Source organism: Ostrea edulis, chromosome 9, assembly GCF_947568905.1.
Source record: "Ostrea edulis chromosome 9, xbOstEdul1.1, whole genome shotgun sequence".
NCBI lineage: Eukaryota > Metazoa > Mollusca > Bivalvia > Ostreida > Ostreidae > Ostrea > Ostrea edulis.
In genome coordinates this window covers 19,971,801-20,043,889 of record NC_079172.1, presented here as the reverse complement: position 1 = coordinate 20,043,889, position 72,089 = coordinate 19,971,801, and the positions used below count along the sequence as shown (strand labels likewise).

The 72,089-nt window shown below is 35.1% G+C and overlaps 2 protein-coding genes and 2 long non-coding RNA genes across 7 annotated transcripts in view; 3 read left to right on the top strand and 1 right to left on the bottom strand.

Annotated features, from left to right (window-relative positions):
* Positions 1–5,032: 5,032 nt before the first annotated feature.
* LOC125659365 (uncharacterized) lies at positions 5,033–7,678 on the top strand. 4 transcript variants are annotated; one of them, XR_008798475.1, is made up of 4 exons: positions 5,033–5,515; positions 5,829–6,325; positions 6,652–6,733; positions 7,042–7,678. It is a non-coding gene; the product is annotated as an uncharacterized LOC125659365 (long non-coding RNA). The 4 variants fall into 4 exon arrangements; XR_008798472.1 differs by having other exon boundaries at positions 5,033–6,325; XR_008798473.1 differs by having other exon boundaries at positions 5,033–6,325; positions 7,006–7,678.
* A 25,753-nt stretch (positions 7,679–33,431) lies between these two features.
* LOC125659362 (uncharacterized) lies at positions 33,432–45,797 on the top strand. The gene is made up of 2 exons (XR_007364039.2): positions 33,432–33,636; positions 45,292–45,797. It is a non-coding gene; the product is annotated as an uncharacterized LOC125659362 (long non-coding RNA).
* A 12,984-nt stretch (positions 45,798–58,781) lies between these two features.
* Positions 58,782–67,528, top strand: LOC125659360 (paired mesoderm homeobox protein 2-like). The gene is made up of 5 exons (XM_048891017.2): positions 58,782–58,939; positions 59,705–59,801; positions 65,918–66,041; positions 66,119–66,188; positions 66,273–67,528. The coding sequence occupies exons 1-5, from the start codon at positions 58,915–58,917 to the stop codon at positions 66,593–66,595; spliced, it is 639 nt and encodes a 212-aa protein (XP_048746974.1). The 5' UTR covers positions 58,782–58,914; the 3' UTR covers positions 66,596–67,528.
* Positions 67,529–68,274: 746 nt separating this feature from the next.
* The window catches only part of LOC125659353 (tripeptidyl-peptidase 2-like), a 49,069-nt gene continuing 45,254 nt past the window's right edge, over positions 68,275–72,089 (bottom strand). The window contains exons 26-27 of the mRNA XM_048891009.2: positions 70,752–70,871; positions 68,275–69,767 (exon numbers count right to left, since the gene is read on the bottom strand). Of these exons, the coding sequence (XP_048746966.2) occupies positions 69,678–69,767; positions 70,752–70,871 (210 nt within the window). The 3' untranslated portion in view covers positions 68,275–69,677. The remainder of the gene's footprint in view (positions 69,768–70,751; positions 70,872–72,089) is intronic.

Sequence of the window (72,089 nt, the reverse complement as noted above, 5' to 3'; positions counted from 1 at the left end):
TGTTGTTACAAGTGAAGGTCAATTGGTGCGCGAGGGTATTGAATTTGAGAGCAGAACAGAAAGCATATGCCGTAGGCCTATATGTAACAATGCGTAGCTTCGATAGAACCATTTTCTCGAAGTTTATCTACGTCTCTGTCCAAGTGCTTGTTTGAAAAAGTACAGGGACAAATTCTACTGGTTGTTCATGGCAAAGTCTCTCTCTCTCTCTCTCTCTCTCTCTCTCTCTCTCTCTCTCTCTCCATTGGAAGATTTAGATGGGCCCTTTCTGGGCGGAAGAAAAATCATGGATCCGTCTCTAAATGTTGGTAAAAACTACTCAGTGATCACGTGATTTGTAAACCCGCGACGATCTTTCTTTCACTGTTTTGAAGTTGGGCGAGCGACTTTGACTGAGAATTGGAGTGCATTTCATTTTGTATTCATCATCAAAGAATCTTCACAGTAATTGAAGAATTTGTATTGAGAATATCCACAGCATTAGAACGATCTTCCGCCTCTGCACTACTTGTATTCCGAGAACAGATCTAACGAATTCAAGATGGAGACGACATTTAGGGTATGCATTATTTAACTGATTTCATTTGTAGTTTTTACCTCATCTGAGCTGAGAGCTCAAGTGACCTTTTCTGGTGGGATACCTGAAATATACCGGTGTAGTCCTATTCCGCGGGGGGATACGGGATCCGAGTAGGCCGTACTGTAGTGTTTGTCATGTCCGTCTTCCGTCGTTCCATCATGTCAATCACACTTTGCGTTTGGCTCGGTCAGGTCCAGTCCAAAACCATTTCTACCTACGTAGCTATTAATAGCTACCTAGGTATTTAAATCTACTTAAAGTAGCTACTTCTACCTACTTTTACCTGTTTTTAATAATACAGATAATGATTAAGGCGCATCTTTTAAACATGTCAGTCGTTTTATGTATCATGTTGTGGATGTGCACGGCAAAAGTCGGAGCATAAATGTGAATACTTTACGAGGGTGAAGAATGTAGAGGAAATGCATGGAACATCGCCCCAAAACCTTTAATGTAAAAATGCATGAAGGTAATTGTCATACTTGTCATACATATACCACGGTATATATTTAATTTGAGCAGTATTTTATTATGAATAAGATAATAAGGATTAGGCAGCAGGCAATGGCTATATAAGCCTTCTCCTTTAACGTACAAGGTAAAGTCCACATAATTATACACACAAGAAATTACAATATAGATATGAAGTAAAAGGATAATAAGTCATTCCAAATATAATGATTATATAAGTATTATGATTTCTTGATATGAATAATAGGCTAACAAAATAGAAATGTGTGTGTGTGTGTGGGGGGGGGGGGGGGTAATGGGATCTAAATGACATACAAAAGAGAAAAAATGAAATCAAATAAAAATAGTGGAAGAAAAACGAATAAGTACAACAGAAGAAAAAACAGATTGAGAGTACCGACTCAAACACGATAAGAATAGACATACATACCAAACACACATGTATTAAATGCATTTTAAAAATCTTTTGCTTTCTATAATATATTTCTGAACATATTCAAAAATCTTTTATGTTATCTTTGAACCCAAGAATCTCATCACAACTCAGTACTAACTTTAGTGATATGGGACTTGTAGTTGCATTGCATTTATTTACTCTAAAAGAGCAATTCTTTGTACTGCGTTCTGAACACATTCAAAGAAAAAATGATAAGCATTTTCAGCAGGGTGACTACACAAACCACAAGGAACATCATTTCGTAGAAATTGACTATGTAAGTCAAAATTTAGATTACTAGCATTATTTCTTAAATGGCAATGCCAGATGTTTGCATTGCGTTTACCATGATTAAACAATTTATTTGGTAGGAAGGTTTCTAATATGGGCAGGTAGGTCATCCCATAGTTTAATTGTTGAACGTACAAAGCTATTCATATATGACGAGGTCCTAACCTGAGGAAGAATAAATTTAAGATTATCATAGTTTCTCAATTGATATAAATTTTGTGGAGGAATGAAAGGCATCAAAAGTTCTTGAAGATATTGAGGGGCAATTCCATATACTATTTTGTAAAATAAAATAAGTTTATGAACTTTTCTTCTGGTTGATAAGCTATCCCAGCCCAATTCATCATATAGTGCTTACCTGGAAGAATTTACTCCCATTCCAGTGATTATTCTTGCTGCAGAAACATGAACATTCTCTAGTAAATTGTTTCAAAATATTGAATCCAAGGGCAATAACTCTGTTTTCATTAAATCATTTGTCAAGTCCATTATGTGAAATATTTCCTTTATTTTTCACCAACACTTTGTATATTTTCTAAAAGAAAGTTTCATGAAATTGTTATCAATATTATTAAATCCTTACAACCATTTTTTTTTAAATTTTGATAATGTTGTTTAAAGAAACTTGCGATTGATTACAGGTATATTGTGCCAATTGATAAAAAAAATCATTAAGACTGCAACATACTTATTTTATCAGTTTTATTTGTTACTAAGATGTGTTATTTGAAGAATCAACAATCAAATATAAGATTTAACCTATAACTCTAGAAGAGTGGAATTACCGTAATCTGCATAATTTTCTAAAAAAGGATTTCTAAAAGTGGTTCAGTATTTCTAACACCCCCCCCCCCCCTCGTAAAATGGAAAAAATTCAACCTTTGTCATTGCGAATAGGGCAGAATATTGGACCAAGAGAAGGTACCGATATCTTCATGTTATATTTAATATTGAATTACAAACGTCACATGTCCTATGGACATATTCCCATTTTTTTTTTAAATATAGCGCCTGTGTGTAGGATTGGTCCACAGTAGGAGATAGAAGTTTTATATTGGAATATACAGGAAATTAAAAGTAATTTTCTTCTTCTACAAATGTTGAATAAGAGCTGAGTTTTTAATTTTTAATTTTCTTTGATGTACCCAATACAACCTATCATTGGGTCAAATTCTGTCTGACGTGTTTCATACCGATTGTTAAGCCGTTCTTGGCACACTGATTTTGACTACGGATAACTCTGTTTACCTGATCAGGATATAGGGCTCACGGCGGATGTGACCGGTCGAAAGGGGATGCTTACTCCTCCTAGGCACCTGATCACACCTGGTGTGTCCAGGGGTTCGTGTTTGCCCAACTATTTTGTATTGCTTGTAGGAGTTGAAGATTGATCACTGTTCGTCATCGTCACCTTTTATGTTGCAGGTTACTGAATTTAGTCAAGTTTGGGAAACATTTTACACATACAACGCTTGGGTTGTCTACCTCCTATCACTGCTTGGATCTTTGATTCATACGATGCAAAGAAAGTATGTTGCAGCCTGATGATGGTTGATACAACCTCAAGCAAAGTTCTACAAAGAAGGTAGTATGATGTATTTATGTGTATATAGCAATTCTGTTGTCTCTCCCTGACATGGGAATGCAGCAATTCTGTTGTCTCTCCCTGACATGGGAAGGCAATAATTCTGTTGCATCTCCCTGACATGGGAATGCAGTAATTCTGTTGTCTCTCCCTGACATGGGAAAGCCGTAATTCTGTTGTCTCTCCCTGACATGGGAAGGCAGTAATTCTGTTGTCTCTCCCTAACATGGGAAGGCAGTAATTCTGATGTCTCTCCCTAACATGGGAAGGCAGTAATTCTGTTGTCTCTCTCTAACATAGGAAGGGGGTATGGTGTATTTATATGTGTATAGTAATTTTGTAGTTGTAGATGGAAACTTTGTACCTCTCCCTGGCATACTTCCATAGACACCACCATGAAACATTTCCTAGAGCTCACAAGAACATCCCCGTCACAGGATTTACAGCCTTCTAGAGATTACGCCAGCATACCCCGTCACAGGATTTACAGCCTTCTAGAGATTACGCCAGCATACCCCGTCACAGGATTTACAGCCTTCTAGAGATTACGCCAGCATACCCCGTCACAGGATTTACAGCCTTCTAGAGATTACGCCAGCATACCCCGTCACAGGATTTACAGCCTTCTAGAGATTACGCCAGCATACCCTGTAACAGGATTTACAGCCTTCTAGAGATTACGCCAGCATACCCCGTCACAGGATTTACAGCCTCCTTGGGTGTGCGTTTTTCGGCCTCTCTGAGATTCAGAAGGCCATAGAATATGTACATGTTTTCAGATTTATTGATTGAGAGGTAAATGATGATGTATTTTAAACTCAAAATTAGATCTTCACTGTGACAGCTTATGACCAAAAGTTGTATGTAATGTCATGGAAAAATGATGACTTAATTTCTTTACACATATATTTTTACATGGAGATGGTTCAAGGACGTGCGACATAATCATAAGACCACTTCACAATAAATCAGAATATGTATGTGATAAAATTGCTGCAGTTGCTTCCATCTGTATCAAAGCTATTGCTGTATCACTGAGGTGATAAAATACGTGACCTCTATATGCATATCCGAAATCCCCTGTGTGACGTCAGTCTTGGCTAAAGCCCTAAAGGCTACCAGTGATTGAGTTGTTTTTTCCCCCAGAGAGATGTGTCCATCGGGTGAAAATATCGACATACCTGGAGAATGATCGTTGGAAAAAGGTGGCATCACATCAATGGTAGCCCTAGAGGCTACCAGTGAATGAGTTTGGTTTTTTTTCCAGAGAGACGTACGTGTCCATTGGGTGACGATATGGACACACTTGAAGATGATACTTTGGAAATGGTTCCATCACATGGAAAAAGGTAATGGAATGAAATATTACATGAAGGTGAAGATAACAAAGTGTCGTCTATCGCATTAGTCCTATACCCAAATACAAAAACGTGCGACTCGGGTGAGCGATGTGGACCAACTCGAGGTTTACTTCATGCTTCAACAAGAGGGTCATTATGAAAAGGTGAAGATAACGAAGACTGATCAATGTCATATACTTTCAAAAACTTCAAACATTTGTTGAATAAATGAAATCAAGATAAGCATTAATTGTGGCCTTTTTTTACTCCATCACTGGTTGCCCTAGAGGCTACCGGTGATAAGGGTATTTTTTGTTCAGATAGACGTACGTGTCCATTGGGTGACCATATGGACACACTTGAAGATGATACTTTGGAAATGGTTCCATCACATGGAAAAAGGTAATGGAATGAAATATTACATGAAGGTGAAGATAACAAAGAGTCGTCTATCGCATTAGTCTTATACCCAAATACAAAAACGTGCGACTCAGGTGAGCGATGTGGTCCAGGTGAGCGATGTGGACCAACTCAAGGTTTATTTCATACTTCAACAAGAGGGTCATTATGAAAAGGTGAAGATAACAAAGACTGATCAATGTCATATACTTTCAAAAACTTCAAACATTTGTTGAATAAATGAAATCAAGATAAGCATTAATTGTGGCCTTTTTTTCACTCCATCACTGGTAGCCCTAGAGGCTACCAGTGATAGAGTATTTTTTTTCAGAGAGACGTACGTGTCCATTGGGTGACGATATGGACACACTTGAAGATGATACTTTGGAAATGGTTCCATCACATGGAGAAAGGTAATGGAATGAAATATTATATGAAGGTGAAGATAACAAAGTGTCGTCTATCGCATTAGTCCTATACCCAAATACAAAAGCGTGCGACTCAGGTGAGCGATGTGGACCAACTCGAGGTTTACTTCATACTTCAACAAGACGGTCATTATGAAAAGGTGAAGATAACGAAGACTGATCAATGTCATATACTTTCAAAAACTTCAAACATTTGTTGAATAAATGAAATCAAGATAAGCATTAATTGTGGCCTTTTTTTACTCCATCACTGGTAGCCCTACAGGCTACCAATGATAGAGTTTGGTTTTTTTTTCAGAGAGACGTACGTATCCATTGGGTGACGATATGGACACACTTGAAGATGATACTTTGGAAATGGTTCCATCACATGGAAAAAGGTAATGGAATGAAATATTACATGAAGGTGAAGATAACAAAGTGTCGTCTATCGCATTAGTCCTATACCCAACTACAAAAACGTGCGACTCAGGTGAGCGATGTGGTCCAGGTTAGCGATGTGGACCAACTCAAGGTTTATTTTATACTTCAACAAGAGGGTCATTATGAAAAGGTGAAGATAACGAAGACTGATCAATGTCATATACTTTCAAAAACTTCAAACATTTGTTGAATAAATGAAATCAAGATAAGCATTAATTGTGGCCTTTTTTTACTCCATCACTGGTAGCCCTAAAGGCTACCAGTGGTAGAGTATTTTTTTGCAGAGAGACGTACATGTACGTATCCATTGGTTGACGATATGGGCACACTTGAAAATGATACTTTGGAAATGGTTCCATCACATGGAAAAAGGTAATGGAATGAAATATTACATGAAGGTGAAGATAACAAAGTGTCGTCTACCGCATTAGTTCTATACCCAAATACAAAAACGTGCGACTCAGGTGAGCGATGTGGTCCAGGTGAGCGATGTTGACCAACTCAAGGTTTATTTCATACTTCAACGAGAGGGTCATTATGAAAAGGTGAAGATAACGAAAACTGATCAATCTCATATACTTTCAAAAACTTCAAACATTTGTTGAATAAATGAAATCAAGATAAGCATTAATTGTGGCCTTTTTTTTACTCCATCACTGGTAGCCCTAGAGGCTACCAGTGATATATTTTTTTTTCAGAGAGACGTACGTGTCCATTGGGTGACGATATGGACACACTTGAAGATGATACTTTGGAAATGGTTCCATCACATGGAAAAAGGTAATGGAATGAAATATTACATGAAGGTGAAGATAACAAAGTGACGTCTATCGCATTAGTCCTATACCCAAATACAAAAACGTGCGACTCGGGTGAGCGATGTGGACCAACTCGAGGTTTACTTTATACTTCAACAAGAGGGTCATTATGAAAAGGTGAAGATAACGAAGACTGATCAATGTCATATACTTTTAAAAAGTTAAAACATTTGTTGAATAAATGAAATCAAGATAAGCATTAATTGTGGCCTTTTTTTACCCCATCATTGGTAGCCCTAGAGGCTACCAGTGATAGAGGTTTTCTTTCAGAGAGACGTACGTGTCCATTGGGTGACGATATGGACACTGGAGAATGATTGGTGGAAGACAATGAACTATGGATATATGTCTGGAGTACATAGTGTTGGAAAAGAGGATGATGTATTCTACAGTTGTATTGATTTATTGTATATTGTTTAATGTCCCTCTCGAGAATATTTCACTACTATGGAGACGTCACAATTGCCAGCGAAGCGCTGCCTTTGCTCGGCGCTTACGGACTGTGACAGAGGACCTCAGGTTTTGCGGTCTCATCCGAAGGACTGCCCCATTTAGTCGCCTCTTACGACAAATTCTAACCCGGATCCCCACGGTACTGAACAGTTGTATATTGACAGTTTTGTTTCTAGAGAGTTGTTATAGAGAGTTGTGTTTGTAGACAGTTGTATATATCTGGTTATTGCTTTTACATACATGCGTTTTACTCGTAAATAAATACTGTATATACTTTTATATGAATGTTATTTATGATTTGACAAATTCTAGTGTCATTCTACATGGTGAACTACATGAAAGGTGAAGATAACGAACAGTGATCAATCTCATCAATCCCATAAGCAATACACAATAGATAGGTGGGTAAACACAGACCCCTGGACACACCACAGGTGGGATCAGGTGCCTAGGAGGAGTAAGTATACATACAATATAAAAGAATTATTTATGTAGTGAGACCTATCTTCGTTATTATTTTCTCCACTTGGTCATTCAATGTTCAAAAAATTAGAGAAAAAAGATATCGGAGAAATATAATGATAAAATTTATATAGCACCGTACATAAAACAAATTGGTCTAAGGCACTTTACAAGAATAGCGATGAGGAATGCAGCAATGAAACACAAATGACACCTTATATCTGCAAAATAAAAATCAATAGCTAAAGTGGTTTTTTTAAATTCTTTATGTCAAGCACTATGCAAAAGTATTAAGAGAATTTAAACATTTGCATTAAAACAGTCATTGTAAAAAAACTTTTACAGTACAAGAAGCTTAAAAATCAGGAAAACCAATTTTTTAAAGGTAGGTTTTTAATAGTTTTTTAAAACGTTAATGTTTTGGCAACCTTAATATGTTGCGGAAGGAAATGGTCAAAATTCAGAAACACGAATTTTCCAAATCTTCATGTACAATGCATACAATTAGCAACAATGATTATTTTAGTAATAATTATTTCTATTGATTTCTCTCGTTTCAATTTATTTTTAAAATGTGTTTCTTCCTAATATCTCTGTTCTAGCTAACATTGGTTTTTTTTTTAAAGATTTAAACAAGATGCCCATGGGTCACATCGCTCAGATACCTTGGCCCATATTTTAAAGATTTTTCTTATATATTTGCATGTAAAATACAAACTAGAATCTGCATTATGTCCGGAAGTTTTCTTGTAAATGTAAAATTCTTTGGCCCAATGGTTCTTGAGAAGATTTTCCCTATATATTTTAATGTAAAATTTCCATCCCCTATTGTGGCCCCAACCTAGCCCCGGAGGTCATGGTTTTAACAAACGTGAATTTGCACTTTGTCCGAAAGCTTTTGTGTAAATTGCAACTGTTCTGGTCCAGTGGTTCTTGAGAAAAAAATTTAAATGGGTCACCCTATTTTTTGCATTTTTGTGATTATCTCTCCTTTGAAGGTTGTATGGCGCTTTATTTGAACAAAGTTGAATTCCCTTCACCAAAACATTCTTTGTGACAAGTTTGGTTGAAATTGGCACAGTGGTTCTGGAGAAGATTTTTAAATGCTGTCAATGTATTTTTACTATTTCACTGTTATCTCCCCTTGGAAAGGGGAGTGGTCATTCACTTAAACAGACTTGATTCCTCGCGCCTAAGGATGCTTTGTACAAAGTATGGTTGAAATTGACCCTGTGGTTCAAGAGATTTTTAAAACTTGTTGATGTATTTTCATTATTTTGCTATCATCTCCTCTTGGAGAAAGGTGTGGCCCTTCCTTTGCAGAGACCTGAATCCCCTTTACCCAAGGATGCTTTGTACCAAATTTGATTGAAATTAGCCAAGTGGTTCAGGAGAAGATTTTAAAAACTTTTCAGCGTATTTTTGCTATTTCATTATTATCTCTCCTTGGAGAAAAGTGTGACCCTTCAATTGAACAAATTTGATTTCCCTTGCCCATGGATGCTTTTTACCAAGTTTGGTTGAAAATGGTCCAGTGGTTCTGGAGAAGAAGTCGGAAAATGTGAAATTTTATACACAGACGGACGGACAACGGGTAATCAGAAAACCTCACTTAAGCTTTCAGCTCAGGTGAGCTAAAAATATTAGCGTTATTTATTTCAATATTCATAAATTTATTTATTTTTAAATTAGAACGTTTATATCTGAGTGTTTTAGGTATGTTTTGTTAGATATTTATATCATGCACCAAATCATGGCGAAAGAGATGTAGCGCATTTACTGACGAAACGGCCGACTCAGAAATCTAAAAGGAAAACAGCGGTTTCCAATAATAGACTGGCGTGTTATATTTAAATATAAGGCCAACATTTTTTATGTTTCGTTAACCAAGGTAAATAACTGCCGCAGTTTAGCATTACTGACATTTATATGATTCGTTCTTTAATCAATAAACCATTTTCTTACTTGGAATGATGAACAGTACAATATTTTCATAGGTGCATTCATATTACACAACAACCCTTTTACATATGGCATTACTTAACTCAGTTGCTACATGAGTTTTTATATTTACTTTTGAGAAGTCAAACAGTATAACAGTTCTTTTCATCCCTTGACCTATTTTTACTTATTACATGCTGTGCATTTGTGCTCTTTTTCGTGTAGTATTTGTTTAGCTTTTCGTCAGCCACATTACGGTTTGAAAATCCTGTGCACACAGGAACATGTTAGTGTAAACAAACGGAACTACAGTGATCTCAAAATAAATCCCTTTACTTTAGGCCAATTCAACTTAATTAGTAGATTATCATCCAGGGTCACCAAAAATTATGGGGCGGGTGGGAGGATTTTATTTTTTAATTTTTATTTTCTGAAATTTTTTTTATTATTTTTAAATATGTATACAATTATTTTCAAAAATTTGATCCTTTTTTACAAATACCAAATATGTATACAATTATTTTCAAAAATTTGATCCCTTTTTACAAATACCAAGCTGGGTTTTTACCTGGTCATTCAACTGTCTATCAGCTTATTGAAACATATGATCATATAGCAAAATCCATAGATGAGAGCAAATGTTGCTGTATATGGTGTTTTGTGATTTGTCAAAGGCCTTTGATCGTGTATGGAGTCCCGTGGGGATCCGGGTTAGAATAGGTCTTCAGCACCCCTTGCTTGTCGTAAGAAGCGACTAAATGGGGCGGTCCTTCGGGTGAGACTGCAAAAACCGAGGTTCACAGCAGGTGTGGCACGATAAAGACCCCTCCCTGATCAAAGGCCATAAGCGCCGAGCATAGGCCTAATTTTTGCTGCCCTTCACCGGCAGTGGTGACGTCTCCATATGAGTGAAAGATTCTCGAGAGGGACGTTAAACAATATTAAATCAATCAATCAATCAATTGATCGTGCATGGCATTTACAAGGGACTTCTATTTAGGCTACAAACTTATGGAGTGAGTGGTAACTTATTACAATGGTTTCAAAGCTATTTAAATTTCAAAACTCAAAGGGTATTGCATAGAAATGTAATGTCTGATTTCAAATATTTACATGTTGGAGTCCCTCAAGGGTCCGTATTAGGTCCTCTTTTATGTTTGATATATGTCAATGATGTTGTTGAAAACATGTCAAGTTTATATAGGCTTTACTCTGATGATAATTCTTTTACAGAATTGTTCTACCAATATCTATGATATCCAATGCGTGCTGAATAATGCTTTACTTCGGCTTGAACGATGGTCTAAACAATGGTTGTTAAATTTTAATCCTTCTAAAGCAAAAGATGTCTTCTTTTGTACGAAGAAAAACACATATTTCCCTTGTCTACATTTTCAAATTTGCAATTGAGAATTTGTCTCTACACACAAACACCTATGTATCACTTTTTCACATGATCTCACATGGTCAGCTTACATTGATTCGCTATTAACCAATGATTATAAAAAAAAGTTGGACTACTTAAAAAATTACAATTCAAAGTCAGTTCGAAAACTTTAGCTATTTTATATACTACTTTCATTAGACCTCCGCTGGAATATGCCTCTGAATTATAGGAGGTGGGTGTTCAAATCAAGATTCTGAAAATTTTGAAAAACTAGTTAGCAGCAGCAAGATTGGTTACTGGACTGACATCATTGGCATCACGGGAATCTCTGTGTTTCGAAACTGGATGGAAACCACTTATTGTTAGAAGATTGACAGAATTAAGAATAACTATGTACAAAATTATCACAATATGGTACCCGAGTATCTGAAAGAAATTTTACCAAATATTCGTTCACATGATTCAAATTATGTTACCAGGCAATCGCAAAATTATGGCATTCCTAAATGCAGATTAAACATCTATAAATCATCTTTTGTAGCAAGAGGGGTACGTGAATGGACTTCCTTGCCCCTAGGAATAAGGCAAATTAATAATTTGTTATAACAAATTACTAATCTGTTATAACAAATTACTAATCTGTTATAACAAATTACTAATCTGTTATAACAAATTATGAATTTGTTATAACAAATTATGAATTTGTTATAACAAACTAAAAAAAAGATACTGCTGCGGCCCTAATATGCTTCCGTAAATAAGTGCATAGGTTGTGATCTTCATGTACAAAATTTATGAATTTATAAGGATAAGAAAATACAAATATAACCATAACAGAAAATGTTAAAAAATAGGAGGGGTGGATTAAAGGTTTGGAAGTGAGATATTTCAACTATTATTTTTTTTATCAAGAAAGGGGACACACATTTGATTCTGGGGTGGGCATTTTTTCAATTAAAAAAGAAATAACCTAATTGGACAATTTATTTTCTAGGAAATAAAATTAGATGGGGAGGGGGATACATAGTAAATATCTACAAAGTGATTTTCACCTTCTTGATTTTTGCATTACTTTATATATGTATTTTTCAGCTAATATAAAGACAAGATTTTAAATTATCCTTCTTTAGTATTGTTCATGTAATTGTACATTTTTTTCAAGGTTAAAAGGTCAAGGACAGGTGTGTGCACTGTTTGCTAGTGAAGCAAGACTGGTCACAGTATTTGCTACGAGTAAATTAAAAGTCGAATTTCTTGGATATGGGGTAACCCATATCTATTCTTGTTAAATCACCATGGCAAGTAAAAATTCAGATACCACTTCTGAAAACTTAAGTACTCTACGAGCTTCAGAGGATGCTCTTATAAGTTATTTTGCTTACAAAACATAATTCCTGGAAGGTATGTATATCACTCGTTTGATGAGGTACAAGATAAGAGTAAGTGAAGTTATAGTGTAGGAGTATGCAGTAATGATAAATTATGGGATGACAAAATTAAAAAGCAAATTTCTTAATTAAGGAAACCTGTTTGAGTTACTGGCCCAGTTCCGCAACGAAAACTATTCGGATCCGTAAAATGATTAATGTTATGATTTCTTGCATGACAGCTGATTGAGGAATATCGTGAGAGAAAACTTATAATCTTAGAACCCAATATACAACTGTCTTTTTGCGTTTACGCGTGGATAAATTTCCCGACGTATTATAAAGTTTAGTCCTTTCGTCTGGGGAAAATGTGTCACTTTGCGTAGTAATAAGATAATGTGGTAATTAGATCTTGCAAGTCAGTGGGATTATTATATTGTTTAAGACGCATTTTCCTTGTCTCGACCATAAACTGAAACAAAATACCTCCCTCACTATGACCCTACTGTTGTATCTTATGGATATATCTTATAGCATGAGCAGACTCACAAAGAGGACCGTAGTCCGGGCCTCGCCTGATATCTCGCACACACACACATGTAACATGCTCACGCCTTTTTTGTACTTTAAAGTATCGCCTACCTTTGTTCTTCGAGGTTTATGAAGAATTATTAAAAGTCGGAACTTTGGGATAGCTCCCATTACGCATAAAGCAACTTATTCTGGTTCAGGTAATATGAAAAGATAGATAAACTTTTTGATACCGATAAAACGAATCACGAAACCCGTGATTTCTTTGTATAGTTTTTGACCATGTGAACAAGTGAAGATTAAAAACATTGATCAATCTGATAAGTCTTATGAATAATGATGAATAAATCCTAAATTATTTATTTTTGTTACGAGAGCTTGATCATTTAATAGTTTATAATACAAGGTATCTTCGTATTATATTTGTAGTTTCTTATCTTGGTATTTGCAAATGCGATCACAAAATACTATTAATAGGATGTACAATTGTAAATGTGTTTGACTAATTTTCAGGAAACACAAAACGTTCAACAACTTCGTCAAATTATATTCCAGATAAAAAATCAGCATTGGGGAAATGTGATATCCTTTCATAGAATGTTTGTTCTCTTGGGGATCCGGGTAAGAATAGGTCCTCAGTACCCCCTGCTTGTCGTAAGAGGCGACTAAATGGGGCGGTCCTTCAGATGAGACAGCAAAAACCGGGGTCCCGTGTCACAGCAGGAGTGCCACGACGGACCGCACCCTGCTCTAAGGCCGTAAGCGCCGAGCTTAGACCTACATTTTGCAGCCTTTGGCCGGCAATGATAACATGGTCCCCATATGACCGAAAAATGCTCGAGCGCGCACACACACACACACACACACACACACACACACACACACACACAGTTATTTAATTTACATTTAAGAGGATCATACAAGATGCACAATGCATTTGAAATATTTTATATAAAGCACGGAAATAGCAATGAACTCTAAAATGCAGTTAAGAGTTCATTGTTATTTCCGTGCTTTAAATACACACACACACACATACACACACACTTATATATATATATACATGTATAGTAAAGAATCTGAATATAATCGCAATCATACTAATTGACATTGAAAGGTTATGCAATGATAATAGATAAGAGATAAGGATGCGTATTTTATATTGGCTAGTTACCCGATAACTAAAACTATCAGACGACGAGGAAATCGGATATTTCACGTACTGTGTACATTTCTATACTCTTCAATTGAATTACGTAAAACTGATAGGAGGATACTGTAAAATTGATAATGTTTGTGGGTATCAAAATTTCGCTATTTTCATCTTACGAATATGCCTATGAATTCACGAACAATGAACAATAACACTAAAACCTCGATATTAAAACCCAACAAATCAACCACCGGTAGTTTTTCTTCAAAATGATATGGAATAGGACGTTCCTCAAGAAAAGTACAGTGTTTTAGTAGATCTCAATTTATCGAAGGAAGAGTTATCTTTCTTACATGTATCAGAGAGCCGTCACAGCTTTATGGAATGTACACAATGACCGAAAGATGAAGCACTATTTTACATGCGTTGGTAACAAATTAATGAAGATTTATCACATAATAAAAGAAAAAGAATCGATAGAGGCTGTTGTCTTATGTAACCATGAACAGTTTCATTCAATGGGTTGCGTTTCTTAAGCGCTGCACACTGATGCATCGTGCCGTTGATTGACTCAGCAGAACTGCTGAACATACAGTGTGATGGTTTTGAAAAATAGAAGTTAAGGGACAATCAAAGTGGTATGAATTCAAACTTTTAATGCAGTGATTAATTGAAAAATGTTGACAACCTCACATTAACGTTTTGAGTGTATGAATCTTTATACATCTATCGATTTTTATACATATATTGCAAAAACCGACCAACTAGCTTGATTAGTGTATTGACCAATTCTATTGATCTTATAAATCCTCTTCAATATTTTGTGTAGTTAACAATTAGAGTAATTTAGGAATTTGACAATTTAGTCAGTAACAAGCTGTCATTTCTAGAAACCAATCGATTTGTTACTGTTTTCAAATTAATTCAATTATTAAGTGTACAAAATGTTAAAGAATTGCGAAATTTAGGAAAAATTTTATTCCTAGCAGAGAAAATAAGAAAGGATAATTCATAATTGTAATTACACCCCATTTCTTTTTCTCATTTAACACAATTTTTTTTCTTCTATTTTTATTTTCATACAACTCTCACGCAATCACCTATATTACAAATATTATCTTTTATACTTATATGTATGTGTATGCTGATCTATAGCTCTGAGTATGTTTATGTTGTTCACCTTATATTTCATTAGGTATAAAATTGTATATCTGATGTGCCAGATGGCACAAAGAAATAAACTGAACTGAATCTTCCTTTGAGATGTAAAGCCTGGTGACAAATTGATGACAGATGCCAGTTACATGTAGGTACCAAACAATCAAGGATTTCTTATCATAGCTACATTTAAAAGAAAAAAAGATATTGACCTTTAAGCGTACGGAATCAAAGCACTGACTGTGAACTGTCAGAGGTGGATCCAGGAATGTTTAAAGGGGGTTATGCCTTTAATTTTGGTTTTCGAGGGGGTCAACCTCAAAATGCCTAATTTTTACCCCTTTTTAGTAAACATTTCTGACAAAAGGGGGAGGGGTTCCAATCTCCAGAACCGCCCCTGGATTCGCCACTACACAGTACATTTAGAATTTGAACTGCGAAGATCAACACAGGCATATTTCATGTAGTGTGTCAGTGCTTCCTGAAAAGTAGGCCGTCATAAAGCGTTGCTGATCATACCTTCATGTATTTTCAAAAATAAAATTGGTTTTTTTCTATTGACATATTTCTATTGGAACCACCGCGGTGGTTTAGAGCTTTCAGCCCGCATGCTGAAGGGCCACAACAGACATAAGGCTTGAAAACAGGTAGTGACAGTTCCATCGCCAAACGCTCGGCATCATGATTGAATGATTAATTGATGTTTTCCGCCACACTCAACAATTTTTCAGTTATCTGGTGGCGCCCAGTTTTTATTGGTGGAAGAGAGAACCCAGATACAATATACCTGGGAATAGACCATCGACCTTCCTAAAGTAAACTGGGAAACTTTCTCACTTACCGGCGCGAGCAGGATTCGAACCCGCGCCGACAGAGGCGAGAGGCCGTGTGATTTTGAGCGCGATGCTCTAACCACACACCCACAGCGGCCCCTCGCTCGGCACCAGTTGTGAATATCACGGGTTCTCGTAGATTACCTTAAAAACGGATGTCCCATGTCACAGTAGGTGTGGCCACGCTAAAGAAACCTCACTGATCAATGGCCGTAATGCCTAGCATAGGCGTAAATTTGAAGCCTTTCACCGGTATTGGTGACGTCTCCATATGAGTGAAAAATTCTCGAGAGAGACGTTAAACAAGATACAATCAATCAGTTCTGTCAGAATTCCTAGCCGTTGATTCATATGCACATTGTTCACAACTGAGGATATAGCTATCATTACAATTTGTAATTTAGATTGTGAAGATATTAAAAGGCAAAACATCAGAAATGTAAATATCATGAAATATGACATGGATGACACGTAACTGACCTGATATATTTAGATTTTTTTTCCACCTTACTCTGACATGTGACTGACCTGAGATATTTAGATTTCTTTCCACCTTACTCTGACACGTGACTGACCTGAGATATTTAGATCTCTTTCCACCTTACTCTGCTGTTCACTGGAATGTTTTCCTATTGGAATGTATTTTCTGACTAAGCTTATATCATAACACTGGTCAGCTTATATCCTAACACTGGTCAGCTGATATCATAACTCTGGTCAGCTTATAACAACACTGGTCAGCTTATATAACATTGGTCAGCTTATATCATAACTCTGGTCAGCTTATAACATGACACTGGTCAGCTTAAATCATAGCACTGGCCAGCTTATATCATAACACTGGTCAGCTGATATCATAACTCTGGTCAGCTTATAACATAACACATGTCAGCTTACATCATAACACTGGTCAGCTTATATCATAACACTGGTCAGCTTATATCATAACACTGGTCAGCTTATAACATGGCACTGGTCAGCTTACATCATAACACTGGTCAGCTTATATCATAACACTGGTCAGCTTATATCATAACACTGGTCAGCTTACATCATAATACTGGTCAGCTGATATCATAACTCTGGTCAGCTGATATCATAACTCTGGTCAGCTTATAACATAACACATGTCAGCTTATATAACACTGGACAGCTTATATCATAACTCTGGTCAGCTTATAACATGACACTGGTCAGCTTACATCATAACACTGGTCAGCTTATATCATAACTCTGGTCAGCTTATATCATAACATTGGTCAACTTATATCATAACTCTGGTCAGCTTATAACATGACACTGGTCAGCTTACATCATAACACTGGTCAGCTTATATCATAACACTGGTCAGCTTGTATCATAAAACTGGTCAGTTTATATCATAACTCTGGTCAGCTTATATCATAACTCTGGTCAGCTTGTATCATAACACTTGTCAGCTTACATCATAACACTGGTCAGATTTTTATCATGACACTGGTCAGCTTATATCATAGCACTGGTCAGCTTAAATCATAACTCTGGTCAGCTTATATCATAACTCTGGTCAGCTTATATAACACTGGTCAGCTTATATAACACTGGTCAGCTTACATCATAACACTGGTCAGCTTGTATCATAACACTGACCAGCTTATATCATAACACTGGTCAGTTTATATCAGAACACTGGTCAGTTTATATCATAACTCTGGTCAGCTTATATCATAACCCTGGTCAGCTTGTATCATAACTCTGGTCAGCTGATATCATAACCCTGGTCAGCTTGTATCATAACACTGACAAGCTTATATCATAACTCTGATCAGCTTATGCCATAACTCTGGTCAGCTCCTGTCAGCTTATATCATAACTCTGGGCAGCTCTGGTCAGCTTATATCATAACTCTGGTCAGCTTATATTACAACACTGGTCAGCTTATATCATAACACTTGTCAGCTTATATCATAACACTGGTCAGCTTTTTTTTTTTATAACACTAGTCAGCTTATATCAAAAGATAATTAGATTAAAAGAAGGGCAAACACGGATTCTGGATACAACCTCTCATTACGTAGAATACTGTCTGACATATTTCATACATATTGTTAGACCATTCCATACTTATTCATTTTGATAACGGATTACTAGGTTTATCCGATCAAGATATTGGTATCACAACAGGTGTGACCGGTCAACAGGAATACTTACTCCTCCTAGGTACCTGATCTCACCTCTAGAGTGTCCAGGGGTCCGTGTTTGTCCAATCTAATTAAAATCAGATCTTCTCTAACCGTTACACTGGTAACGGTTAGAAAAGATCTGGTTTTAAGTAGATTGGTGTTTGTCCTACTCTTAACTTGTACTCTTATGAGATTAATCACTATTTGCTGTCTTCACCATTTCGCTCACAATATAGACTACAAATTTCGTTACGTGAAAAGTCGAAATGAAGACTTTAAATATCAAATCGAGGTATATTTGCATAGCTTACACATGGTTGCGGTTCAAAATACCTTGGCATTTTAAAAAAAAGAAGAAGTTAGAATGCTTGTTTACATGTATATCTTTGAAAACGTTGATAAGATTTACGAAATTGATGAAATATGAAGCAGAATTTATTCAAAAACTAATACGCAAGAAGAAGAAATATCTTCCTGTGGCCTTCAATTCGACATTTAGATATATCGACGACGTTTTGTCTATTAACAATAATAACTTTCATTCATATGTCGATTTGATATATCCATGTGAGCTCGAAATAAAAGACACCACAGAGTCGTCCACTTCTGCTTCATACTTAGATATTTTATTGAAAGTAGACATTAACGGCAATCGGACAACTCAATTGTATGACGAACGGGATGATTTCAGCTTCTCCATCGTCGACTTCCCATATTTATGTAGCAATATTCCATTATCACCTGCATATGGTGTTTATATATCTCAACTGATTCGATACGCAAGAGCTTGTACTGCGTATAGTCAGTTTTTAAGTCGAGGCAAGCTACTGAAAACAAATTCATGATACAGGAGTTTCAACAGTCTGGATTGAAGTCAGCATTTCGCAAATTCTATGGTCGTTATAACGATCTAGTTCGTCAATACAACCTATTATTGGGTCAAATGCTGTCTGACGTGTTTCATACCCATTCTTAGGCCTTTCCTGGCACACTGATTTTGACTACGGATAACTCCGTTTACCTGATCAGGATATAGGGCTCACGGTGGGTGTGGTCGGTCGACAGGGGATGCTTACTCCTCCTAGCACCTGATCCCACCTCTGGTGTGTCCAGGGGTCCGTGTTTGCACAACTATCTATTTTGTATTGCTTATAGGAGTTATGAGATTGATCACTTCGTTATCTTCACTTTTCATTATTTGAATTTTAACTTGTGTAGAATTTAACGAAATGTTCACACCACTTTACACCAATCTTATGAAAATTTAAAGAAAAAATTGTGCAAAAATCAGCAAACTCGATATCAAAAGTTCCACTTCACACAAGAGGAATCCCAAGATGATGCAAATCATGGTTATTGTCAGTAATGTTTCTAATTAAAACCATAATGTTTCGTTTTTCGTGAGAACAATATTCTCTTATTCCACACCTTCAGTTTCTAATAGCGTTAGAGTTTGAACTTAATCTTATATAAGTGACATTAGGGATCTATTTCCAACGCTAATGTAAAACATAAAAAAGATTATGAAATAAAAGAAAGAAAGCAATTTTAAGACTAATATATTTTGTTATTCTAGTTCTTCTACAATGTAGAGTAATTTATCTGAGGTATTAATCAATTGTTCATTGAATCCAACGCTTGGTTGTTTAGAGAGAATATTTCACCAAAATTTGACTCTATCTCGTATACTCCTGAGATTGCCAAAGTCTTATGAATTTTGCTATGTTTAACGAGGTATTTCTTGACATAAAAATACAGTATAGGCTTGCAATCCACATACTTAAAGCAATACATGACTGGCGATGTTGATATAGTTGAAAATGAGAACCTGAAATAATTTCTTTTAAAAGGTTCTTAATTCAGAGAACCTCGCTATTTTACTTGGCGACATATTCTTATCTATTATAAATTATGTCGAAGATTATGCCAGACAATGGGCTAAATAGCAAAAAAGAAGAAAGCGATACCTTGTCAGAATGGATTAAATGTACAAGAGGAGTATTAAAATCCCGTACCAGACACATTAAAGCAAAAGTGCGTACCATCTATCCTTCTGTGTTTAGTTAATCAGAAGTGATAAAAGAATTAGGTAGATTACATGAGGAATATGTTTTGGTTCCAGCTGACAAATCTTGTAACAACATTTGTTTATAAGGCGCATTATTACAACTCTATCTTAAACGAACTTGGCATTAATTCCACTTTTGGTAATCATACTTTTACTCAAGCTGTCCTTTCAAAAGATGAAAATATTCAACACCATGCTTCAGTTTTAGACATATTTAATGTCCAGTCAATAGGATGATGAATATGAGTTACCGTACCTATACTAGATTCCTAAACTTCACATAAAACCCTTACAAACAAACATACATTGTTGGATCTTGTAAATGTTCTACCAAGCCCCTATATTTGCTTCTCACGAAAATATTAACAACTGTGAAGGAGAAACTTCAAACGTACTATGCCACAACAAATGCTAGAAGTGGTGTAAATCAAATGTGAATTCTTAAATATGCTAGAGAACCTTTCGTAGATTTGGATTCGCTAAACTTTCCTCAAATCAACAACATCAAAACGTATAACTTTTAAACATTTTACACTCTGCATCTTTTATGAGAGTGATCACTGTTCGTTATCTTCACATTTGGGCAGTTTTTAGAATGGAATTGGTCTTATGTTTGGAACCACAGGATTTTTAGAAAAAAAGTGTGGAAACTGCAGAAGTACTTTCTCTCACATGGCGTTTTCAGTTTGCAATTTCTTTTTCTAAATTTATACCAGGAATTTTAGGGATGAAGCATTAAGTCATGAGTAAAACAGTTTTTTGTATACAAGTTTAGTGACACTATGCAGGAATGGGATCAATTACATTGAAAATGCAATTACATGTAAATAGTTTCAACTATATTAATGATTTTGTAAATTACTTGCAATTACAATTACACATTGACTTTAACCAATGTAATTAATTACTGTCAATTACTTTGAAGAATGTAATTAAATACGTTTCAATTGCTGACATTTATATAAAAAATCTGAAAGTGAACTTTTGACGATTTTTTTTTACTTGTGAGTTTGTTCTCAGGTGTCAATGGAACCCATTCCTGAACAATATTATAGTGAACTTTTGACGATTTTTTTTTACTTGTGAGTTTGTTCTCAGGTGTCAATGGAACCCATTCCTGAACAATATTATAGTGAACTTTTGACGGTTTTTTTTTTTACTTGTGAGTTTGTTCTCAGGTGTCAATGGAGCCCATTCCTGAACAATATTAAAGTGAACTTTTGACGGTTTTTTTTTTACTTGTGAGTTTGTTCTCAGGTGTCAATGGAGCCCATTCCTGAACAATATTAAAGTGAACTTTTGACGATTTTTTTTTTACTTGTGAGTTTGTTCTCAGGTGTCAATGGAACCCATTCCTGAACAATATTAAAGTGAACTTTTGACGATTTTTTTACTTGTGAGTTTGTTCTCAGGTGTCAATGGAGCCCATTCCTGAACAATATTAAAGTGAACTTTTGACGGGTTTTTTTTACTTGTGAGTTTGTTCTCAGGTGTCAATGGAACCCATTCCTGAACAATATTAAAGTGAACTTTTGACGGTTTTTTTTACTTGTGAGTTTGTTCTCAGGTGTCAATGGAGCCCATTCCTGGACAATATTAAAGTGAACTTTTGACGATTTTTTTTTACTTGTGAGTTTGTTCTCAGGTGTCAATGGAACCCATTCCTGAACAATATTAAAGTGAACTTTTGACGGTTTTTTTTTTTACTTGTGAGTTTGTTCTCAGTCAATGGAACCCATTCCTGAACAATATTAAAGTGAACTTTTGACGGTTTTTTTTACTTGTGAGTTTGTTCTCAGGTGTCAATGGAACCCATTCCTGAACAATATTAAAGTGAACTTTTGACGGTTTTTTTTTTTACTTGTGAGTTTGTTCTCAGTCAATGGAGCCCATTCCTGAACAATATTAAAGTGAACTTTTGACGGTTTTTTTTACTTGTGAGTTTGTTCTCAGGTGTCAATGGAACCCATTCCTGAACAATATTAGAACGTCACCTATAGCTATGGGAATTAGCGATACCAATAATGAGACATAAGCATCCTGTGAAAAACAGTCTAACACCATTATTATCAAACACTTTCATTCCATCATTTTAAAAGTTTGAATAAAGAATGTAATTGAACAGTAATGGAAATGTAATTGAAAATACTTGAATTTTTATGGATTGCATCATATACATTCAATTACTTGTAATTGAAAGTAAAATCAATCACAAATACATCCAATTACTTTTTAAAATGCATTTTAAAATACAGCTATAATTACAATTACATTTTTCAATTATCCCATATATGTTTTCGAAATGTGTAACCTACACTTTAGGTTTGTTTCAATGGAGCGAACATTTTTATGTCAATTCTAAAAGATGTCACTTCAAATTCTCTTAATCTAAAACGATATTTTTGTCTTCCATTAGAGTATCTTATTTCTATGTAATACAATTTTTCTCACTTTCATACTATTTTTTAGGTACTCTAACTTTAATTAGATTATACCATACCGTCAGTCCCCTAAAGTTACTAACAAAGAAATTGATGACATTAACAAACGCAGCATTCTTCGTCATAAAAAAAGTTCAGTCGTGTATTCCAACTTATTTCAGGTTCAAGTTTACACCCTATATATCCTACAAATATACTTCTACTATTGCATCCAAACTTTTTAAGTACAAACTTTACAGTGCCTAGATAAAGACGTAAAATCTTATACATAATCCACATAAACATTTTCCCTTTTTCAACTATGGTCCAGCTGAGCGTGACATTAATTGTGATGACGATGTTTGAAAACAAGAACCTAAAATCACTTATTTCAAAAGGTCATATATTCAGAGAACTCATCTCTAATGGGATATGAATTCTGTCGAAGATTATGCCAGACGATGGGCTAAAATGAAAAAGAACTTTACACTTTATCAGAATAAAAAGTATAGGAAAAATATTAAATATCCGTATTAGACATATCAAAACAAAATGGATTGCATGACGAATGTGTTTTGCATCCAGCTGACAAAGCTTGTAGGGACATTGTTGTTTTTGTAAGGCTCGCTATTACAACTGTCTTTTAAACGCACTCAGTTTTAGTTCCATCTTTGGTAATCGTACTAATACTCCGACTTCCCATTCAAAAGAAGAAATTCTTCAATATCATGCTTCAGTTTTATATGCATTCAATATCCCAGGATGATTATGAATGAATATGAGTTACTGTATTTATACTGGATGCAAAAACCTCACAAAACCCTTATTAAGACGTTCAATGTATATAATATATAACAATCATATTCAATATCTAGTAAATGAATGGTGGAATTTTTCTAACCAAGGTATCATTTTAAGGGTTCATCAAATAAAATAATCCACCAAAGGAATTTTCAAGACATTGATTACTGCTTAATTTATTTCACCTACAATTTTACATTGAGGTCTATGGAAAGAGTATGTTTTATTAAAATATTTTAAAAATAAATTCCATCGTCAACTTCCAATATTTATGTAGCAATATTCCATTATCACCTGCATATGGTGTTTATGTCTTTCAACTGATTCCATACGCAAGAGCTTGTTCTGAGTACATGGTCAGTTTTTAAATCGAGGCAAGCTACTCACAAACAAGTTGATGGTACAAGGGTTTCAGCAGTCTCAATTGTTTATATCTCTCAACTGATTCTATACGCAAGAGTTTGTTCTAAGTATAGTCAGTTTTTAAATCGAGGCAAGCTACTGACAAACAGGTTGATGGTACTGGGGTTTCAACAGTCTGGATTGAAGTCAGCATTTCGCAAATTCTATGGTCGTTATAACGATCTAGTTCGTCATTACAACCTATCATTGGGTCAAATGCTATCTGACGTGTTTCATACCGATTGTTAGGTCATTTTTGGCACACTAATTTTGACTACGAATAACTCCATTTACCTGATCAGAGTATAGGGCTCATAGCGGGTGTGACCGGTCGACAGGGGATACTTACTCCTCCTAGGCACCAGATCCAACATCACGTATATCCTGGGGCCCGTGTTTGCCCAACTATGTATTTTGTATTGCTTATAGGAGTTTGATCACTGTTCGTTATCTTCACCTTTCACACATACAATTCATCTCTTAGTAAAAAGTTAAGTACACTTTCTCTTTATGAACATATGAAATAAAATCATTTACCGCACATATTTTTAGAATTTTTATTTTACCAAGGGCGGACAGCTTCAAAAAGTCTCAAGTGGAATAAAGGTCAGCTTCTAACCATTTACCAGTCATGTGAATTTGATCTACTTCACTTTCATAATTATTTAACAATATACATTTATTTTGATTCAAATTATTTGATATTGTTCATTATCCTTTCGTTATATATTGAATACGTAAAATATCGGGGGGAAATATGCATATTGGAAGATTTGAATTTCACCGCTTTCAACCTCGAAAACTACGCAAACTTTTTCATTTAAAACACATGTAAAGTAGTGTTAGGCCTGAAATGAATTAATTTTGCTGACAAAATTAAAAAGTTCAAAAACATGCGATGTGACTTTTAATAGCGATAGATTGCAGGATCCAGTAATTGTTCAGCCAAGCCTCTATCTGTGCTTCTCACAAACATATCAACAGCTGTAATTGAGAAACGTCAAACATATTGCCATAATATATGCCAGAAATGGTGTAAATCAAATGTGGATTCTTAAAAGAAATGAACTTTTAATAATTTGAAATCACAAACCTTTTCTCAAATTAACAATGTTCATCAAAACGTATGACTTTCAACACCTACCACTCGACTGAAAGACTAGGAATTTTGAAATCATTATCAGCGCTGCTTCTGCACTCATCCAAAACATTACTTTATTAAAACCAATTTGATTCTACGCATGAAAACTTTTAAAATTGATATTCAAAAGATGCTCGAGTTCCTTACTGATAATATCCTGGTAGTTTTCAGTGATTAGGTTTTACAACAGTGCTAATTTGTTGAAAGTTCCATGAGCACAAATTGGAGGTAAATAAGGTCTTATTTACAGATTTCTGATCAGCGGAATATCAAGGGGATGTAGCTATCCTCGAAGTGCAATATTCAGGTCGCTCTCTGACGTCAGTAAATAGTGTGCTTCTCAGGTAGGTAAATCGTTGTATTGATCTCAAAATGGCAATAATTCAATAACATTCTATGGCACTACGTATGCCTTTGTATCTCATAAAAACTACACTGATGTTTTATATACTGATTACACATAAAGATAAGACTGCTCAACTTAAAACATGAGTACTCTCTATAAATATTACATTGGGAAATACAGAGTTATGTGCCCTATATCTAATAGAACAGTGCAATTTGTAGAACAATGTATAGCAAGCGAAAGGGCCACAGTTAATACATTGTTAAATTTGTGATTGGTGAACATTTTAGAATAAAGTAAAATTAATTTTTTATCTACATGTATTAGTATTGAGCGTCATTAAATCACGTTTGTTATGATTGACTACATGTATTAGTATTGAGCGTCAGTGAATCACGCTTGTTATGATTGACTACATGTATTAGTATTGAGCGTCAGTGAATCACGCTTGTTATGATTGACTGCATAGACTGCATTTCTTCACTGGAAAAAGACAGTGGATTGTACGGTATAGGTGTGTCAAATCCAATCGACCTAATAAAATGACATCTGAGAAAACATTATTGAAGCCAAAAAGAGATCGATGCTGTGAAATGATTTCATCACTTGACATAATTTTAAGTCATAAAAAATGTTTTCACACTGCATCCACTTTTTGGTGCATATGGAAGAAACTATTTGCATAATAGCAGAACAAAAATTAGCTGAAAAGTATCATCACATTCATCGTAGCTTGACTCGAAGTGCAAGAATTGTGAAAACAAATCCAAAACTGATTATGAACCTAAAAAGTGTGACAATTTTAGTCACTGAAACACTTAAGAAACATTCCACAAACTGAATTTCTTAATACGACAGTAATACCATTACTTGAAGCTCTCTACAGGAATATTTGATGGTTTGGGAATATATACGTCATGAAAATAAATGCCTATAGGACACATGTTATAGATTTGATCTAATCGCTTGTGTCATCAATGATACCGCGCCCACCAAATGCTTTCTGGCGTAACAACAACCAGAACCATAACAACAACAATGTAGATGAACTAAATATTTACACTCCCTCGAGAATGCTGAATTAAGTGTGGATCCTTGTCAGAATTTAAACAATTCGAGGAAGGAGCAATATCTAGGCACGCAAAACTTCTAAAGACTGGCATGCTGGGAAACACAATCAAAGTGCACAATATCAAAAGTATTGAGAAGTATTGAGAAAATATACCATTCTTAATAATCACGTGATTCCCATTTGTCGCTAATTTAAATTACATTAATCTGTTACCTGTATTGGCAAATATTTCATGAAAAAGATCAATCTCATAAATCCTAGAAAGAATATACAATCGAAAACAGGGTGAAAACGGAGCCCTAGAAACACCAGAGGTGAGATCCGCTGCCTTTCAGTTATCAGCATTCCTTGTTGACAGGTTATTGAAAATAGATATTAACGGCAAACTAAATACTCAACTATATGATTAACGGGATCATTCCATCTTCTCCATCGTCAGCTTCCCATTTTATGTAGCAATATTCCATTATCACCTGAAAATGGTGTTTATATAGATCTGTCAAGTGATTCGATACACAAGAGCTTGTCCTGTATATGATAAGTTTTTAAATCGAGACAGGCTACTGACAAACAAGTTGATGGTGTAGGGGTTTGAAAAGTCTAGTTTAAGGTAAGCATTTCACAAAATCTATGGTCGTTATGAAAGGTGAAGATAACGAACAGTGATCAATCTCATTACTCCTATAATCAATACAAAATAGATAGTTGGGCAAACACGGATCCCTGGACACACCAGAGGTGGGATCAGGTGCCTAGGAGGAGTAAGCATCCCCTGTCGACCGGTCACACCCGCCGCGAGCCCTATATCCTGATCAGGTAAACGGAGTTATCCGTAGTCAAAATCAGTGTACCAAGAACGACCTAACAATCGGTATGGAACACGTCAGACAGCATTTGACCCAATGATAGGTTGTACTGATGAACTAGATCGTTATAACGACCATAGAATTTGCGAAATGCTGACTTTAATCCAGATTGTTGAAACCCCTGTACCATCAACCTGTTTGTCAGTAGCTTGCCTCGATATAAAATCTGATTATACGCAAAACAAGCTCTTGTGTGTCGAATCAGTTGAGAGATATAAACACCATATTCAGGTGATAATGGAATATTGCTACATAAATATGGGAAGATGACGATGGAGAAGATGAAATCATCTCGTTTGTCATACAGTTGAGTTGTCAGTTTGCCGTTAATGTCTACTTTCAATAAAATATCTAAGTATGAAGCAATAGTGGACGATTTTGTGGTGTATCTTATTTCGAGCTCAAAGGGATATATCGAATCGACATATAAATGAAAGTTATTATTGTTAATAGACAAAACGTCGTCAATTCATCTAAATGTCGAATTGAAGGCCACAGCAAGAGATTTTTCTTCTCACATAAACGTTTTTGAATAAATTCTGTTTCATATGAATATAGAAACAGGTCAGCTAACAAAGGAGCACAATTCATGCCCATGGGAATTCCAACAAACTGTTGGTAGACCTGATCACCAAAGATCACGAAGATATTGTCAATGAGGAACTCTAGCATATTTTTATTTCAACTTCAGAATACTTGTGTGTGGAATCAGATTGGTGTTTAACAAAGTAATTTTTTGGATGACTGATCACTAGATATGAATATTTCCTAATTCCATTTTTGTTGAAGAAGCAACTGACTATGATGTCAAAAATCTAGTCTTTAATTGATCGTGAGGAATGGCAATTATTAATTGATTGAATATTGTTTTTCGTCCCTCTCGAGAATATTTTACTTATGTGGAGACGTTACCATTGCCGGTGAAGGGCTGCAAAATTTATGCCTACATGTATGTTCGGCACTTATGGCCTTTGAGCAGGGAGGAACCTTTATCGTGCCACACCTGCTGTGACACGGGCCCTCGATTTTTGCGATCTCATCCGAAGGACCGTCCATTTAGTCGCCTCTTACGACAAGTAAGGGGTACTGAGGATCTATTCTAACCCGGATCCACACAAGAATGGTAATGTAAAGTGTTGAAAGTCATAGGTTTTGATGTTATTGATTTTGGAAAAGTTTTGCGATTTCACGTTTACTAAAACTTCTTTAGAATTTTTTAGAATCCACATTTGATTAACACCACTTCTGGCATACGTAGTCGCACAGTAAGTTTAAAGTCTTTCCTTCACAGCTGTTAATATTTTCGTGAGGAGCAAAGATAGGGGCTTGGTAGAGCACTTACTGGATCCAGCAATGTATCTTTGTAATGGTTTATGTAGTTTAAGAAGTCAGTATAGGTACGGTAACTCATATTCATTCGACCCATTGACTGGGATATTAAATGTGTCTAAAACTGAAGCATGGTTTTGAAGAATTTCATCTTTTGAAAGGGCAGTTGGGGTTTAAGTACGATTACCAAAAGTGGAATCAATGCCAAGTTCGTTTAAAATGTAGTTCTAATAATGAGCCTTACAAAGATAATGTTGTTACAAGCTTTGTCAGCTGGAACCAAAACATATTCCTCGTGTAACCTATCTAATTCTTTTATCACTTCTGGTTTACAATCTAGTTTGCCAATGCAACCTATCATTGGGTCAGATGTTGTCTGACGTATTTCATACCGATTTTTAGGCCGTTCTTGGAACACTGATTTTGACTGCAGATGGCTCCGTTTACCTTATCAAGATATAGGGCTCACGGCGGGTGTGACCGGTCGACAGGGGATGCTTACTCCTCCTAGGCACCTGATCCCACTTCTGGTGTGTCCAGTGGAGCGTGGATGAACAACTCTCTATTTTGTATTGCTTATATGAATTGTGAGATTGATCAGTCTTTGTTATATTCACTTTTATACATGTATAAGCGTTAATGGAGTATCAATGCATAGATATGGGAAGTTGACGATGGAGAAGCTAAAATCATCTCGTTTGTCATTAAGTTGAGTTGATGGTTTGCCGTTAAAGACTATGTTCAGTAAAATATCTAAATTTGAAACAGTTGCTGAAACCTCTATCACGTCTTTATTTCGAATTCATTGTGTTATGCCGAATCAACATACAGGCACGAGTGAAAATAAATATTGTTAAAGAATGAAATGTGGTTAATAAAATAAAAATGTCGAGTTGAATGTGACAGCCAAAGTTGCCTTCTCGTGTAAACATTTCTGAATAGATTCTGCCTCATGAAAATACAAAGAAAGGTTTTCTAAGAAAGGGGTACTTACTGTGCTCATGAGAATTCCAACACAGTGTTGCAAGACATGGTCTCGAAAGACTACATAGATATTGTCAATGAGGAACTCCAGCATAATTTTGATATCAACTGTGGTATTTCCTAGTCCATTTGTATTGAAGAAGCAGCTGTCTATGATGTACAAAATCCTAATATTTCATATATCGTAAATAATGGTTGTACAACGTGTTCAAAATTCATATGTTTTGATGCTGTTAATAATGCAAAAGTTTTGTGATTTCAAATTTACTTAAAGTTCTTTGGAAGTTTTGAGAATCCACATCTGTCTATACTTTTTGTATATGGTGTTGCACAATCCGTCTAAAGTTTCTCTTTCACAGCAGTTTTTCCTGAGGAGTAAAAATAAGGACTTTAATCTTTCATAGCATATTTTCATTTGAGCATGACTTTGTTGTTTAAAAAAAAATGCACGAAAAAATAACTATTTCATGCGAAAATACTGATAATGGCTGCAAAACTGTTGTTGGATTGACCACTGCGTTATCTTCACTGTTCATGTTTATAACTCCAGTTTTACGTCATTTTTTTCAAAATGAGAAAATCGAAATTTTTACTCAAAATTCACTTTATTGTGAAAGAAATCTCGATTTTTGTCTGCGATTAAAACGAGTCCTTAAAATGTCTAGAAATTCATAATTTGCTTTTCAATAAAAAAAAAAAGCCATTTCCTTCTACAGTTTGATATTTGAGCATTCTTTGCTACCAATCCATCAATCTGTGTGTTTTCAAAGATTGATTTTACAGAACAGTTGATTTAAGTGACTTTTCAGACCCATCAAGGATTGCTAAATTATCACCAGCACATTGGGACACTAGATATTCAATGTCATCAATCTACATTCCACTTATAGTCTTTTTGTATTTTGATTGCCAATATTTCAGTGTATTAGAAATAAATAGGATTGGATGGAGGTGACCTTGACAATATTAGAGACGTTTGATAAAAAAAACTACTAGTGTGATTGATAAATCAGATGCTATCATGCATTGAAAAACTGGCATCCATCTTCTAAGATATGCACCCAAATCAAATATCCAATAAATTCATCTTTAAAAAATTGCAGGAAACAGTATCAAATGTTTGTTTTTTCTAAGTATTTCATTATGTATTGCATTCGTTCATATACAGTTCTGTAACTTCCTGGTAAATTGTATGTCAAAGACTTTGTTTTTATTATTTGTGCTATGCAGCCAGATCCTATTTGATACAGAACGTTTAACAGTGAAATTGCTTTCCGGATTTCCATGTAAGATATTATTGATACTTTCCCGTTAAGTCCATTTTATATCTCTCATTTACGTGAAAGGCGAAGATAACGAACAGCATAAGAAAGTTCATCGGGTATCCATCGAAGATCTCAGAATGAAATGACATACACGGTTCTAAAATGCTCTATAAATTCAATGGCGAAACTGACATTGTCTGGACTTTTCTTGTTTGATATGTATTTGGAGATCAATGCTGCTTATATACTTAACTTATTTTCATCTTCCGAAGATTCATGAAGATTTTCAGTAGATTTCATCCCCGCTTGTGCCTTGACCGCGTTAAACTTTAGACGTTTACATAAGTAGTAACTGTACCATCGCCAAACGCTCGACATTCGGAAGTTCGAGTCGCGTGGTTTTCGGATATGACCTTCACGTTGGTACGACAAAGAACCTTGCTGCTAATGTCCTAAACGTCACACATAGTGCCACTTCCCCTACAATCCAATTCAATTTATTCGCTCAAACCTTGTTAGACGGCACATGAGGTAGACGGCACATGAGGTACAATAAATATAATACATGCAAGAAAAATCGTCAGAGGTTCATATATGGAATAATACAGCTTTCTTAGATACCAGAGGGGAACATAATATACAATGTATGTATAAATAAACATAATAGTAATACGTTTAAGAGATAGCAGAAGAACAATTACGAAGAACAACAGACAGTCTCAAAAATATGAGCAATAAAATCATAGATTTATTAATATTTTCATATCTTGAGTTGATAATAGATTAGAAAACTTCAGAACATATGGTCTTTCATTAAAAAAAATACAACTGGTCTCGATATTCTCTGATATATTTCAGGCGTGATTTGCTTCTGATATACATGTACAGATACTTGCATGTTTATACATGTACCAATGGTTGTTTTTGTCACCCATATCGCAATTATTATTGGTACCGTATAAGTTTTACATGTAAATGTCCAAACTGTAAACTTTTGTGCAACATTCCACGAATGTTAAACTCACAACTATTTACATGCGTGTTTCAATGGTTGTACTTGCAATTTCTAATTCATAGATATTGAAGATGCACATGGGTATACATGTATATATATATACATGTATATGAAATGGATCAACAATTACCCTGTGAAACCGATTCTTGCTGCCTTTTGTAGATAGTACACATGGACATGAAAATACTAGTTTTGTCGTGGTTATTGCCCCACCATATGCAAGTTATGTTTTCTTTAATCTATGTGACTGTGTCTGTGTGACTAACACGAAACATCGGCTCTCACTGTTTTTTTTGTAGATTATTCAGATATGTTTTGTTTAGTTTATGTTACTTGCTTAATGTTTTCCCGAAATGTTGCTGTAAATTAACTTATAGTTTCACTGATTATAAAACTTGTATTGTACTATATTACAGGTACTGAAGAGAACGCTGTGTATACATTTCTTGTAATTCAACTACAAAGCACTGACTTTTCTGTTTATTGCAATTGTTTTGGATTTAGAACATGTTTATTTCAGTATAGTAATATACAACACGACGTCACAATCAGTTATTTTCACACTAAGAAAATATGATTTTTATTCAATGGAAAAAATATATATTATTTCTTTGTTGAAAAAAATGTATAATTGTGCATGTTTGATGATACACAAAGATATCTGTCCTTATGCTTGGATACAGATTAAGATGCATGTTATGTATAACTGTTACAAGTAGTATTCGAATTCCATACGGAAACTATTCAATCAAGTTAATGGTGATGTCATTTTATGTATCTGAATGATTAAAGAGAAGGGGGTGATTTCGTTCCTTCTCCAGGGTAAATAAAGGATCGTGTTGAATGTCTCTTTAGAAATGTACATGTCAATTATTCCGTACATCTTCATTGTTCATGATAACAGTTATTTCAAATATATGTAAAAACAAGAAAGGTTCAAACAAACACACATGTATATTAAACAAACGTACAGACGCTTGACTAAATTGTATCGGAAAAGAGAAAAATTAACGACAAGGGGAAAGGGATACAGAGACAATCTTGCTTTGTTTATCAAGCCAATCTTTATTTTAAATGGATATGGTAAGCTCAGTACAAGTACTATTGAAGAAACGCAGTCTCTTTTGATCTTTGGGGCGTCCATTGTTTTTGGTATTCAATATTGAAAATAAGCTTGTTAATTCAGTCCTAAATGTCTTCATTTTAAAAGTCATAAATTAGTTCAAGAACGAAAAGGGCTGAGACAAAAAAATAGACAAACGACGAAAAAAACAAGATGTGCACTGAGAAATAAATGTATTCTGCAGCTGTAGTAGTGCAAATCTTGACAAGGGAAATGAAGACAGAGACATTTGACCCAAAACCCATTTTCCCCCTGAAATACCAAACAGGATGGCAATATGACATCCTAAAGCTTATTTACGACACATGAAAAAAATAAACTTAAGGGACTGGCCAACACGCAAGACACGAGATGACGAATAGAGAAGTGGCGTAGGAAAATTTACAATCGGACCGAGCCATTTCACATCTTGGGAAATTTGAATGGGTCTTTGGAGAATTGGAATCGTTATTATGATAATTTGCGTTGACAACCCAGCGTCTGCATTGGGTTATGAAATTGACTTAAATTCAACGTCAGGTCCACGCTTCCATCATTGTGGTGCTCTCATCTGGCAGGGAAACAAAAGTTGTGAAGAGAAAAGATGGTAAGGATGAATTTAATTGTTAGTTTTCTGTAAATATTTTCTATTTAATCTTGACTAATTTTCCAAACATAAATGTTCAAACATAACTTTGCATTTCTCTTCTCACTGTGATGATACAATATGCCACACACGGGGTTTCCCTGGATTTTATATCCACAATTAAATGCTTCATTTCTATCAAAATCTAATTATATCTAATGATCTCAATGATAGAGCAAATGTGGCATTTAGTTCGTTAATTCAGCACGCGTATTGAGAGAAGAAAATTATATTTTAGATGCAGTGTTCGACATTACAATAATTTTCATTTAATAGTGTGATTACCGTATAATGGACAATCAGATTCGCTGTGATATTATTATGATAGTCAAACAAAATTGCTTCATAGATAAAAAAAAAAAAAAAAAAAAAGATAGTCGGCAATACCAGATACAAAATTGGCAACTTATAGCTAAACATTATTGAACCACATAAACTATTTCAAATTCAAAATAGCATTTGATCTCAGATATACTAGTTACGCTTGCACACTACATAGCTGATATATGTTTCTAAGAAATATGGTTATTTTGTTTTGTTTTTCTTTACTTTCTTTAAGTGAGAAAGTTTCCCAGTGTACTTTCGGAAGGTCGGTGGTCTCTTCCCAGGTGCAGTGTATCTGGGTTCTCTCTTCCACCAACAAAAACTGGGCGCCACCATATAACTGAAAAATTGTTGAGTGTGGCGGAAAACATCAAATCAAATCAAAATCAAATCTTTACTTTCTTTGGATTTTTATTCGTTCTCTCTAGGTACACGTACATCATACAACATCGGTTATTGTTTGTTGTCTTCACAAGACATTTAAAAAAACAAACAAAAAAAACCCCCTGCTTTCCCCACTCGTATATCCAAGCGTAAATTCACTATAATCAAAATATTGTTTCTCTTAAAGGGGCATGGACACGATTTGAGCTGGAAAATTTTCAAATTTTATTTTTCCATTTTTATTGTTTACAATGCTTAGCTAAAGTATTTCTAATGGTCATCTAAAATTTGAATATCTGTTGTTGCGTTACAAGCGTGATACAACACTCGCAATTCTTTGAAATGTAAACAAGGTTCGTTCCATGCTTTTGCAAATAGCATGTTTAAAAGAAAATGAGATGTGCCAAACACTAGAAAATATTTAGTTGTATTCAGAATGAACTTGTGAATTAAAAAAAATCTGCTTTAAACGAATTTTTACTTGTATATTTAACCTATGTAAACAAAAACATGGCACAAGCCTTGTTTGCATGACAAAAAGTTGTGAGCTCTGTATCTCTCATATATCTTGACAACTGATATTTAAATTTTGGTAACCATTAGAAATACCTTAGTTAAGCATACTAAACATTAAAAATGGAAAAATGAAATTTGAAAATTTTCGGTTCAAAACGTGTCCATGTCCCTTTAAAGTAAAAATATAAAACTTTGAAATTCGTTAACTCCCAAGGAAATTGTACATGGCATGCTCGTTATGTAATTTCCCCAGTAACATATTTGATAAGCACCGCTTTGATGTAAAAACTGTCATAATGTACCAAAAAAAATATTTGCAATACTAATACGAATCATTTCAACATAAAATAATTTTTGGGATATTATTGTCAGCATAATATCCAGTAGATGAAGAAAAGCAGATAACTTTATAGTGATATTGATCAAATTCCATGTGGACAAAGTTAATGGAATTTTACTGTTCCTCGTTATTTAGACGATTGTATATGTAGAAGTCTGTCTTGCAATAAGAACTCATTTTGTATGCTGCAGAGATAAAACCAATTACACGATGGCTTTGTTGGTGTTAACTAAGCTAATATACTGTTAGGAGTCAATTTTGATTTATATTATCGATGTTTCAGATTAATCGTATACTTCATTATATGTACAACGCTCACAGGGGTGCTTCTTCTTCGATATAGATGACCATTAAGCATTGACCGGGTTATAGAATCAGATTTAATGACGTGTGGCTAATTTAAAAAATAGATACTTTCTATAAAAGAAATAATTCATTTATGTATTTATTTCCAGGGGTTCCTGTGCGCCCTACTCTCAATCTTGAATTTTTTTTATGGGATTTATAAGATTAATCACTGGTCGTTATCTTCACTTTCTCCATCTATACTTTGGCCTTTCTGGTGATGAATCGACAAAATGCATGCTATACTACAATGAGAAAGCTCAAATACTATTTAAATCAGACGTAACCTTTAAATTCTTCAAAAACAGCAAAAATCAGAAATATTTTTACTAGTGTATATTTATATTACAAATCACATTTTCCTCTATGAACCAACCAATTTCAGCGCGCGACACAATCCGTTTACATTGACTATGAACTAGCTTAAAGCACGCGACCGAGAGAGCGGAATGGTTTGGGGGAAAAAATAGAACATCTGTTACAAAGATCTCGCAAGCCACACCTTTGGATTAAGATTGTAAACTTACGTGGATTACCATCCCAATCTTGCAGTCTCCTACCTCCAAAATACAGTGCACCTTGCATATTGTTGATAAAAGCTGAAAGAAAGGGCGAGACGAAATGTGACGTCATGTCTATGTGTTGACGTACGTCACAATAACTACTGTGACAGAGGCTAGGAGTTTGTTTTATGCAATGTAAACAAACGGTGTTGTAGTAAATGAATATAAATATAAGATATGAACATCACCTTTGAGCTGTTCATGGTCAATATGAACGGATTTGGATATGAGGCAAATTCTCTGTGAATCGCTAGCGCGATTCACAGAATTTGCCTCAAATCCAAATCCGTTCATATTGACCATGAATAGCTCAAAAGTGATGTTCATTTCTTAAATATCCGACTACTTGATAAGTCATTCATTCCTCCCGATGACGTCATCCTCATCCACGATACCGCATGGGGCGCCAAACTATATCACATCTCGAACTCAAATAAGTATTGTAATTATTTGAAGATATCTCTAAAAAGTAAGAGATATCGTCAAATCCCCAATTCTAATTAGAAAGCTCTTTCTTTAATCCATTGATGGAAAAACGAAGACAACGAACAGCGATCAATCCCGTAAATCATATAAAGAATAAAGCAAAGGTTATCTTTGACTTTACTGTTCAAAATACATGTTACGGACAAAAATCATTTCGATATGGTAAGTTTATTTCAGTCGGGATCGTATTTACTGAGTCATTTGATTTCAAAATGGCGCTAACAAAAACGACACTTACAACCATATAACAAATAACTATTTCTAGAGAATACTGATCATACTTACAATAAGATAATATGATATCATATCTAATCATAATAGAAGTACAATATGATATAGATGCATTATTGTATTTAACACACCATCTGCTTTCAATTTCGGACGTCTACATATCAGTGAAAAATTCTCGAAAGGAACGTTCAACAATATACAATCAAATAAAAGTACATTTATATTTTATGATATATAAACAATCTTATATAAATATTGCATGTAGTTGAGGGTAACATTGAAATTTTTCACCCCGAGAAAACCATTGTCAACCGAGGCGTAGCTGAGGTTGACAATGGTTTCTCGAGGGGTGAAAATTTCAATGTTACCCTCAACTACATGCAATATTTGTTTTATTATACTGAATGTTATGTAAACTGGAAAGCAGAAAAACTTGCGTCTGTTGACATTTGATCAATCACTGTCATGCGATATTTCGTATTTCGATGCGGGTACTCGCGTTTATTACAAACGCTCAAACGACGTCGTCTAGCAATCTACGGCGAACCGTACGCACATAAATTTGACGCATGTGATAATTTTTTGTAATATCACCCGTTGTCAAGTACTGTTACCCGTTGCTAGATACTATCACCCTGGGGCGCGTGTTTTCTGTTCTCTGAGGGTAACAATATGGGGTTTTTTTTCAAATGCTTCTCGACCATCAGGTTCGAGTATTTTACATGAAAGTATAATGATATAAATTCACATCTAAATATAACCCCCATGTACAGTGGGTACACACAAAATCAAGAAAGTCCTAATGCAGTACCCCCTTGTTTTAAAATCGAGGAATTGCCCCCTCAACGAAAAGGCATTAGACTATATACATTTAAATATGTATAATTGTGTACAATGTAATTTCTTTTTAATAGATAAATATGCCAGTATGATATACAGTTTGTAAGTACATTAAAGCAATAATAGCTCTAAATCTGAAAAATTTATTTCGTTGTAAAAATTTGGTATTATGATAGTTTTTTATGTAACTTTGAACATAATTTTTAATAAAATTGAAAATAAGTTTAAGATGTTATCAAAATAAAGATTTCGGTTTTATTGAATATATAGCATTATATAGAAGTATTTTGTTTTTGTACAGGAAGACAATAATTTAATTTTTCTTCATTCAGAGCCTCTAAATAGGTTTTCCATTACAAATATTAACAACAAGTTGATAAACCTTAATTTTTGTCTGTCATTGAAACAGTAAATCACAACTGTAAAACAAAACCTTACAACACCACAATGACAGCTAATATAGCTTTAAAAGTATAGATATATGGACATTTATTGAAAATTGCAAAGATGTAACCCGTAAAAGCGAAAAGACATTAGATTAAGATATAATTGTATATACTATACATTGTACTAGATGGATATACCAGTATAATGTACCGTTTGTAAGTAAAACTATAAATATATGATCATTTATAGAAAATTACGACTAAGATCAAAATTCACGAACACTGTAATTTTTTTAATTTTTTTATTTCTTGTAGATTTTCTTAATTAATATGTAAAGTACATCCATGATTTATAAAACTTGAATACATACTAAATGATCTTATGGTCGGTATTTGGTTATCAGACAGAATTATTTGTTTAGCTTAGTCGTAAGATATTTTGTGAATAATGGCCCTGATCTGTAACGTTTCCACAGTTTCTGTCAATTATGAAAATGTTGTACTGGTTTAATAACATGAAACACAATGTAGGTACTGTCGTTGTTCTGCATGATCATTGTATTCTGAAAGGTGATGGAAATTCCGGGATCATTCTATCATAATGCTTTGTCGGATGCTCTTCTCATTCTTCATAAATTGTAGAAATAATTCCTCGTACCGATATTGCGAATTACGGACATTAAGAATAAATCAGCAGGGCCCCAGAAATTCGCTGCAACCTAGTTTTACTGTAGTTCGTTTATATGATGGGGAATATAGAACAATGGAATCTTGGGACATTTTTTGCGTAAAAGGAATAACCTATAATGCAAATGATTCCCCTGTCTCCATTATCTTTATGCCTCCCATACTACAAGACTGACGTTTACGTCTTAAATAATTAACTGGAAATGAAAAAGACAATAAAACGACATTAAAAGGGGGTTCTTTATATAGTAGTCGGTGGCACACAAAGTGCAAACAGTTTTCATTTCCACTTTGAGAGGATTAGTGTTTTTATCGTGACACAGAAAGACATCTCAGTGTCAAATATGGAAGCGCAATGTTTAGGGGAGAGTTGTTTTATTCCCAGAAAATCATAAACTTACAGTCTTCTAGTATTTCCATGAAGTTATCCTGGTTCCATAGCAACAATAATATAACTTTCAACGATTATGTCAAAAAATGGAGGACGACTAAATGAGTACAGCTTACGTGAGGATCTAGAAATATCGACATAAGCTAAATCATCTGTAATATGCCCGGGTGTGGACATGAAAGAAAGAGGGACTAATTGTAAAAATTCAAGATTATATTTGATATACATGTAGATACCAAGTCACGGGTATTATACCAATGGGCCGAGTATCCTTCCTCTTTTTTATATTTCCACAGCAAAACTAATATTAGCGACTTCTAACTTTAAATTAATGATTTTTGCACACACACACACACACACACACACACACACACACACACACACACACACACCTAATTAGGTTCTGTTTGTGGGAATCTGGGTTAGAATACATGCAAGTCTTCAGTACCCCTTGCTTGTTGCAAGAGGCGATTAAAGGGGCGGTCCTTCGGATGAGAACGCAGGTGTGGCACGATAAAGATCCCTCCATGCTCAAAGCCCGTAAGCGCCAAGCATAGGCCTAGATTTTGCAGCCCTTTACCGGTGTTATAGAGCCAGACTTCCCCCCATAGTGAGACTTCCCCCCCATAGTGAGACTTCCCCCCGGAAGTCTGGCTCTAGAGTGAGACTCCCCCCCCCCCCCAGAGCCAGCCTTCCCCCCGCGGAAGTCTGGCTCTAGAGTGAGCCTTCCCCCCTGCGGAAGTCTGGCTCTAAAGTGAGCCTTCCCCACGGAAGTCTGGCTCTAGAGTGAGCCTTCCCCCAGGTAGTCTCGCTCTAGAGTGAGCCTCCCCCCAGCAGACATGCTATAGAATAAACTTTACCCCCAGGGGGAAGACTCACTCTAGAGCCATAACACCCTCTTGAAGTCTCGCTCTAGAGGGACACCCCCGCTTTCATCCCTTCCTATGCAAACTATGAAATAAATTTTAGTTTATCGGACAGGGAATTACTTACCTATTTATCTCTCTACCTACCTACCTACCTACCTACTTTTTAAAAAAATGTTTTATTTTTGTATTTTCAACACATTTATATTTATACATACAAACATTCAAACTGTATAATCTACACTCGCTCATTCACACTTGCAATTACTCTGTGCACCTTCTGTATCAACAATAACAGTGAATTGTATATATGATATATACATGTATAAAACATACATACACACATAAATATATATACACACATAAACATACATATATACACATACACATTCAAAGATAAAGGTAATTATTTTATTTTTCATATAAATGTATTATGATTTTCAACAAACTACTTGTCCATTATATTATCATACAATGCCCATTTACCAAGTATTTTGGATTTGCTATGAAATACATTTTGACAACATTTTTCTAAATTTCTATAGTATTTAAACAAATTAATTGCATCTGACAATTTGGGTTTTGAGTCCCGTGATCTGGAGTAATAAATGTGCTTTTTGCTAACAAAAGAAAATTTTCCAAACAACTTCCATCAATATTGCCTAGTAACACACTTCTTTTTATGATTTTATAACCTTTGACAAATGCATTGTACCATTTCACAAAATCTCTCCAGAAGGCAGATACATACACCCAGTCATAAAAAATATGAGTTACTGTTTCTCTTTCACTTTTGCAAAATGAACACAAGTCATTATCTACAAATTTAAGTTTGCGAAGGAAAGAGTTTGTAGCTACATGTATATAACACATAAGAATACGGTATTGAAAATAAATTAATTTTGTTTCTTTTGTGCATAAAGATCTATTCATATAATGAAATTCCCAACATTTTTTCTGAGATAAGCTTCCCACTTCTCTCTTTTGAGTTGTGGGGCTATGAACTCCTTTTCCTTCAAAACTTGATATAAAAATTTAACATAAGAACTAGAGTTCATTTTCTACATTGATTTGGACTCAACAATTCATGATGTACTTTGCATTATTTTTAAAATCAGCAATTTGTCTTTTAATTTCAATGCCAAGGTGTAATAACTTGCATTCCCAAAGAAGAAAAAGATAGACGCTATATAAAAAAATTGGCGACCAATATCATTATTAATGTTGATTACAAAATTGGTTTTAGTGCCATAGCAAATCGTTTAAAGAAAGTACTAACAAATATCATAGGTGTCTCTCAGAAGGGTTTTATAAAGGGACGGTTCCGACAGTAAGCATCCCCTGTCGACCTGTCACACCCACCATAAGCCCTATATCTTGATCAAGTAAACGGAGTTATTCGTAGTAAAAATCAGTGTGCCACGAACGGTCTAACAATCGGCATGAAACATGTCAGACAGCATTTGACCCAATGATAGGTTGTATTGACAAACTAGATCGTTATAACGACCATAGAATTTGCGAAATGCTGTCTTTAAACGAGACTGCTGAAACCCCTGTACCATCAACTTGTTTGTCAGTAGCTTCCCTTGATTTAAAAACTGACCATACGCAGAACAAGGTCTTGTGTTGAAAAGTAATAGGTTTTGATGTTGTTGATCTGAGAAATCTTTCAAGTTAACAAAAAGTTCTTTAGAATTTTTTTTTTAGAATCGACATTTCATTTACATCACGTCTGGCATGTGTAGCCGCACAGTAAGTTTGAAGTTTCTCCTTCACAGCTGTGACTTTTTGAACCAGAAATCGAGTCTTTGGTTTATCTCGTTTTATTTGCCGATTCTGTACCAAGTATGAGAATGAAATATGAAATGGTATTGTTTCAACACTATTTAGAATGTTATCATTATTGACCATTACTTTAAACATGCTGACCCTGAATTCAGTAGACATTTTCTTCTCTCTCCTTTTCTACCGGGAACAAAGAGGAGATTGACTATATCTGATCATGTATGTAATATCACAGCTTTGAAACATCAGATAAAAGGCCTTGACCCAAATCTGAATTCCACTTGTCATCGCTGCACTGAAAATCTACTTCTAAAAAGACATATGAACCAAACGTCAATCCAAATGGAAACAGAATAATTAAGGAAGATAAAATAATGGTTTCTGACCAGACAGGGGAAACGTTAGATATTTTCTGCGTATTCCCAGGCGATACATTATATTTTCTGCGTATATTCCCAGGCGATACATTATATTTGCGTGTTATGTAATAGAACGGATTAGTCTCAAGGTTCCTGTAGAATATTTTTGTCAGCAATTTTTCTAAGTACATACGGATGCGGTCACCCTGAAAATTCTGATATTAAACACAACATCCATCCTCAAAATTGCTTTTATCCAAGAACCTTTTACTTAACGACGCAGAATGTCTAAAAAAAAAAAATAAAAAAAAAATAAAAAAACTTTTCATACCCTGATCTCAAATTTAAAAAGAAGAAGAAAATCTGTGTTACTTGTGTGCTTTAAATTGGAGAGCTGGTATTTTATTCTCATTCCTGGGGTGAGCGTGATTATATGTGTATAGGTATATTGTGACGTCACTCGTAAAGCACACGACACGTAAGGGTAATAAAGGTTGTAAATTTGTGTAAAATAAAAATATACCATGTATAAGTTTCCTTTTTTTTTTTTTTTTTTTTAACAAAGTCATAAATGCTACTCATTGCTGTGCTCTAAATCATTGTTGAACGCTTTGTAGACCCACAGGATTCGTCATCAGGAATTAAACTACTTTATCCCGATTGCGAATTTTATTGAAATTTATTGAATGATAATTCTAATTATGCAAGTACTCAGAAGAGCCGCGGGTTCAATCCCACAGCTACATATGGATGATTGCAATACTTTACAGTACTTCATATGATGTGGACATTAAACATTTATTTAATAGCCCAAGTTTGAGAATCCTGTGATCACTGAAATTCCCGTGTGGAAAATCATGTCGAGATTTCACGATACGTTAAATGATAACCATTTCGTACCAAATATACGATATTTCCATAGAAAATTTATCATGCACAGCGACTATATACTGCTATTAGTTGTTAACTTTTCATAGCTCCCGCTGGGTGGAAACAATCCGTGCATTTCAACCATTGACTTAATATGTAACGGAGAACACTATCATATCAAGTTTTAAATAGTCTGGAAAATAATGCACTCCAGTAGAGTATTGCCGATGAAAGGCATGCCACACGAAACAGAATCCCTCGAACTTCTTCGTAGTTGAAACATCAATGCTACAGAAACAAAGACCATGTACATGTGTCAAAGTTGAAGTCCACACAGATTTTTGTTACAAATGGAAACATATGAGGGGGAAAACCTTAATGTAGATTATTAATTCGGAGTGATAAGCAATTCACAGAGTGAATGTTACGGGTGCTTGTGAAGCTTTGTTCGCTCTCTAAAATTCATTTTTCTCCTCGGGTGTTGCTCTCGGGGAATATTTTCTTGAGTGAATAAAGCTCCACGTTCTCCTCACAACATGATCTGAAAGTATAGAAACCAAATATTGTAAGCCTAAGCCTACCTTTCACAAAATCGGACATTTTCCCCTACCAAACGGATGCCTGCTTCCATTAATGAATCTGCAGGTTGGAAACAAGATTAAGTAATATTGCCTTTAGCAATGGGAATCTTACAAACACATTTTGAGTGCAGAGACTTTTAAATTGTTCTTAGAAAATTATTGTGAATGAACTATTTGGTGAAAAAGCTCGTGAAAATCCTGGACATATGCAGTTGAAGTTAGGAATTGGAATATCGAAATCCTTGATAAGTCAATGAATGTGTCGTGTCACCTATTGTCTTATCATCCAAACACCCATCATTTGAGTAATGAGCCATTTTGTTTTTTGCTAGTTCCCTTTTAATTTCTTGAGCATGTAAGAGTTTAATTATTAGCCAGCCAATATTATATTATTGAGGAAGTCGGCAAGATACCACTTCCCAGAGAGCAAGGCTTTTTCAATGAGGCAAAGCCAAGGGAAATAGGCTTCCTCAAAATAACTGTTTTATATAAACAGTTATATTGATGGATACGTGCAGTCGACTAACAGCGTCGCATTTATTACAACGGAATTTTATAAATACAAATACATGTATGTTGAAAAGTTCTTGAACAACACTTTATAGAATAATTTCTCACTAGTAAAGTATGAATTACAACATTGTGGTGGGTTTTTTTTTTACTTAACTGAACAACAGAACAGTTATTTCTACAAATACATGAAGTAGTTGTTATAAAGATAGCTCGAAGACTGCCATAATCCATTGCAAACGAGACTGTGAACTAGATTTAAAAAAAAAAAAAACTAGCGAGGGAAGAAACGAGTTTTGAGAGAAGAATATGAAAGAATCATTCATTAGTGTATAACAAAACATTTGATATTGAAAGACCGATCACAACACGTGCATTTGGATCGGTAAGATCATAGCCATGCATCATTGAATTTCCTATGACGCGTTAATGGTGACACGTATGTTATCTGCACATACGTCGCTTTCCACATAAAGGAACTAAAACGAAAATCCTATATAGCCACACTGGAAAGTTTTGTAAGAAAACTAACATTTTTTCTAGAAATGACCACTTAGAAATATCAAAGAGGATGTGCTGGACCAATTATTTATACATGTACATCCAATGCCCCCTGTATCAAAAAGAGACAAACCCTGAAAATAGCAAGTTTGATAAAGGTTTGAAAAACGCATTTTAAAAGATATGAAACCTTATTTTAAACTATTTTTCACGTTGCAGACTCAATTACCTTCAGATACTTCGTATTTTCAAATCTAAATGGCAAGCTGGAATTAAAGCAGTGTTCATTTATTTTGTATCAAATCTATTCTACCGATATGTAGGTCAAATTCATACCACGGTAACAAAGATCTAGGCGACAAAGTTATTTGTGTATTTCGAAGTTTCATTAATATTATGTATTCCTTTGTAAGAAATATCTACCAGAATTCGAAACGGCGGCTGTATACAAATTAGCAAATCGGATCTATTTCTTCACATGTGAAACCGCAATCTTATTAATCCCCGATATTTCATTTGATTCGCTTTTTATTTTCCAACAAAATCTCTCAACATCTAGGTCAATTCTTCAACAAATTCCTCATACGCGGAGATAATTTCTGAATTATGTCAATTATGTAATATCATATTTATTTTCTTTTGTTTCAGAATAAATTAGCAGTGATAGCTCTACTGTCGTTAACAGTCCTTATCCATCAGTCACATGGTCTGGGCATCCAAAATATCATCTGCAGCAACCAGTGTAGATTCCGATTCAGTCAGTGCATGAACAAATGTGTGATGGAGAAGGGCATCGTCAAGGATTATGATGGCGGATACGAAGACTGTACGCTTATCTGTACCCAGTACTTGTCACAGTGTAGCTGCTCAATGTCTTTTTGATAACATAAGCCTCGGAACCGGGACTCGGTCAGATTTATTGGAAAATCTATGACAAAAAATATATATCCCTCATTGGAAATCCGGATTTATAACAAAAGTAATTAATAAAGAAATGAACTTGAGGGACTTTGATGTAGTGTACTATAATATCGACAGTATACAAATGTACATTCTGTGTAGATTTGATATCTGAAGGGTTACCGTGTTATTTTCGTACGATGCATATTTCAGTTTTTCTAGATCATTATTAATAAACTCCTATACGCTTGGAATTTCTGGATTTTTTTTCATTCACAAATACATGAGATTAACACGAGACACCACATGCCTGTCAGGGCCATATGTTAATTTGTCACTTATCAATTAACTTCATCCTCAACGACTGTTTTGATATACCAGTATATACACATGTTCATTGTATACATGCATGTATCCGATCGCGTATTAAAGTGGTGAATTAAGGGGTGGCGCAGTCGGCGCCCCCCCCCCCCCCCCCCGTAAAATTTTCAAATTTAATGTATATCATGTTCTCTTGTTTAGAAAATTACATACAATAAAAGAAGCAATAATTTTCCCCACTCTCAGAGAAATAAATGACAAAATCTTTTCATTTATTGAATTAGTTTTAATGGGAGAACTTACATTTTTCCAAAAACCCTTATAATTTGCGTTATTTTATTAATTTCATCTTATTAAAAATGACAGAAAATGGTAAAAATAACTACATAGTTAACATATTTCAAGCCCTATAAAATCTGTAAAATCCAGGAGCTTCCGGACTTCGCCCCCTGGGCCCCCACCAGGGCAAAACCCCGGCTGGACCCACGGGGGGGGGGGGGGGGCTCAAGGCGGTCCCCAGACCCCATGCCTCATAAAGTTGCGCCCCTAACCGCAATTTCCGGATCCGCCCCTGCGCAATGTCACTTCATCCTAATATTCAACAGAAATTATATTTATCACGGTTTAAGGACATAGGATACCCCTCCCCCAAATTGTTATAGAATTTTGTAAAACTATTTGTAAACGTTTTAATACTGTTAAAATCCATATTTGCCACAACATTTTCCTGTACATAAAACCATGCTCCTTTATATTTGCATTATTCGCGATTCTTTACTTCAAAATTCAATGGAAAAACTTTACCCAAACATAGAAATATTTTTTATTGGTGTATTTCATGTATTAGAGCAATACAAGTTGTAATTAATGTCAGCTATCCAAGTTGTAATTAATGTCAGCTATCCAAGTTGTAATTAATGTCAGCTATCCAAGTTGTAATTAATGTCAGCTATCCAAGTTGTAATTAATGTCAGCTATCCAAGTTGTAATTAATGTCAGTTATCCAAGTTGTAATTAATGTCAGCTATCCAAGTATGCACCAATTACATGTACATGTAACACCTCTCAGTATAACTAATATAACCCTAACGATCCAATGAAAAATTCAGCAAATTAGAGAAGGGAATATTGCTGAGGTGAACTGAATTTATTTACACAACTGTATACTGTATATAGTGTTTTACATGAGAGCATACACTGCTGAGCGTTTTTTGTATAAACCACCATCACCTCAGATGCCATCGCCGTTTACTCGGAAACATAAGATCGAGGTCATACAAAGATGGAAACTGAGGTAACCACACATTTCATTTGATTTAAAATATAGCATCGTGTCATAGGGAATTTTCTATAAAATTTCTATAAAATTGGCATTTGGCAAATTGGCATTAAATTCCGCATTTTTCCGAAATGGTGACCTCCGATGTCAATGCACATAGGAGATTATGAACAGAAATTATCCCAAACCATTGAAATTCTGTCAACAATCATTGATTACCCAGACACGCTGCTCAACCTCATCAGTGGTGGAGATTTAACTTATTTCCTGCAGGAAACAACGAGGATGAACTCCAACCAGAATCTCTCACAGCTTCTGTATAGGATTCAGCAATATCAGACATGATTTTGCCGCCTACAGCTGATGAATCTAACCTTTCTTCAGCCAAGTCATCAAAGCCGATGAAATTACGGACATTGTCTCCCTTTTGACATCGCAAGATATCATCGTTCAGAAGCAAGAATTGGAACAGTAAATAGCTATGAAGAAACCAAAATAAAATATAATAAAGAGAGGAGGAATATTGGGGGAAATCGACCTTGCATTGTGCTTGAAAACTGCTAATTAAATTACATAATCTGATTTCAACAGTTTGAGTGCCCTTAATAAAATGTTTGTTTTCCTCCAATTAAGTAATTGTTGAATTGCAATTCGAGTTTATTCAATATATCTCCCTATCCTCTCCGTCTCGCTTTAAGTAAGGACTCCTCCACTTTCTCTATGTATCTATGATTATAACTTGATATTCATTATAATTCATAATTGCATGTAAAATTCATAATTGCATGTAAAATTCATAATTGCATGCAAAATTGAAACAAAACATCAAGCAACTTGTTTATGAAAAGCTAAAACTTGAAAATTGAAAACAACAACCACCGCTTCACATGTAACATACATACATGTATCTTTATATCGTATATATATGATTAAGGAAATCGTTTGTACGCTGTTCTAGATATATTTCGTGTAACATTTAAAATGATTTTGTAAATCGTACACATGATTATGATATTAACAAAAATTATTTATAGAACTGTAGAAATTATTTCTGTGATTGTTAAAACTATTTTTTAAAAATGAACTCAAAATAGCACAAATTCACCATGTACGATTGACGTAAAATATTACCTATCCGAAATCTCACCCATACGGAAGCCCGTTTAGGGCCTATCAAAAATAGATTTCTACCTCTGGAATTCGTTATTTCACATTCAAAATTATTTTTCATAGGTCCTAAATGGGCTTCCATACACCAATCGTTTTGTTTTGATAATATGTTGATAAAATCTGGAAACATCGTCATAGCAACGGCACGGTAATGTATAGAATTTTGACGTCGAATCGAAATAGGTTACTAATTATTCAGGTTCTCATTGATATATTCTTTGCAAACAGCGTTGACATAACTACTGTCCGGAATTACCCGGACATCATATCTACTGTCCGGAATTACCCGGACATCATATCTACTGTCCGGAATTACCCGGACATCATAACTACTGTCCGGAATTACCCGGATACCTCCTCCTATCAGGAAGACATCAATTCATAAATCGATATTTTCTGCTGATTTGACGGCTTTATTGCTTCAGATCCACTCTGATTCAATTAGACTATATTTCATCAATCACAAGTGTATTATTATTATTTTTTTCTTAATTTTTCAAATTTATCTACCGTCAGTTACAGCTTTTTCTTTTTTGGCTTTAATGACCAATTTACATTGTAGTTTCAACAAATAATAAAAAAATCCACATAAACACAGCAGAATCCTATTTCATTTGAGGCGTCCAAAATCTGGAGTATCCGGACTTTAAAAGGAACGACTGAACAAACAAATTGATTGCATACAAATGCATAAACGGATCAGACAGAAAAATGTCTATATGCAATTTCTCATCCAACCATTAACTGAACCTAGGGTAACATGAGATTCTAACATGACAGAAACTTAATGATTGGTGAATACAAAATTAAAACAGCCCGCATTAATGTCAGAAATAAAAGAACATTTACTGTTGATGAATAATACGGATTGAAATACTGTAAAAACAACTTTAGAACAATTTTATACGCTTGTCGGATTGAGGTTGCTTAAATGTACATCGTATGCGGATTTTGTTGGCAAGATGCACGTTCAGACCGAACTGCAGATTTCAGAATTCGTGAACTTAAAGGTTGGTTCACTCCTCAATGTTCAGGATTCCTGAACTTAATGGTCGGTTCATTCCTCAGTGTTCATGGATTAATTACTATATTTCCACTGCTAATTAAGTGCAATAAAAAGCAAATCATCGGATAGGGGAGGGGGATTCATGTCAAGTGTGCAATTTTTGGGGGTTAAAATGGGAAAATCTTAGGAATCTATATTTTAATTAACCTGTTTGCAATTATATATAGAATATGCAAAGATATCAGTACATGGAGCCAAGAGCGTTATCAAGCATGACTGGATGAAATTAGAAACTGAACCATTATCTATTCCCAAATTAGATTGCAGCATGTGTACTTAATTCTAAGAGTTTTACACCAGATTTCACTATTAAAATACAAATAAACACAGGACATTACAGGGGTTTTGCTCCTGGACCCCCATCAGGGCGAACTGGGGACCTAAAATAGACTAACAGACCTCTTGTCTCTCCGATGTTTTCTCAGGCTCCTCTAAATTGAAATCCTAATTCCATCTATGCTTATAAGGCAATTTGTATTGTAGCCCATAGCCCTTAGAAGAAGCTAATTGATTTATAAAATATTACAGTACCATCATGATGGTATGCAAATAAAGCAAACATGATTATGAGTTTTAACAGATTGCAGAAACCAAACATGCTTCTGAAAACAGAATGCAGAGGCAAGGCATACCCCGAATCTATGTCACGTGATGATAGCAATATATGCTGGACTGATTATACTTGTTTGTAACTCAGATTTGCTCGTTGCGGATTTTAAACAAAGCAATAACCAAAATATACATATATAAAAATATTTACAGCTGTAGCATATTCAAACCAAAATAACTTTTGTTTTATAAATTCATTTATTCAATTCATGTCTGGAAACCCATAATGAAAAGGTGAAGATAACGAACAGTGATCAATCTCATAACTCCTATAAGGAATACAAAATTACGAGTTGGGCAAACACGGACTCCTGGACACACCAGAAGTGAGATCAGTAAGCATTATCTGCCGACCGGTCACACTCGCTGTGAGCCCTGTATCTTGGTCAGGTAAACGGAGTTATCCGTAGTCAAAATCAGTGTGTAAAGATCGGCCCAACAATTGGTATGAAACAAGTTGCTTCTATATTTTACGTACTTCCTGTACTTGTTTTAAAATTTCGTATAAAATCATAGATTCATAAGAATTGTTCAATAATGAATAAAAATAAACTTATTGATTACAATTATCAACACTTATAATATATATACTCTTTTATGCAGAGCTTTTATGCATGTTGTTGATAAGGAATAATATAAAAGAATGATTTCTTTCTTCATGCGCACTTTCTATAACATAACCACAAATAGATATGCCGCTCCTTTGGCCGATAATGAAGTTCCGGTTGCTAATTGGAAGCGAAAAACAAAATACGAGGAGGGAATGGTCATTACCTACATTTGGCTCTTTGAGTAGATTTATTGTAAATAGATTGAATGTTTTATATAGATAAGAATCAATGAATGGAAGAGAAAAGCTCCATGGGTCCTCAGTGACGGATCAAGAGGAGGGGCTACGGGATTGCAACCCACCCACCCACCCACTTGTTTGAATATTCTTGTTTGAAAAAGGTCATTTTAGTCAATTTGGGGTTCCCCCTTTCTTGATTTCTTGAGTGAAAAAAGTACAAACTTGAGTAACAACCTACCCCCACCCCTGAAAATGACCTGGATCCACCACTGACACCGTGCTACTATAGAAAATTAAACGAATCTTGAAAACTTTGAACAATGTCACAATGTCATAGTTTTCAACAAATGAATAGAAACTAAATAAGGATTCCTGGTTGATATTACTGGGAGGGGGGGGGGTCTTTACCTTCTAGTATTCCTCCTTCCTTAGTTCTATCATATCCTCGCCCACAAAATCAAATATCACACGGAAAATGCAGAAAGATTGACTGCCGAGCGGACGGAACGAAAACCCGTAGTCACCATCACCGGATGTGTTACTGGTGCAAACAAAGACAGGATAACCACAAATTTCTTGAATATATTAATTGCAAATATTATGGACACGTAAAATAGGAATTGTGTGACATTTTTTTCTTTTTCTACGTAAGAGTTTATAGTTATTACATATGACACAAGAGCAGAGGTTAAAATATCTAGTGGTAAAAGTACAACATGGTTACAAGGCCTTTATGATACATAATTTGTGAAGATGATTGATAAAATATTGTTTAAACTAAGATTACAAGACAAGAAATGCCAAATAACAAGTTTGAAACAAAATCCAAAAGTCACTAGTGCAGGGAGGCGACAATTTAATTAAAGGTCTTAGGTGATCGTGTGGTGCACTTCGTTTTTATATATTTGTATGTCCAATGCTTTTTGACTTTGATATCTTCACAAATTTTAACTATCATTATAATGATAGCCATTTCCTCATAAATGTGCTGCAGCAGTGAACAATGCGTGTATAAATCTTACGTCTATCATAACGACTGGGAATTTGACAGAAATGAAAGTAGAATGCAATGTACACGTGAGGGTATGAACCGCACCGCTTCACTCCGATATACTAAATATACGTGAGGGTATGAACCGCACCGCTTCACTCCGATATACTTTTCAAGAAGCGCTTTAGCTTCATGAGATATGCGGTTTTTAGCGTCGCATTTCCTACCCTCATTAATTTCAAACCAATTAGATTTATTCCTCAAATGTTCGCAAACACAGAATTTTATATACATTGTACTCGGAGCATGGATGCTGTCCATTATCATCAACACACTGGTCAGACCTCGGGGCCATGATCTGGTTTATTTCGCAATGTATAACTCTGGGTCGAGATGTCACATGCCTTTGAATAATTCAGTGAACTTGGGACTTGTAGAATTCCATTTCAAATTGTATAAGAAAGAGTACAAATACAATCACATTAGCCATGTGATGAACACGACTGACTATAGAGTGAATAAATTAATTAGTTCATCAGAAATCTCTCTCTCTCTCTCTCTCTCTCTCTCTCTCTCTCTCTCTCTCTCTCTCTCTCTCTCTCTCTCTCTCCTCTACCAATATTATGGAATTGTAAGGAAGACCTCTGTAAGTCATCTCTTTCTTTTTTTTTGTGGACGCCATACTATAGAATGGTACATGTAACTTATGGAATATTTTTCATAGAATTTTCTTTTCGTATAAGTCTTATAAGAAATATTGAAATTGTTCCCATCATTGGCAAGTGCAATTGTGGTAAAGTTGACCTTTAAATATGGCTATGACTTTTCTCTGACATTGGCGTTTAGTTCACCAAGCTTGTTTCGATTGTTAAGATCACGATTGCAGTTGTGATACTGTACTGGTCCTCAATCTCGGAGTCATTAAACCAATGTTTGTAAAACATTGAAATGCTAGACATTGACATTTCTATATCCCCGTTCTGTAAATATTTATTGATAAATATTAAAAAAAAAATACATCAGAAATAAATTATGACCATTTTTGATATTTTTTCCTTTCGTTTTTATGTAACACTTTTAAGTTATTCATATTCAATGTTACAGAAAAATTCTATATTCAATTTACAATATCGATATCTGTTTTGAAAATCAGAGCTCAGTTTCAATTTTCTGGTTGAACTTCATTTACATGTAAGTGTCCAAGGACCTCTAGGAACATCAGAGCTAAAGGTCACACACCTGTAAATTACATCCTAGCACTGGGCTATCTCCATTATATCACACACCTGTAAATTACATCCCAGTACTGGATTATCTCCATTACATTACACCTGTAAATTACTGTAAATTACATCCTAGTACTGGGTTATCTCCATTACATCACACACCTGTAAATTACATCCCAGTACTGGGCTATCTTCATTACATCACACACCTGTAAATTACATCACACACCTGTAAATTACATCCTAGTACTGGGTTATCTCCATTACATCACACACCTGTAAATTACATCCCAGTACTGGGCTATCTTCATTACATCACACACCTGTAAATTACATCACACACCTGTAAATTACATCCTAGTACTGGGTTATTTCCATTACATCACACACCTGTAAATTACATCCTAGTACCGGGCTATCTCCATTAAATCACACACTTGTAAATTACATCCCAGTACTGGGCTATCTTCATTACATCACACACCTGTAAATTACATCACACACCTGTAAATTACATCCTAGTACTGGGTTATCTCCATTACATCACACACCTGTAAATTACATCCTAGTACTGGGTTATCTCCATTACATCACACACCTGTAAATTACATCCCAGTACTGGGTTATTTCCATTACATCACACACCTGTAAATTACATCCTAGTACTGGGTTATATCCATTACATCACACACCTGTAAATTACATCACACACCTGTAAATTACATCCTAGTACTGGATTATCCCCATTACATCACACACCTGTAAATTACATCCTAGTACCGGGCTATCTCCATTACATCACACACTTGTAAATTACATCACACACCTGTAAATTACACCACACACCTGTAAATTACATCCTAGTACTGGGTTATCTCCATTACATCACACACCTGTAAATTACATCCTAGTACTGGGTTATCTCCATTACATCACACACCTGTAAATTACACCACACACCTGTAAATTACACCACACACCTGTAAATTACATCACACACCTGTAAATTACATCCTAGTACTGGGTTATCTCCATTATCTCCCCTAATGTTCTACAAACTAAGCTCTGACAGTCACATCCCCCTTAATGTTCCTTGACTCTGAAAACCTACATCAATTTTAAACTATCAATCTGATGGACTGGTTTATGGTACCATATGTAATAGTAGAGGGCTAGACTGCGATTCACACCTGTGTCCCTTAATTCTTAAATCGGGTACCAAATGGGTTATGACCACCAGCGACCGAATCGAATGATTGCCACATTATAGTTCTGGTAATGGGTATATGGGGGAAATGACATCTGTACTTCTATAATAAGGATATAGACCCTAGTTTTGGTCAGTCGTCATGGTAAAATGGATCTACATGTGTATCGTAAAAATATTCAGACCAATGACTTCTCTGTCAATTTCCTTTGTGCTCTATCTATACGATAGTCAATTTTATTGGTATTAATTTGTACACCGTTTTTTGGAGCTTATAAAACACTGGCCTGTGTGCGTTTCCTAAAATTCCTCGAGCACAGTGTCATACAGTATACACACCAGCAATAGATGAATGTGTCTAACTTCATTTCACAAGCGGATCCAGGAATTCTTTTAAAGGAGGGGGGGGGGGTCTACCATTAATTTGGGTTTTCAAAGGGTGTCATCCTCAAATTGCGTTAATTTTACCCTTTTCAGCAAAATTTTCTAACAAAAGCGTGGTTGGGGGGGGGGGGGGGGGCAACGCCCGGAAGTCCTCTTTGGATCCGCCACTGCTCATGAGAATAAGGACCTTTTATAATTAACTTACTTTCCAATCAAGGGCCCGCATGAAATCATGACAGAAAGAAAACGAGAGGTCTGACAAGACATGGCATAGATTGAAAACAAAATGTCAACAATAGGTTAAAGAAGATTGTGTTTTACTTTTATTCACATCATATGAAAATCAGATTTATCAATGTTATGTGTCTATATTATCATATTAAAAGAAAATGTTGTCTTATTAAAATTTCTACGTATAGCGAATATCTCAATGATTGAACAGTGCAGTGAGATATCAGGGGGAGGGGGGGTTACGAGAGAAGGGAGATCGGTGTAATGGAAAGGAAGGAGGGAAGACCGACAAAACATGTGGGAGGGAAGAGAAACCCATGTTTTCCCGTCAGTCGTATTCGTTTATAATCATTGTAGTGACATTGACCAGCATTAGTTTTATGGTAGAAAATAAATGCAGCTTATTTGGAATTCTGTCTTCAATTTATTCCTTTTTTTCATTTATAGTTAAACTTCTTTCATTCTTCAGTCAGTCTGTCTGTTCGGACACATTCATTAATTAGAAGTTCGGACTTCGTATCCCTTGCTAATGTTGATAAAGTATGAAAGCTTGCTTAATTCAAATCTCCTCTCTCTCTCTCTCTCTCTCTCTCTCTCTCTCTCTCTCTCCGCGAAACTATATCTGGCTTAACTAAATCTCGAAAGTTACGTATTTATTAGGACAATCAACAGATTTTCGCTTCAATCAATTTATCATATATAGCTCCCATGTGCAGCTAAAAGGTTAACCAATCTACCAAATTCAGTCATTAGTCGCCTTATTCTAAATTACTATCCAGTATATTTCAATTATTCTCTCCGTAATATTCAACAATGAGAAAATCCTACGCTTTATGGCTATCCGATAACATTGCTATTATAGCTCCCATTTGCTGCAGTGATGGCTGAAATGAAAATGTTAAATCGGACAATTAATTCTGGTAATGGGTTAATTACGTAATTTAGTATGTGTGTTAATTTGAATCATGGCTCCCTTAGTACACACAGTATAATAAAGACAAAGTCCATCCTTTCATTGGAGTGGAGAAGCACACTCTGGATAAACCGATAGAAACGTTGAAGTAAAATATGACGTCTGTAGCTTATTAATTCAATTCAAGCAGTTTAATTATTCCCACAAACTGAGTGGTTAAATGAAATTTTCAGATAAAAGTTTGGCTGTCTGATGTAAATTTGAGAAATTTTCACATTTTCGACACCTTCTCGAGAACTGGGATTAATCGGCCAAACTTACCACAAACTACAACTCCTTTGCACAAGGCCCAAAAAAAACAACAACAACAAATAGCACTTCCTTCCAACCGCCTCGGTGACCTAGAGGTCTATAGAGCATTCGGCCCGAATGCTGAAGGCCGGGGTTCGAATCCCGGCCGCGACAGACCTTAGTCGTTAAAACAGATAGTGACAGTTCCATCGCCAAACGCTCGACATCAGGTGTGAATGTCACGGGGTCCTCGGAGATGACCTTAAAAACAATAGGTGTGGCACGCTAGCGGCTAAAGAACCCTCACTGCTCCATGGCCGTAATATAAGCGCCGAGCAACTTTAAATAGGCCTAAATTTGAAGCCCTTCACCGATCTTGATGACGTCTCCATATGAGTGAAAAATTATCGAGAAAGACATTAAACAAGATACAATCAATCAACACTTCCTTCTAAAGAAAAATAAATAAAGAAATAGTAAAAAAAAAATGTCTACATGTATATTTGCATCAAAGTTCCCTTATGAGGAGAATTCGAGTTTGTTCACAGCATAAGTTTCGCGGGGTCAAGGCGGAATAGAAAAAAAAAATAGTACATGTATGTGGGCATCACTTTATACCCCCCTCTCCATTTTGTTTTTATATACATAGAATTTAGTGAAATGGAATATGTATGTAACTTAATTACTCGTTTTACTATGCGTATACATGCACTAATTTATAAATGTTAAAAAAATCAATTACGTGTACCGGGGTGTGCATTTCATCCCTTTAACATGTCTCTAAACTGACGCCATACTAAGTACGTTGTTAATGATTTATGAGTATTTAGCATTAAGTGCATTAAAACCAATTACTCATGGTTTATCTATACTGAAGAACAGGAACTCGATATCCGTGTAACTTCGTTTTCAGGCCACACAAGTCGCTAATAATTTCAGAATTGTGGAGACATGAAATGTCTCATGTGATAAGGATTTTTTAAAGGAAAAATATTTACACCTGACGAGGTGGTCCAGTGTTGATCCGTGAATGGCATCCAATGGTCATTAGTTCGAATCCAGACCCGTGAGCATCATCATAATAGCTTATGATCGACGCTGTCGTAAAATAAAGAAATGAATATTTAGAGTTCATCTAGGGAAGAAAATCCCATCACTTTATTTGTGGAAATATCCGTCTTATAACATGTATATACGTCTGTGACTGTGGGTGACATTACTCTTCTTTGTGTGTGCTTTGATTTAGTCAACAGAACGCTTTAATTATCAAACAAGAGCCAAACTGTTACATGGACGGGAAAGATGTTGGGTGATTTAGTAATTACAGTATGTATATATAAACAATATTTCCAAGGTATAAATATATAAATAATACATGCATATATATATGTTTATTAGCACAAAATAGAGGTGAGGGCATAATGCATACAAAGAGATTCGGACATTTAATAAATATACATGCAGACTGGCTGGGGTTGAACGGATGGGCCTGTCGTTGTGAAGCAGGTGTAGAGGCAAATTTTGACTCCCATTGACTCCCATCGACGTCGAAAAATGACCCCTAGCCGTAGAAAAATTAGAAGACGCAGGGGTCATTATTTTGCGTGTCATACCTGAAAAATAATTATCCCCGTAGAAAAATGACCCCCTCCCTTTCTTAGCAGATTGATTTATTTTAAAGGAGTTGATACGGGTTTTCATTATTCTATGGGAGTCAAATTTTGCCTCTACACCGGCTGCCGGTGTCCAGCATGTTTGGCACGACTTTTAATTCAATTGTACTTGTACAAGTAAATACATTCGGTAGCATTTACCTTGTGTTCAAATTTAGGGCATGATAGAGCATTCCATTGTTCTGACTAATAAAAGTAACAATCATTTTACAATTTACGAGTGAAATTTGCCTCTTATCTGTGATTCATATCCGATTTGAATGCATGCCGAGATTCATTAAAACAATTAAAGCAAATGCAAAACTGTAATTTCATCAAATGAAACCAGGAGGAATATACTGTTCCCTCGTTGACACAAATTATGTGGCTTTATCTGGATCTGACCATTATTGTTTTTGATGACAATGAGCATTATTTGGCGTCTAAAGCCAATTTTCACCCTAATGAGTACGTCATTTCATTTGGAATTGCAGTCCATTCCATGAACTTTGACCAGAGGAAAGCCGTGATGCGAGACAAGAAAGGTTGAAGGTTACGGGTGATTGACAGTGAAATAAAAGAAAGAGTCAGAAGCTAATATCAGCAATGAAATCCAATGTTCAGACTTCTTTTGCAGCCGCTGACAATTAATGAACCCCATAATCGAGATTACTAGAACGTTCATTTATCCGATACTTTGTTTAAAAATTAAAATTGAAAAATTAGGGACCTGGCTTGATTGAGCACACGTTATTTTCCCGCAGATATTTGACACGCGCAGTAAGGTGTCGTGTACGGAATGCACAGCTGCACGTGCGCGCAGGTCAACATTAGTGACGTTTCATGCATTAGGGGGTCAATGGGAGATGGTGATAATCCTTAGTGACAGCATATCCAGGAGGAAATATACGGGTAGTGCATCGCTCGAACTGTTGCGGAGTACCGCTGATTAGCAGAGTGGAGGGGCGAAACTGACAATTTGCTGATGACAAAATTAATAGTCCCACTCATAGCCAATTATATTCTCCTGTAAGCAACTTATTGCACGATGTGGCCGCTACGATAATTAATTTAAGTTCCCAATAATTTGTCAATTATATCTCGTTAACGCATACATAAATTTAGTTATGACTGGTAAATCCCGTCCAAATGGAGCTTTGATGTACGCCTGTTACATCGTATGGGGAGTTTTGATAGTAGGATAGTGGACAGTTTAGAGAAAGCACGTGTTTTCCGGCGGAATGATGAAAGCAGTTGGAACCTTAAGTAAGTGAATCGTATTTGAATTCATTTTCAAGATAACTCGTCTCTAGGGTTGGATTTTGAAGTCTGATTGATAAAAAATGTTACGTGTTAAAATTGAACAAATCAAATTAAACTCCTGATCTGTATACCAAACAACAACCATACAGCTTATAATATATATATATACAGTGTATGCACAAATTGTTAATGGTTGGATAATTACATTTTATGTTTATTAATTATCATACGAACAATTTTGACGTGCATGAATTTCAATTCTTCTTTCAAATGAATTTAATTAGCCACTTATTAAACCAATAAAATGGTACATAAGGTACCGTACATTATATTTGTACAGAATGCAGAACGTATAGTAAAGGAGAATGTACCGTGAACAGATGGGTTAAAAAATTAATAAGGAGACAGGGGCGGATCTAAAGGAGGAGGGGGTACACCTTCCTCTTTCATTGAATTTAAAAAAAAAAAATAATAATAAAGGTCATTTTTGCCATATTAGGGTGTCTTCAACTCCACCTTTCTCGGGAGAAAAAAGGTACAAACATGGGTCGAAATAACCCGAACCCCACTCCTGACCATTGCCTGAATCCGCCACTGGGAGACCTCAAAGTTTTCTCAACGATTCAATATCATTTAAACATATTGACTCACAAAATAGTATTTTTGCGCAAATTGCGAAAAGCACACATGTGTTGCTTTCGAAGAACTCGTTTGAATTTGATAACAATTACATAATGTGTATTTATAAATCTTTCACTTACTTACAAGGTTTTCACGATTTCAACAAGACTAGAGATTTTCCTGCGAGCCACCAAGGCGGGAGTCCCTCAGATGACGTAAATAAACCGAAGAAACCAAGACACAGGTAATACCCGGCTAAATATAGAAACCAAAGAGAAAATCTAGAGAAGTAACGGAGATTTCTAGACTTTGGACCGTTTTTGTTGTTCTTATATATATATATATATATATATACAAAACACTAAAATGACCAACGACACGAACAACGAGATTGTCAAATTTTCGGGACGACCCGTCCCTTCTTCAGGACAAACGAAAACAATTACATAATGTGGTCAATATCAACAGAGCATAATAACATGGGATCAGGTTTTTGGACGAATAAGGCATGTCCTAATTCGCTCCACTTTTAACATTGATTGGCAAGCCTAAAGACCCAAAACATGTAGTCTGCGTTGTAAATACGTTTGTAGATTAGTGTAGTTGTAGTGCTAGATGTATTTATATGTAGTTTTTGTTATTATGCTCTGTTGATATTGACCACATTATGTAACTGTTTTCGTTTGTCCTGAAGAAGGGACGGGTCGTCCCGAAAATTTGACAATCTCGTTGTTCGTGTCGTTGGTCATTTTAGTGCTTTGTATAATTTTTTGTATTTGACCTTGTATCCATGTTGTGGATCCGACACTTTGAGGTATCGGGTGTTGTTGGAACTTTAGTGCTTTTATATATATATATATATATATACATATATATATATATATATATATATATATATATATATATACACCTGGATTTGTTTCGTGTATAACCAATAAAGTTACTCAATACAATTTTCCTATATGATATAAAATTTTCAAATTAAATAACATCAAAGGACCATGAAACAATAAAACCTTTTCAAATTCGAATTCTTTCATTTTTGTCTTTCTATTTTTCCTAACTTTCTGTTTCTGAATTGAGATCAGATATAACGTCATGCATGTAGCAGCGTTGTCGGTATTTAATTATGTGCACAAACTGAACACGTGATCCAAGATGTTTTATTTCATAATGTATATTCATCTTACATAATTGTTGGGTATTGTCATACGAACTGCTCGCCCACTGTTACATGTATATAGCTTTCCAGCACTTAACAAAATAACATTTACATTTCTAATGCTTTTGCCTTTGCTATCTTTACAAATTGTAAAGATACATTGTAGCTATATATATCCTCCTGAATGCGCTACAGTTGTGAACAATATGCGTATTAATCTTGATAAATATAGTACGTCAGTTTTAACAGCAGCGGATACGGGGAGAAATGAAAGTAAAATGTATATATAACAAATAATTTCATTTTACCTCACATGTGCTGAAAGTTCAATTAAGTAAACCTTTCTGATCACTTTTTATGAAAGCTTCCAGATATATAGTGCAGATGTAAGTTTGTTCAAATCACGGCCCCCAGGGGTAGGGTTGAACCACAATAGGGGACCAAAGTTTTACATGGGAATATATATAGGATAAATCTTTAAAAATGTTTCTTCTCCCATTCAAAACCACCTTGATACATGTAAATTCCCACCTTGGTTTATTGTTGTCATAATATTTGTGTAAAATAATTTTACCATTTTTGTATGCCCTGTCCAAAATTAAAAAAAATGTAGTACTCGGAGCAGTTCTTCATAATTCATGTCCGGAAATTTACTTCCAGCTTTGGCTGATTCTAGCAATTAATGTGCACTTAAGTGACACTGCTGACTTCGTGGATTCCGCTTGGCAAACTATCATTGTTGGGGGCTTTGTAACAGTATGTCCCCTTAATTTCCATTTTACTTTGGTAATTTGTTTCTCTATAGGTTTTTTTCTTGGTCCTGTCATCCGGGGCCTAGAATGGTTCTCAAGCGTCTATTGACAAAACTTTGAAGCCTATGGGTTACTGCGCCTGTTTTTTCACCAGGTCTCGTAGGCATATCACCCCTGGTTTGATCCAATTTAATCTTTATTTTCATAGAAGTAAGTCTTGGTGTCCAGACAAGCTTTATTGCCTTTGAAGATCCATACAGATTTCCATTTCTTCCTCTAATGCCCCTAGTCTGTTCCACCTCTACTGATGTTGCTGTCTAAGTATGTGAATTGATAAACATCCTTCAGATTGGCTCCATTCAAGCTGATTTTGGCTAACCATTTATTGTTGATTCTCATGGTCTTTGTCTTTCTCTGGTTTATTTTTCAACGACGTTTTGTCCTCAAGGCAAAGTTAGGGCAATATCCTCTGCTAAAATCTAGGTCTTCCATATGTTTTTTTTTTTTTTTTTTTTTTTTTTTTTTCACTGAATTCTTCTTACCTGTGCTGATGGTGAAGTTGACATCACCCATTTCACAGCTGACATAAAGAGGAAAAGCGATAAAATCCACCCTTGTGTGACCCCTTTCACGATATTGAATTACTGTAGTAAATCATCAATATGGAATGATTCGTATGCTTTTCGCATGAGATTGATAATTCTTAGTACATTCCAAAGACTTGTCCAATCGATGCTGTGAAAGGCTTAAACGAAGACGCGTGGATTTGCCACGAAAATTGTTAATATTTATTTGCAAATAAATAATTGCTACACTACTAACTTCTGGATCAACGGACAAAGTCAAGGTCAAAGATTGAATGTAATCATATCATGAACACCATGTAAAGGATACTGGCTGTCATTCTGGTTTCTGATTCACATTTACTGTGGAGATAACAGACAGGGGAACTCCCTGATATATATATATATATATATATATATATATATATATATATATATATATATATATATATAAGCACTAAAGTTCCAACAACACCCGATACCTCAAAGTGTCGGATCCACAACATGGATACAAGGTCAAATACAAAAAATTATACAAAGCACTAAAATGACCAACGACACGAACAACGAGATTGTCAAATTTTCGGGACGACCCGTCCCTTCTTCAGGACAAACGAAAACAATTACATAATGTGGTCAATATCAACAGAGCATAATAACAAAAACTACATATAAATACATCTAGCACTACAACTACACTAATCTACAAACTACATGTTTTGGGTCTTTAGGCTTGCCAATAAAAGTTAAAAGTGGCCACTTTTAACATTGATTGGCAAGCCTAAAGACCCAAAACATGTAGTCTGCGTTGTAAATACGTTTGTAGATTAGTGTAGTTGTAGTGCTAGATGTATTTATATGTAGTTTTTGTTATTATGCTCTGTTGATATTGACCACATTATGTAACTGTTTTCGTTTGTCCTGAAGAAGGGACGGGTCGTCCCGAAAATTTGACAATCTCGTTGTTCGTGTCGTTGGTCATTTTAGTGCTTTGTATATATATATATATGGGTCAAAGGTGTAAGGTCAAAGTTCGTGATTTACCAAAGTTGTGGACACCACTTGTGTATAAAGAGTACTGCTAGATATACTCGTAGTTGGATGGAATAATGTTGTTCACAAGAATTAAAAAATTATATCTCATTATTGCGACAAAGACGACAAGGAAAATACCGCTAGTAATTAATTTCTGGATCTCGATCAAAAGGTCGAAGGTCACATTCAGTAAGAAAATGTGGATACAATTGAAACAAGAGATGTTTGTAAAACACATATCCCCCCCCCCCCATGGTGCAAAATTGAAAAGGGTTATACACACACATCATTTAATTGATAGTAGTATCATCAATTCAAAATATTGAGCAGAAAATATCTTCCTATGTCAAGAGTGAATTGACCATGTGACCTAAAAATCAATAGGGGTCATCTCTTCCTTATGCTGTACCAGTGTACCAAGTTTGGTGTCAATCAAGCAAATAATTCTTAAAATATAGGAGACAATATATTACTATGTCCAGTTCAACTATTGACTTTTGACCTCAAAATCAATATGGGTCATCTTCTCCTGAAGATGTACTAGTGTACTAAGTTTGATGTCTGTCAAGCAAAAGGGTTATCAAGATATTGAGTGGACAATATATTATATATCCAGTTTGACCATTGACCTTTGACCATGTGACCTCAAAATCAATAGGAGTCATCTTCTCCTGAATATACACCAGTGTACTAAGTTTGATATCTGTCAAGTAAAGAGTTCTCAAGATATTGAGTGGACAGTATATTCCAATGTCCAGGTTTACCCTTGACCTTTAAATATGTGACCTCAAAATCAATAAGGATCATCTTCTCCTGAGGGTGTACCAAGTTTGATGTCTGTCAAGCAAAGGGTTCTCAAGATATTGAACGGACAATATATTCCTATGTCCAGTTTGACCCTTGACCATGTGACCTAAAAATCAATAGGGGTCATCTTCTCCTGAAGAATTATCAGTGTACCAAGTTTGATGTCTGTCAAGCAAAGGGTTCTCAAGATATTGAGCAGACAGTATATTCCAATGTCCAGTTGGATCCTTGACCTTTAAACATGTGACCTCAAAATCAATAGGGGTCATTTTCTCCTGAAGATGTACCAGTGTACCAAGTTTGAAGTCTGTCAAGCAAAGGGTTCTCTAGACATTGAATGGTCAGTATATTCCTATGCCCAGTTTGACCCTTGAACTTATGACCTCAAAATCAATAGGGGTCATGTACTCCTTAGGATGTACCAGTGTGGCAAGTTTGATGTCTTTCAAACAAAGGGTTCTCAAGATATTGAGCGGACATTATATTCCTATGTCCAGAGTAGATTGACCCTTGATCTTTGAACCTGAAGAACAATAGGGGTCCTCTTCTACTCATAACCAACCCACATATGAAATATCATTATCATCAAGTGAATGGTTCTCAAGATATTGAGCGGACAACATGTGGTCTACCGACCGACCGACCGACAGGTGCAAACCAATATGCCCCTCTTCTTTGAAAAAAAGGGGGGGGGCATAATAATGCCTCATTGGGAGAAGGTCAAAGGTCAAGGATACATTAACTTGAAATTGATGCTTGATATACATGTACTTGCAATAGAGAAATGTCGAGAAAGGTACATAACGAGAGGAGGCCTCACTTAGCATCGTCCTTGTTTTCACAACTTCCGGTGTCAGAAAAAAAAACCCGGGCTACCTGCATGCATCGATCATTATAGAAAAAAAAAAAAACAATTAAAAATGCAGTGTGTTGATCTACTCTAAAAACTAAAAAAAAAAAAAAATAACGTTTTCAACAATTTTCAAGTAACAATAGCAACGCTCACGCTGCAATATACACCCGTCCAATATTTTCAGCAATGTAGTTAACGAAAGAAAGAATTAGTATCCAAGTTCTCTATTGCACGGTTAAGAAATGTCTCTGGCAATGTTCTTCCCACGCTTTCTCTTACGTCGACTTCAGCTCTACCAAAATGTAGAGAAAAACTCTTACAAAGTAAAGCTTGAGAATCAAAATATGATTTACATCTGATATAAATAAAGACGGAGAGAGAGAGAGAGAGAGAGAGAGAGAGAGAGAGAGAGAGAGAGAGAGAGAGAGAGAGAGAGAAATACATGGGTTGATTAAATATTTTTGTTTGTTTCGTTTGGTTGTAATACATCTAAGTACAAATGTAAAATTCTTAGAAAATAGGGGACATATAATTATATTCAATGATGCTCAAAAGTTGAAATATACAGATGGATTTATTATCCACCCAATAAAATTCTATGATATAAATTTTCCTAACTCTTTTTTAATTGAGAAATCATGGGAATACATTACATTCCATAACGTAAATTGTACAGTATTAATTTTACATGCACTTATAAAAAAAAATTTTCATCATTTTTGGAGGGAAAAGATTTGTGTCTTTGATAGCCTTATACGCCGGTTGTGGTAGCTCAATGTTCGCGTCGTGGCTAGAAGTTCGAACCCCGCATGCGCCTTCGTCGCGTCAAAATAGGTAGTGATTGTTCCTTCGCCAAACTATCGGAATTTACAGATTTATAAGCAAGTACTTTATAAGCGGTACTTCACTCACAGCTGGTGACGTCTCAATTTGAATGAAAAATTCTTGAAGGGACGTAAAATAAACAATGAAACAAAAACTAGCTCATGTAGATCGGAAATCGTGATTTCGGGGTTTTCCTCCATGAATAGCTAACAGAATATGAAAACACATTAACTTACTATTGGAATAGAAATCACAATAAAGAAACAAAGATTATTGACCAGTAAACTGCATGTGTAGCTCTCTAATTAGATTTTGTCATGAGAATTTTATAAATTTGACTAAAATAATGAATTATCATTTTAGAACAACATTTTCGCCTTTTCAACTGAAAGAGATGGAAAAGGCCTTCAGGAAAGCTCCTTATCCTGATGTCATGACGCGGGAAGAATTAGCACGCCGATTGGCTCTGAACGAGTCACGTGTTCAGGTACATGACGAAATGACTTTCAGAAAGATTTTTACAAAATAATGATTATGATAATCACTCTGAATTCTCTGTTTTAGATTTGGTTTCAAAATCGACGGGCAAAGTGGCGAAAGGGGTATTGTCCTAAATTTGACATCAGTTCAAAACGTGAGTACAGATCAGTATGCCCCTTTACATGAAAACTTTACTGGTATTCTGCTTTACGATGAAATTTCACTTTTTGATTTATAGCAAGTGAGAAGGAAGAGAAAGTGGCTCCCAAACCGCCATTACCAACACCACCCAAAGAGTCTGCAGAACCAAAGACCGTTCCCTGGCAACCGTGGCCCGCGCTGACCGAGTACTCCGCTTACCCTGCCACCTGGATGGGATTTCCTGCCAATCCTACCCACAACCACCTTCTGCTGAATCAGCAGTCGCTATTTTTTCCGCGGGAACCAGGGAATTCTCGACAGTCTGATTTAAATGTACCGTTAAATCTAGTTCAGAGGGAATACCTTTACGGAGATCATGTTTTTGATATGTCCAAATACTTAGCGAGAGAAAAAGAGTGACGTTACCAAGAATTTCATCATTTTCATTAATATCAAATGTTTTTGTGTGCGTCCAGATTCATTTCTTTGGGCCTACCGGTATACATTAATCCTGAAGAATTTTGTAATATGTGTCAAGAGAGATTCACCAAATGTGGACCTCAAGACAGTGGAGTATAGGAGGTTCTGCCAAGACTTTTACTACCGTTTCAATGACAGCGTGTCGTTTCACTTAATCGACCATGCAAATTTTCACTCAATGATTGGCCATGTTTTAAATAAAAGAGAGTTTGAATAACCACGCTATGTTATTTTTTCCCAAAATGAATGGTCACCGAGAACAAAAGTGAAACCCCGTTTCATTGAAATCTAAGAGAAGCCTGGCCCAAAATTCAAGTGGTCCGCTGTTATTGGAACAATAAGTAGTCCAAACACAACCAGTGTACAGCGGTTCAATTTCTATCTCAAGATTCTGGAATATAGTTATGTAACTTCATGCGTATTACCGTAATGTAATTTGAGAAAATGACATGTATCTGTGAAGTCCCTGTATTTTTGTTTTTATATGGTGGATTGTAATGTGTAACCCACCTTGTATTTTAGCTGCCAGAGTGCCTTGTTGTATATATTTACTAAAGAAATTGCCAAAGCGACATAATCATGCGTGCTGGGCCGTGCAATTGTACAGCAGTATTAGACTTTTTTTGATTTATTTTTTTTACAGCAGATATATTTTACAAACTCCTATCGGAAGGTATTCAATGAATTCAATTTACCGTTTTACAAGAATCTTGAAATGGCACACGGTAGATTTCATTTATTGAATATAAAATTCCAAGTGTGTGCAAGTTTCATTTCTCCTATGTACTTCAAGCTTGTATTTTTGATATGTATAAGCCCATTACTTGTTGTTTGATAAAGTGTTATAATTTTAATAAATATACTTCCAACTTGTGATGTGTAAACATTCTGGATAATTAGTTCGAACTTTTATCCGAATTCCAGGTTAATAACACAAAAGAAGATTTTAATTTCAGAAGTTTCTCAGGAATTACCAGCTTCTACCTGGATTTGTCGTTCCTCAGTTCAGTTCACTCAAACCATGGCAATGGTACACGAAACGCACTTACATACACACAGTAACAGGGGTTTCTTAAACATACACATACAGTAGTAGTACCTGTCAATGGGGGGTGGTGGGAGTTGGTGGTGTCAAGATTCTTGTAAAACGGTAAAATATGGTTTGGACTTCAGTTGGAAAAATATGTAAATAAATCAATATTTAAGCAGATGTCAAGTCTTCCACTGGCACAAGAATGATTGAATTGTTCCGATTGCACTATATAGGTAGAAATGCATTGTAATGGGAAATAAAATGTTCAATAAGTTGCCTGTCTTACATTTTCCTTATCTTTCACAAGTAGTTCTTAGTTTTATTACCCGTGAAAAAATTGGATTTACACGTAGAATAACAATGCTAATTATGAGTGTAAGGAACAATAACTCTGGGTAGAGATTGGTTACTGGTACATGTACGTGTAGAGGAGATTTGAAACAGTTGGACAAATTCTTGTTATCATCAATTTAGTAGATATGCACCATATGGGCATGTATTTTGTTCAGTTATGAAGCTCTCTTGCTAACAGTTGTAACAGTCAACGTTAAATTGGGGTCATGAAAACATGTATGCAACACTGAAACTTGATGTCATAAAATATTTATTGAATATGAAATTGCCCTATGATGAAAAATTTGAATTAATAATGCAGTCCATTACAAACAGACATACCAGTGCAAGTATCTAAAATGAAGGCATACAGTTTACTTTTTTATGTATCAATACTGAATCTCAACCCTTACTTTTCCACAGGAAAAAAAAATATAATTTCTGTACTCTCACCTGCTCACAGAAATTGAAAAAGAGAAAATTGTTATAAAATACATCAGATTAATTATGACATATCATCTAAATACTATACATCCACAATGATAAAAATAGACATATAATCTCAATGTAATATTTTCTAAAAGCAGATCTGATGTAAAATGTGCTTTAATTTTAAAATATCACAGACATTGCAAGTGCTTCTTGGAGCCCTCTGTAGCAGAGACCCCCAGCCATATATCTAAAAACCAACAGTTAGCGGCCTTAGCAGAGACCCCCAGTCATATATCTAAAAACCAACAGTTAGGGTTCTTTACTGAGCATGCGACTAAAATTCCAAAAAAAACCCAGAGCAATGAGACAATACCCCCTATCACTTTTCAGATCAGATGTACAGTGCTTAAATTATATACATATTTGTATGTGGACAATAAAACATTTAGTTTCAAACATTTCCATGTTGAATGTCAGCTTAATGGTAATGAATGTACACAGCAAGAACATTATTTTCTAACAAAAATACTTTTCATTTATATGGAAGTATTTAATAAAACAACAAATGGACACATTGACATTTTATACCGTTAATTCTTTGCTACTGGTGTCGACAATTAAAACATTGAATCCGAATAAAATAATTTATATCTTGAATATTGATTTTCTCTACAACCATAAAATCGTACAATTAAAACATATTCAAACATTACAGTGACCCATAATAAAATAATATCATAATGTACTATCGCAAAATGGAGATTTTTGGTAGGTGAAAAATTTGACAACATGAGGGTATGTCAAGAATTTTGATGATTGCTAATTTGGCAATTTTAATTAATACCTATTATAAAAACATAGAAGGGCTCAAATTCAGTGATGATCATTTTGGCAAATTTGGACTCTATCACAAAAATAAGCCAAATTTAGCACGCCACCAAAGCCCCCCATCATACGGTCAATAAGTATTTACCATTAACCATACCTTCTGGTTTACAGAGATTCAACACACACCACAAGACACGATATCCAAACACAGGGGGCACAAATTTGAGCCACTTAAAATCATTTCCATGAGAAATTCGACAACACAAATTTTAGTAAATAATAACATGTATATTGTAAATGTAGTTCATTTGTCATCAATGTGGAAAAGTCACATGTAAACACTACAGAAAATACTAAATGTAATATTAAACACAAGAGATTAGTGGTGCTGTGACATCAGAAAGGCCTGTAACTCTTGGGGTACCGTACGTGGAGCCAGTTCTCTTGGTGAATAACACAGTGGTCCCATCCTAACTCCTTGAATATCTATAGGAAGACAAACAAACCCCCTTAGCTCAAAGATACAATAAACATAGTTCCAAATTTTATATGGTAATACATGCGGTTTAAGGTAGCTCATTACACTAAAATCAATGAAGTTGAAAAAACACCAGTAAAATGAAAATATCCATAATTTCCTCGAATCTTATTGAATCTCAATAAAAATGACAGAAGAACAACTTCATTATATACATAATATATACACAAAGTTTGAATGAAATCGGTTCATTGGTTTTTAAAATATATTCTGGAAACTGACAACACCCCCTCAAAATGGAAGAAAAATATCCATAACTTCCTTGAATTCTAAAATATCTCAATCAAAATAACAGGTGCACAACTTCAGTATTCATATAAGATATACATAAAGTTTTAATGAAATCTGTTTATTGGTGTTAAAGATATCCTCTGGACAAATTATATCTACAGACAAAAGAACGGACGTGACAAGGTGATTCCAGTATACCCCCCAAATGAGGTATAAAAATTTTCTCATTTCTAAATGCTATGTTCTGAAAATCAATAAGGAGTCATGATATTCACATACTACATATGCTTTGGGTGGAATTTCCTTGCAAAATGTGTAATTTTGATAATTATTCTTTATACTTAAACAAGAGGCCCTCATCACTCACCCGAGTCACCTTGACCCATATTTAAAGATTTTCTCTATATATTTGCATGTAAAACTGAGATCTCCTATGATGACTCCATCCTACCCCGGGGACCATGATTTTAATAACTTGAATTGTACTACGTTGGGAAGCTGCCATGTAAATTTGGACTTTAATGACCCAGTGGTTCTGGAGAAAAAGATTTCCCCCCATATATTTGCATGTGTGGCACTACCCTACCCCTGGAGGCCATGATCTGAACAAACTTAAATCTGCACAATGTCAGGAAACTTCCAAGTAAATCTGAACTTTTTTGGCCAAGTGGTTCTTTGTTTTATATAAAGTTTTTTCTTACTTTAATCATATTGACTTCGATCTCCTGAGTAGGTTTGTCTTCGTAGCTCTTCTGAAGGATTTTCAGCGCCCTGCCATACTGCTTCATGTACTGAGCATACATCATTGTAAAATACGAAACCTACAAATATAAACACAAGTCTTAAGTTGAGGTTCATCGATCCTCATGTCATAGGCTTTTGCAATTTTTTTTTACTTAACTTTGAGCATGATAGAAAAATGTCTCTACGGGGAATTTTAATCACTGCATAAAATAAAAAAAAAATCTGGTAACTACTGATACTGAAAAAGTTTATATTTTCCAAAAATAATCAATTTTTTACAATAAAAAAAAAATGTTGTCAAGGCCAATAACTCCTATGCTGGTATTTCTTCTACTGCATGTCCATTATACAATGATTTCCCTAATACCCACAATTGATTTATACATATCTATGAATTAGCAGGTTTTTTTGTTTCATTGTTGACATTTAAAATTTGTCATTTCAACAAGTTTTCTATTTTTATTAATCTGTATAATGAAAATGTGTGATTTTTTAAATGTTAGAATATACTTCTGTTTTTATATTTCTGACATCTTTATAAAAGTGGCAACAAACACATTTTCTTTGGTTTATATTAATTAAATTTAACTATATCAGCGAAATACAGTTTTACCACTTTCAACCATTAAAGGGACTGATTCACATTTTTCGAAAGAAATGATTTTCAATTTTGATGTTAAAAATGAAAAATATTGCTCATTTAGAGTTGACAACCAAAATTTGGACCGTCTGAATGCAAGGATAAGAGCAATATTTCAGCTTTGATTCTTTGTTATGTAAACAAAGACTCGAGTCTTTTAGTGTAAACAAACAAACCAGTGAAACGTTAATTTTGTAATTTAAAGCATCTTCATTTTGTACAATCACAAATTTTAACTTTTAAATGACACATTTTACCTAAAGTATACTTGAGATGTGATATATATAATAAACTTGGATCAATATCCATTTATTTTGAAAACCCCGTAAACAATAACACATCTCAATCTTTTGTTTTCAAAACAAATGATAAACTCTTTATAATGAGCTTGTCATGATGAATAACCTTAATTTTTGTGTGAAACCTTCTAAACATACATGTAGACTGTAGATTTTGATCATTTAAAGTGAAAAACAAAATTTGGAGGAAAATCGTTAATCAGTCCCTTTAATATTGATAAGTCACACGAGGATGGAGCTACACTAAATTTACAGAGTAAAACCAAGTTAACCAACACATTAAAGATATCGTAGAATCATCGAGGCATTAAAAATATCTTAGAATCATTGATGTGTTAAAGATACTTTGGAGTCAT

Bases quoted from the DNA above. Each gene is read 5' to 3' on its own strand.
- LOC125659360 (XM_048891017.2), top strand. From the start codon at position 58,915: ATGATGAAAGCAGTTGGAACCTTAA. The intron at 58,940-59,704 runs GTAAGTGAATCG...CTTACTTACAAG, and splicing joins GAAAGCAGTTGGAACCTTAA to GTTTTCACGATTTCAACAAG. The intron at 66,189-66,272 runs GTGAGTACAGAT...TTTGATTTATAG, and splicing joins ATTTGACATCAGTTCAAAAC to CAAGTGAGAAGGAAGAGAAA.